Source organism: Lolium rigidum, chromosome 6, assembly GCF_022539505.1.
Source record: "Lolium rigidum isolate FL_2022 chromosome 6, APGP_CSIRO_Lrig_0.1, whole genome shotgun sequence".
Classification (NCBI taxonomy): domain Eukaryota; kingdom Viridiplantae; phylum Streptophyta; class Magnoliopsida; order Poales; family Poaceae; genus Lolium; species Lolium rigidum.
Genome location: NC_061513.1, coordinates 208,952,905 through 209,024,993, shown reverse-complemented (window position 1 = coordinate 209,024,993; position 72,089 = coordinate 208,952,905). Strand labels below are relative to the sequence as shown.

Genomic DNA, 72,089 nt, shown 5'->3' with positions numbered 1-72,089 from the left:
GTGCTGCAAATTTGTATTGTGATGATGAAATTACTCCTAATCAGCATGATGAACTCACTTTATTTTTGTGGTGTGAAGAGTTATCAAGGAAAATTTCTTTGTTAGATATTAATGATCTTGATATTGATGATGTCCCGCATGGGTGTTTTTCTTATTGCATTGATAATAGCCATACAAATACTTACATACAAAATATTTTAGAAGATGACACCTTGCCAAAATATGATAGGACCGCTGTGTGTTTTGAACTAATTAATGAAAAGGAGGAATCCTCCCAAGTTTCTTCTATTGTTTCTGAAAGTAAATCAGGTTATGCGGACAAGCCACCCTTCAAGCCTCTTCCTCCTAAAGAAGGGAACAAGGAGAAGGAGGAGAAGAAGAAGAAGAAGAAGAAGAAGAAGAAGGGAACGAAGAACAAGAAGAAGAAGAAGAAGAAGAAGAAGAAGGAGAATAAAGAGAAAGAGGTAACGGCATATCCCCGCGTAATGAGATAACGCTAGGTAACCGTAAGTATGTTGCTCCTAATGATTATTATGATAATGAATCTGAATACAATGATCTTCCTATGCCCTTTACATACATTAGTGATCATGATTTGAATGAGCACACTACTTTTGATATTGCAAATCTCTGGGAAACTAATTCTGAAAATGATGATGATAATAATTGCCATAGTATCAGTGCTATCCATGCTTCCTCCCATAATGATATAGAAAGCTCTAAGCTTGGGGAAGAGGTGTTTGAAAATCCTTTTGCTACTGATCATTATGTGTTTGATACATCTCCTTCTAATAACAATGATGGTATGGTCACAGATAAACCGACTCGTGAAAGATAACTATTCTATTTCTTATGATGACACTGTGCCTCCGACCTTTAATGATTATTATAAAGAATGCTATGATATAGGTTATAACTATCCTTATGAAACTTGTCATAGTTATGATTGGATTGCCAAAAACAATTACCTTAATATGCAACTTGTTTACCATGTTCAAATTCTCGATAATAATCCTGCTCTAATTACTATTAATGAGAAGAATTCTTCTTATGCCAAAATTAATGATACTTCTATGCATATGAACCATGATAAGAATGTTTTAAGCGATGGGTATATTGTGGATTTCATTAATGATGCTACTGAAAGTTATTATGAGAGAGGGAAACATGGTTATATGCATCTTAATAATATTAAGTTTCCCCTCTTTATGTTGAGAATCTTGAAGTTACTCGTGTTTTATCCTCTTATGCTTGTCACTTTGTTCTTCATGAATTCATTTGTGTACAAGATTCCTTTTCATAGGAAGCATGTTAGACCTAAATTTGTTTTGAATTTGCCTCTTGATGCTCTCTTTTTCTTCAACTACTATTTCTTGCGAGTGCATCATTAAAACTGCTGAGCCCATCTTAATGGCTATAAAGAAAGAACTTCTTGGGAGATAACCCATGTGTTTATTTTGCTACAGTACTTTTATTTTGTATTTTAGTCTTGGAAGTTGTTACTACTGTAGCAACCTCTCCTTATCTTATTTTATTGCATTTTTGTGCCAAGTAAAGTCTTTGATAGAAAGGTTGATACTAGATTTGGATTACTGCGCAGAAACAGAATTCTTGCTGTCACGAATCTGGGCCTAATTCTCTGTAGGTAACTCAGAAAATTATGCCAATTTACGTGAGTGATCCTCAGATATACGCAACTTTCATTAAATTTGGTCATTTTCATCTGAGCAAGTCTGGTGCCTCAATAAAATTCGTCTTTACGGACTGTTCTGTTTTGACAGATTCTGCCTTTTATTTCGCATTGCTTCTTTCGCTGTGTTGGGTGGATTTCTTTGTTCCATTACCTTCCAGTAGATTTGAGCAATGTCCAGAAGTGTTAAGAATGATTGTGTCACCTCTGAACATGTGAGTTTTTAATTATGCACTAACCCTCTAATGAGTTTGTTTTGAGTTTGGTGTGAAGGAAGTTTTCAAGGGTCAAGAGAGGAGGATGATATACTACGATCAAGAAGAGTGAAAAGTCTAAGCTTGGGGATGCCCCGGTGGTTCATCACTGCATATTTCAAGAAGACTCAAGCATCTAATCTTGGGGATGCCCAAGGCATCCCCTTATTCATCGATAAATTATCAGGTTCCTTCTCTTGAAACTATATTTTTATTCGGTCACATCTTATGTACTTTACTTGGAGCGTCTGTGTGCTTTTGTTTGTGTTTTTGTTTGAATAAATGCTTGTGTGGGAGAGAGACACGCTCCGCTGGTTCGTATGAACACATGTGTTCTTAGCTTTTAATGTTCATGGCGAAGGTTGAAACTGCTTCGTTAATTGTTATATGGTTGGAAACGGGAAATGCTACATGTAGTAATTGATAAAATGTCTTGGATAATTTGATACTTGGCAATTGTTGTGCTCATGTTTAAGCTCTCGCATCATATACTTTGCACCCATTAATGAAGAAATACATAGAGCTTGCTAAAATTTGGTTTGCATAATTGGTCTCTCTAAGGTCTAGATAATTTCTAGTAAAGAGTTTGAACAACAAGGAAGACGGTGTAGAGTCTTATAATGTTTACAATATGTCTTTTATGTGAGTTTTGCTACACCGGTTCATCCTTGTGTTTGTTTCAAATAACTTTGCTAGCCTAAGACTTGTATCGAGAGGGAATACTTCTCATGCATCCAAAATCCTTGAGCCAACCACTATGCCATTTGTGTCCACCATACCTACCTACTACATGGTATTTCTCCGCCATTCCAAAGTAAATTGCTTGAGTGCTACCTTTAAAATTTCCATTCTTTACCTTTGCAATATATAGCTCATGGGACAAATAGCTTAAAAACTATTGTGGTATTGAATATGTACTTATGCACTTTATCTCTTATTAAGTTGCTTGTTGTGCGATAACCATGTTCCTGGGGACGCCATCAACTACTCTTTGTTGAATATCATTTTAGTTGCTATGCATGTCCATCTTGTCTGAAGTAAGGGAGATTTACCACTCATTTAATGGTTAGAGCATGCATATTGTTAGAGAAGAACATTGGGCCGCTAACTAAAGCCATGAATCATGGTGGAAGTTTCAGTTTTGGACATATATCCTCAATCTCATATGAGAACATTAATTGTTGCTACATTCTTATGCATTAAAGAGGAGTCCATTATCTGTTGTCTATGTTGTCCCGGTATGGATGTCTAAGTTGAGAATAATCAAAAGCGAGAAATCCAATGCGAACTTTCTCCTTAGACCTTTGTACAGGCGGCATAGAGGTACCCCTTTGTGACACTTGGTTAAAACATGTGTATTGCGATGATAATCCTGGTGATCCAAGCTAATTAGGACAAGGTGCGGGCACTATTAGTATACTATGCATGAGGCTTGCAACTTGTAAGATATAATTTACATGATACATATGCTCTATTACTACCGTTGAAAAAATTGTTTCTTGCTTTCAAAACCAAAGCTCTAGCACAAATATAGCAATCAATGCTTCCCTCTGCGAAGGGCCTTTCTTTTACTTTTATGTTGAGTCAGTTCACCTATTTCTCGCCACCTCAAGAAGCAAACACTTGTGTGAACTGTGCATTGATTCCTACATACTTGCATATTGCATTTGTTATATTACTCTATGTTGACAATTATCCATGAGATATACATGTTACAAGTTGAAAGCAACCGCTGAAACTTAATCTTCCTTTATGTTGCTTCAATACCTTTACTATGAATTTATTGCTTTATGAGTTAACTCTTATGCAAGACTTATTGATGCTTGTCTTGAAAGTACTATTCATGAAAAGTCTTTGCTTTATGATTCAGTTGTTTACTCATGTCATTACCATTGTTTTGATCGCTGCATTCATTACATATGCTTACAATAGTATGATCAAGGTTATGATGGCATGTCACTCCAGAAATTATCTTTGTTATCGTTTACCTGCTCGGGATGCTGATACGTCTCCGACGTATCGATAATTTCTTATGTTCCATGCCACATTATTGAAGATATCTACATGTTTTATACATACTTTATGTCATATTTATGCGTTTTCCGGAACTAACCTATTGACGAGATGCCGAAGGGCCGCTTGTCTGTTTTCTGCTGTTTTTGGTTTCAGAAATCCTAGTAAGGAAATATTTTCGGAATCGGACGAAATCAACACCGAAGATCTTATAATTCCCGGAAGCTTCCAGAGCACCGGAGAAAGACCAGAGGGGAGCCAGGGGGCCCACCCCACAGGGCGGCGTGGCCCAGGGGGGGCGCCCCCCTAGTGTGTGGGCACCCCGTGGCCCTCCGACTCCGCCTCTTCGCCTATTTAGTCGTCCCTGACCTAAAACCTCGAGCCAGTTCGACGAAACCAGAGAAAACCCTCCAGAGCCGCCGCCATCGCGAAACTCCAATTCGGGGGACAGAAGTCTCTGTTCCGGCACCCTGCCGGGACGGGGAATTGCCCCCGGAGTCATCTCCACCGCCGTCTCCACCGCCATCTTCACCGCCATCGCTGTCTCCATGATGAGGAGGAAGTAATTCACCCCGGGCTGAGGGCTCCGCTGTAGCTATGTGGTTCATCTCTCTCTTTATGTGATCTAGTTGAATATCATCTATGTGCTACTCTAGTGATGTTATTAAAGTAGTTTATTCCTCCTGCACGGTGTAATGGTGACAGTGTGTGCATCGTGTAGTACTTGGCGTGGGCTATTATTGTGATCTCTCGTAGATTATGAAGTTAACTATTGCTATGATAGTTTTGATGTGATCTATGCCTCCTTCATAGTGTGATGGTGACAAGTGTGCATGCTATGTTAGTTCTCGGTGTAATTGTGTTGATCTATCTTGCACTCTAAGGTTATTTAAACATGAATATCGAATACTTGTGGAGCTTGTTAACTCCGGCATTGAGGGTTCGTGTAATCCTACACGGTTAGTGGTGTTCATCATCCAACAAGAGGGTGTAGAGTGGTTATATTATGTGATCATTGTTGAGAGTGTCCACTAGTGAAAGCAGGATCCCTGGGCCTTGCTTCCAAGCATCGAATCTCCGTTTGTTTACTCGTTTTGTTGCATGTTTACTCGCTGCCATATTTTATTCAGATTGCTATTACCACTCATACTCATCCATATTACTTGCATCTCACTATCTCTTCGCCGAACTAGTGCACCTATTAGGTGTGTTGGGGACACAAGAGACTTCTTGCATTGTGATCGCAGGGTTGCTTGAGAGGGATATCTTTGACCTCTTCGTCCCTGAGTTCGATAAACCTTGGGTGATCCACTTAAGGGAAACTTGCTGCTGTTCTACAAACCTCTGCTCTTGGAGGCCCAACACTGTCTACAAGAATAGAAGCGTGCGTAGACATCACCCAACAAACACAACACCGATTACATCAGATGGATCTCAATCATGTAAGGCAGCTCATGAGATCATTGTATTGAAGTACATGGGAGAGAGAGAGAGTACCAACTAGCTACTGCTAGAACCCGTAGTCCATGGGGGAACTACTCACGGAGCATGATGGAGGCGGTGGCGTCGACGGAAAAGGCTCCGGGGGTCGATCCCCGTCCCGACAGGGTGCCGAAACAGGAACTTCTAACCCCCGAAACTAGGTTTCGCGATGGCGGCGGCGCTCCGGGAGTCTTTCTGGAGTATGATGGATATCTCTCGGGTTTTCGCGTCGTGGGGGAATAAATAGGCAAAGGGGCGACGCGAGGGGGTGTCCGAGGGGCCCACCCCATAGGGCGGCGCCGCCCCCCTCCTGGCCACGCGGCTGCATGGGGAGGAGGCCGTGGGCCTCCCCCGGGCTTGCCCTTCTGGCTCCGTGTGTCCCTCGGAAAAATAGGAGGTTTGGCTTTTGTTTCGTCGAATTCCGAGAATACTGCCCGAACAGCTTTCCTGGAACCAAAAACAGCAGAAAACAGGAACTGGCACTGTGACATCTTGTTAATAGGTTAGTCCCAGAAAATGTATAATAATGATATATAATGCATATAAAACATGTAGGTATTGTCATAAAACTAGCATGGAACATCAGAAATTATAGATACGTTGGACACGTATCAAGCATCCCCAAGTTTAGTTCCTACTCGCCCTCGAATAGGTAAACGATAAAAAGAATAATTTCTGAAGTGACATGCTACCAACATAATCTTGATCAATACTATTGTAAAGCATATGAGATGAATGAAGTGACTCAAAGCAATGGTCTATAGTTTGCTAACAAAAAGATAATGACTAAACAACTGAATCATATAGCAAAAACTTTTCATGAATAGTACTTTCAAGACAAGCATCAAAAAGTCTTGCATAAGAGTTAACTCATAAAGCAATAGATTCTTAATAAAAGGTTTTGAAGCAACACAAAGGAAGATTTAAATTTCAGCAATTGCTTTCAACTTTTAACATGTATATCTCATGGATAATTGTCAACACAAAGTAATATGATGAGTCCAATAAGTAAGCATGTAAGAATCAATGCACACAGTTGACACAAGTGTTTGCTTCTAAGATAGAAAGAAGTAGGTAAACTGACTCAACCTAAAGTAAAAGAAAGGCCCTTCGCAGAGTGAAGCAGGGATTAAATCATGTGCTAGAGCTTTTCAAGTTTTGAAATCATAAAGAGAGCATAAAAATAAAGTTTTGAGAGGTGTTTGTTGTTGTCAACGAATGGTAGTGGGCACTCTAACCCCCTTGTCAAACAGGACTTTCAAAGAGCGGCTCCCATGAAGGACGTTATCTCTACCAGACAAGGTAGATCATCCCTCTTCTCTTTTGTTTACACATGTATTTTAGTTTTATTTATAGATGACACTCCTCCCAACCTTTTGCTTTCACAAGCCATGGCTAACCGAATCCTCGGGTGCCTTCCAACATTTCACATACCATGGAGGAGTGTCTATTGCAAAATTAAGTTGCTTACTGATAGATCAGGGCAAAACATGTGAAGAGAATTATTAATGAAAGTTAATTAATTGGGCTGGGCACCCCGTTGCCAGCTCTTTTTGCAAAATTATTGGATAAGCGGATGATCCCACTAGTCCATTGGTGAAAGTCTGCCCAACAAGATTGAAAGATAAAACACTACATACTTCCTCATGAGCTATAAAACATTGACACAAATAAGGAGTAATAATGTTTTGAATTGTTTAAAGGTAGCACATGAAGTATTTACTTGGAATGGCAGAAAAATACCACATAGTAGGTAGTTATGGTGGACACAAATGACATAGGTTTTGGCTCAAGGTTTTGGATGCACGAGAAGCATTCCCTCTCAGTACAAGGCTTTGGCTAGCAAGGTTGTATGAAGCAAACACAAGTATAAACCGGTACAACAAAACTTACATAAGAACATATTGCAAGCATTATAAGACTCTACACTGTCTTCCTTGTTGCTCAATCACTTTTACCAGAAAATATCTAGACTTTAGAGAGACCAATCATGCAAACCAAATTTCAACCAAGCTCTACGGTAGTTCTCCACTAATAGGTTTAAACTACACGATGCAAGAGCTTAAACATCATCCACTTGAGAGCTCAAAACAATTGCCAAGCATCAAATTATTCAAGACAATATACCAACTACTACATGAAGCATTTTCGGTTTCCAACCAAATAACAATAAGTTCAGCGGCTTTCAGATTTTGCCATGAACATTAAAAATAAAGCGAAGAACACCAGTGTTCAAATGAAAAAGCGGAGCGTGTCTCTCTCCCACACAAGCATGTTAGGATCCGATTTATTCAGAGAACAAAGGTAACAAAACGAAAATAAAAGCACACAGACACTCCAAGTAAAGCACATAAGATGTGACGGAATTAAAATATAGTTTCACTAGAGGTGACCTGATAAGTTGTTGATGAAGAAGGGGATGCCTTGGGCATCCCCAAGCTTAGACGCTTGAGTCTTCTTGAAATATGCAGGGGATGAACCACGGGGGCATCCCCAAGCTTAGACTTTTCACTCTTCTTGATCATATTATATCATCCTCCTCTCTTGATCCTTGAAAACTTCCTTCACACCAAACTCAAAGCAATCTCATTAGAGGGTTAGTGCATAATCAAAAATTCACATGTTCAGCAAGGACACAATCATTCCCAACACTTCTGGACATTACCCAAGGTTACTGAAATTTAATGGAGCAAAGAAACCCACTCAAACACAGTAAAAGAGGCAATGCGAAATAAAAGGCAGAATCTATCAAAACAGAACAGTCCGTAAAGACGAATTTTTTTCGAGGCACTTAACATGCTCAGATGGAAAAGCTCCAGTTGAATGAAAGTTGCGTACATATCTGAGGATTACTCATGAATTTTTTCAGGATTTTTAGATTTTTCTACAGAGATAAAAACTCAAAACCGTGACAGCTAAAAATCTGTTTCTGCGCAGAAATCCAAATCTAGTATCAACTTTCTATCAAAGACTTTACTTGGCACAACAATGCAAGAAAATAAAGATACAGAGGTATTGCTACAGTAGTAACAAGCACCTTGACTCAAATATAAAACAAAAATTGCAGAAATAAAATAATGGGTTGTCTCCCATAAGCGCTTTTCTTTAACGCCTTTCAGCTAGGCGCAGAAGATTTTAATGATGCTCACATGAAAATAGAAAATGAAGCAAAAGGAGCATCAAGAAGCAAATTCGAAACACATTTAAGTCTAACCCGTTTCCTATGCATAGGAATCTTGTACACAAATAAATTCATGAAGAACAAAGTGACAAGCATAGGAAGATAAAACACGAGTAACTTCAAAATTTTCAGCATGTAGAGAGGTGTTTTAGTACCATGAAAATTTCTACAACCATATTTTCCTCTCTCATAATAATTTCCAGTAGCATCACGAACAAACTCAACAATATAACTATCACATACAGCATGCTTTTCATGATCTACAAACACATAATTTTTATCAAGCTCAAAAATAGTGGGATCAAAACTTTCAAACCCACTTTTTAAAAATCTATAACAAGATGATTGATCATTCTCAAGAGATATGGGACTCCTAGATAAAGTCAAGACCTCTCCAATCCCATTTTCATTAGTAGTACAATTAATATTATCAAGTAACATAGGACCATCATCTAGAGCTTTATCATAAACATTTGCTAAGCAAAACTCTTTAGTACCATGCATTTCGATATCAGGCACAAACATAGCATTATCATAAGATTTATCAAAATAGCATGGATTATCATAGATAACAGTAGCATAATTATTCTCACAAGTTTTACTCATAGGGAATATTTCAAGAGAATCCACAGGAATATAACATTCATCCTCCTTTGGTAAGCATGGAGGACAATCAAATAGTGTAAGAGGTAAAGAGTTACTCTCATTAGAAGGTTGGCATGGGTAGCTAATCCATTCTTCCTCCTTTTGTTCATCACTCCCCTCCTCTTTTTCATCCAATGAGCTTTCAGGTTCATCAATTTCTTCTTTCGCAGATTCCTGCAAATTGTGAGTGCATTCTTGTGCATGAATGAGTCTCTCTTTATAATCAATGATATAAAGATTATTGTTGTAATGTTCTATGCAATAATCAAGGATAGAAGAGACATAATCTTTAAGGTCCTTACAAACAATACAAGTTTCATAATTTGTAGCCATGAAGGATTCTATCTCAGAGGCTCCCATAAATAAAACAAATTGTTCTACTTCTTCGAACCCAAGATGAAAATAGTTATTCCAATGATAGTTCACAATTAAAACTTCTTCACTAAATCCACATTGGAATTTAAGATGTTTAGTATCCTCTTTAGAGCAATAGTTTATATCATGGCGTTTAAGCAAGATTTTAGAAATTGTATTCAATTTTTCTAACACGGCACTCATGACTTCACCCTTTCTTGATTCTCTATAATTCATATATAATTCTATAATCTCCATACAGGTTGTGGGTTCTTCCATAACAACAGCTTTAAATTTTTCGGTTTTTCAAATTTTTATGGATTTTCGGGTATATAAGAAAAATAAAACAAGACAAAAACAAACTAGACAAAAGTAAACTAAGCAAAATAATACTAGATAGAAATAAACTAAGCACAAATAAACTAGACAAAAGTAAACTAAGCAAAACAAAATAAAATAAAAACAGAGAGAGAGAGGTAGAGTGTACTCCCCAGGTGAACTTATGAGTAGAGCTATGCTCCCCGGCAACGGCACCAGAAAATAGTCTTGATAACCCACAAGTATAGGGGATCGCAACAGTCTTCGAGGGAAGTAAAACCCAAATTTATTGATTCGACACAAGGGGAGACAAAGAATACTTATAAGCCTTAACAACTGAGTTGTCAATTCAGCTACACCTGGAAAAGCACTAGTAACAGGGGTGATGTGAAAGCAGCTGTAATATGAGAGCAATAGTAACAGTAACACAGCGACGATAGCAGTAACACGAAGCAATGGCACCGAGAAAATAGTTGATACTACTTCTAATGGCATATAGAACCGAGTGAGTATTTGATGATGAAACATGGACGGGGGTTCCCAGCTATCTACACTAGTGGTAACTCTCCAATAACAAGTGTTGGGTGAACAAATTACAGTTGGGCAATTGACATAATTATTATAGCATTAAGACAGAACATCCAGTTTATTAATCATGTAGGCATGTTTTCCATAAATAGTCATACGTGCTCGCAATGAGAAACTTGCATAACATCTTTTGTCCTACCAGCCGTGGCAGCCGGGCCTCAAGGGAATCTACTGGTAATTAAGGTACTCATTTTAATAGAGCACCGAAGCAAAGCATTAACACTTGGTGAAAACATGTGATCCTCATATCTAAGCCATCCTCTCCAGTTATCCCAGTTGCTGTCACTTTGGGGCCTCGGGTTCCGGACATAGACATGTGCAAACAACTTGTAGATACAATCTAAGCAATAATTATAGAGCTTAAATCTAAGATCATGCCACTCGTGCACTAGTGACAAGCATTAAACACAACAAGATTGCAACAACAATAACTTCACAAACTTTATAGATAGACCGATCATAATGTAACAATTCATCGGATCCCAACAAACACAACACCGATTACATCAGATGGATCTCAATCATGTAAGGCAGCTCATGAGATCATTGTATTGAAGTACATGGGAGAGAGAGTACCAACTAGCTACTGCTAGAACCCTTAGTCCATGGGGAACTACTCACAGAGCATGATGGAGGCGGTGGCGTCGATGGAGAAGGCTCCGGGGGTCGATCCCCGTCCCGGCAGGGTGCTAAAACAGGAACTTCTGACCCCCGAAACTAGGTTTCGCGATGGCGGCGGCGCTCCGGGAGTCTTTCTGGAGTATGATGGATAACTCTCGGGTTTTCGCGTCGTGGGAGAATAAATAGGCAAAGGGGCGACGCGAGGGGGTGCCCGAGGGGCCCACCCCATAGGGCGGCGCCACCCCCCTCCTTGCCGCGCGGTTGCATGGGGAGGAGGCCTGTCAACACCCGGATTTTTAAGTCCAGATGCCTGTTATGCCATACATCGCAATCCCAGGAATATTGTTGTTGCGAGACATAACAGTTGAATATCATAAGTCATCATTCATTACATATCATAGTCGTCTTACAAATAGATCACATGATCCAATATTACAATAATAGTTGAACTACTGTTTCAACACACATCACAAATACATAGCGGAAGCGTAGATCGAAGGGGACTCTATAGTCCACGAGGCCAACGCTTGACGTCAGGAGTAGTCCTAGTTGTCGTAGACGTCCTGCTGTCCATCTTCCTTGTACTGCTGTTCTCCTTCAAAGTCTGGCCATTTGAATAGCCAGGGACAAAGCCATGAGTACTTTTAAAGTACTCGGAAACTAATACTAAGGTAAGCACTTATCAATTTTTGTAAGGGGTGCTAAGCTCTAAGTTTATTTGCATAAAGCCAATTTTAGTTCACAAACATTTAGGAAAAGCCTCCTCATTTGCTAACTAACTCAAGTGGGAACATTAGTGTCATTCCCACAACTCGGTTGTAATTTAAATCAAATTCACCATGCACCTTTCCAAATTTAAAACACAAGTCATATGTCACCTTTTTGAAAATGGTCTGATGACGGAACAGTATGGCCTTTTCAACCGTCCTTAACCGTGGACGCGGCTATTCGAATAGGTTTACACTCTGCAGAGGTTGTACGCTTGTGCCACAACTTTTGATTACATCCGTCAGGGGTAACCCTGAATAATCGTAACTCAGTACGCGGATCATCAACCATAACCTTTTACTTACATATCCTAGTATAGGTACCTCTCCCCATGAGCTTGGCCTCCCGGTGAAGACCAACGGTCAACTCTGGGAACCGCACGGGGCTTGGGCCGGACATTCACCTCATCTTTAACGTCGTTTCTTTTGTTGTGGAGGCAGCTTTCGGCATAACCCCGATGACGCTTGTTTAGAGGGAACCCATACTAAGACACATAAACTTCCAGTTAAGCCCTACCCATAATCAGGTATTGTGGGGGTACTTGTAAATTGGAATGGTATCGCATCCGAACCCAACCATCAGTTTTAGTAAAATTCACCAAGTCCTTCTCAAGTCATATTCACCTTCAAAATCTTTCAATAGAATGAATCATCATTCCAAGGTTTTCAAAGTCATTTCATTGCACATATTCCCATCTAGAGTAGTCAATTTTATTTGTTTAGCACTAGCAACTAGTCATGAGGGGTGCTAACTAGCTTATAGCTTTCTATGCTAAGTTTGATGCTCTTGTAGTACTCTATCTCTAGACCAAAGTTAACTATAAAAGCAAGTTATAATAACCAAAGTAAAAGTTTGGAAGAATAAAACTTGGGATGGGATCATGAAGCATAAAGTAAAAAAAAAATGTGGTAGTGCCTTGCTCTTGTAGAGCTTTGCACTTAGCAAGAATATTAGCTTGCATTGGTAAAAGCTTGCAAGAATACTAGCTTGCCTTGGTTGGTGTATTGATCAAAATGTTCCTCCTTCTTCTTCGTAGATGTTCTCGTCGTCCCCTTCGTAGCCTTCGGCACTAGCGTCTATAAATACGAATACGGGTATACAATCACCACACAAGTTCAAGAGCTATAAAAAGCACACACATAAATCACACCAACTATTCTAGCATTATCACATTGTCATCATGTGGGTTGATATGGTTTTATTTTTAAGAAAAATAATTTCCTCTCATTATATATATGTAAATGATAGTTTCCTTTTAATTCTTGAGGAATAATTTCCTCTCATTGAATCTTCTTAAGATTTAATTTCTCAAACCATCACACATGAATTTATGTTGACCTAAGTCAACCATTCATCATCATCATTTGAGAAAATGATTTAAATGAGGTAGAGATACCTCATACCATTTAATAATGCCTATTATGATTTAAAATCTCCAAGTATTTCATGTGAGAGTATTTGACCAGGGGTTCAAACTTCATATGAAAATACTTGGGACAAGATTTAAATGAAGTGATACACCTCATATAATTTACACCAGTTAAACTAGCATCACACATTACTATTAAGTGGGTAAATGTGTTGTTTTCTTATTTAGGAAAAATAATTTCCTCTCATACTAATTAAGGTGTTACTTTTAATTACTTAGAGAAATAATTTCCTCTCATTATCTTATTAAGATTTAATTTCTCTTATGAATAATATATGACCTAGGTTGACCAAAGTCAACCTCTTCACACTTATCATTTAAGAAAATGATTTAAATGAGGTGAACACCTCATACCTTTTTGTCCTAACATGGTAAAGATTTAATATCATCAAATCATTCCATATGAGAATTGATAGCCTATGGTCTCTACCTTATGTAGAATTACTTGAGACAAAGATTTTAAATGAGAGGGATACTTCCCATATGATTTAATAATTAGTTGGAACAATTTAAATGCTACTATTGAGGTGGTTTAATATTCTCAAATAACCGGAATGATACCATGTTGACCAAGGTCAACACTTCACATTTATTATTTGAGGAAGGTGATTTAATTGAGATTCATCATCTCATGTGATTTAAATAACTAATGCAATTTAAATACTATGTTGATTTAAATGAGGTGCTACACCTCATAGATTTGCAAACCTAATTTTGAACATAATTTAAATGAGGTGGTGCACCTCATGCCTTAACAACACCTAGTAATGATTTAATATCATCAACTAATTCAATATGAGATTTAGCTAACCATGGTATCTACCTCATGTTGAATTAGTTGAGACAAGATGTAAATGAGAGGGAAGCTCTCATACATTTTAATTCTAGTATAGCAAGGATTTAATATCACCACAATTCCTATGAGACCTAAATGACCAGAGTCTCTACTACATTTTGAATTGGTGGTGACAAGATTTAAATGATAGAAACACTCCCATATGATTTCCTAATAGTTTTGAACAATATCTTTGACTATAAATAGCCATAGGGTCATTTAATTTACTAGGCCATGATCATTCAAAGTAAGCATGGCATATTTTTGTAGAAACAATTAGTATAAGTGAAATGTGAATTATAGGAGTTGGAATTAACTTAAAAGCATTTTTGGTTGATTTTTAATAATTATTTGAAGTGGAAAAAGGCCCTGCCTTGTTATTTTTGTCACATTTATTCTACAACAAAACTAGAGTTGAGGCCAGTGTAGTATTGTAGATAATTTATCAAGGTTTCCAAATATATAAAATTTATTCAATTTGGTTTGGTAGATTTTATTCTATTTAATTTTCAAAACAGCATCTGAGAAACAATAATTAAATTCGAAATTTCTTTGTTTGAATTGTGGGCTTGGCGGGAAAAGCAAATGGGCTGCACAGGGGAGAGAGAGGTGGGCTGGCCCAGTACTGCGTCCAGCGCAGCGGGCCGCCTGACAGCATGGGGGCCACGCGTCAGTGGGTTTTTACTCACCGAACCGGTACGTGGTGTGTGGAGCGTTAGATCAGGCGATGATCCGACGGTGGGGAGTTGTCGTCGTCGATGGCGAGAAGCAGAGGCGAGCTCGGCGGAGGGAGGGGGTCGGCGAGCTCGTCGGAGCTCCGGCGGTCGTCGGAGGTGTGCGCAGCGACGTTGCGGTGGATGAGGAAGCGCCTGGTAGCAGCGTCGCGTCCTGGGGTGGCCTCCTTCGCCGGCGGGCTCCGTGTACTGGCGGCGGCGATGATCTCGCGATTGGGGTGATGGAGGGGCTAATCGGTGAAATTGAGGGGACGAGGAGTGCTGTGGTGAGTAGGGGAGACGATTGGTTTGCTCGGAGTGAGTTGAGGCGTCCTCCTTTTATAGCAGCTGGAGGTGGCCGTGGCGGAGCTAGCTGGTCGTTGACGGCGTCGTCGTTCCAGGGGCGCCAAGGGGCAAGTGATGGGCTCGGAGTGTTGGCGACGTCCAGGCGGAGCTGACGCGCTTGATTGTGGGGAAAACGAGGCACTACAGCGGCGGTGAGCTTGACGGGAGCTCTCAGGCAGTGGCGGATGGTCGTCGACGCGTTCGTCACCTGCGGCGTTCCCGCGGGCCAGCGAGCGTGTCCAGGCGTGTCAGGGTGAGGTGAGGCGTCGACTGGCGGTGAGCGTGAGGGCTGAGGTGATGCGAGGACGCGGGGCTCGTCACGCTCTCGCGCGTCCAGAGGGAGTGCCATGCGCGCTCTGGCGCGGCATGGGCAAGTCCTGGGCGCGTCTGGGCGCTCGTGTGCTGACGCGGGCGAGCTCGGTCTTGGTCAAGAGATGGCACGGGCGTGTCCATGGAGGTGAGAGGAAGCCAGTGGACATGAGGGTTCGGGCCAGAGGTGGCCAGAGGTGAGAGGGGCATGGTGGTGGCATGTCATGCCACGGCATGGCATGGTTTTGACCATGGTGAGCAAGTGGAGGGGTGGCAAGGGATGTCACTGATGTTGTGAAGTGAGAGGAAGCTCCAGGAGTGCAGAGAGGTCAGGGTTGGACCAAGTCCAAGGTAGAAATGCAGTATGGGCTCAATTATATACCCTGCCTGCCAAGTGTTTGTGGTAATGCCCGCAAGAAAAATATTTTCGAATTTTACAAATCTTTTTGGTGAGTGGTAATTATATATTAATTGGAGTATATTGGTGGTGTTGGTGGTCAAAATGGAATTGGAATGCAAAATTTCAAATTGCACATGATCTTCACTTTGATCTCTGGTCCCAACTTTGCTTGATGCTATCTTTGAATTCAGAAGGAGTTTGTATGGGGTTGCTTGAGCAAAGTTGTTCACTTTTATGTTGGCTTGGATGAGGTGCAAAAGTTTGACAAAGTTTAGTTTAGAAATTTTGAAATAACAGGGCTCAAAGAGGGCATCAGGTTAACTTTTGTCAAAATGACCATTAGTGCATGTGAGCTCCTATTTCACTCAAATTTGATTTGATTTGAGTTTCTTTGATTCCAAGGGTGCTTATATGTGTTTAGTAACCAAACAAAACCAATGGTGCAAGCCATAATGGTCTAGGTTCAAGATTTGGAAAAATGGCCATATCCACATATGTGTATTTGGAAAAATCTTCTTATTTCCAATTTGATTTGGTTTTTCTTGATCTCATTGATGTAGTTGAGGTTTAATATGATATAAGAAAACAATCCAAGCAATGGAAACAAGTTTGGTGGTCTTTTACTCAAATTTGTATTTTTGGCCATATGCACCTATGTGCATTTCATACTTTTATTCCTTTTCTTTATTTATGATCAAAGGTCATGGTTTAGGGTTTATTTGGTGTTATATTGGGTGTGGTAAAGTTTTCAAACCCTTTGGGCAAGGTAGAGGTGTTTAGGTCAAGTTTTGGTAAAATGGCTATGTGCCACATATGCCTCTATGCATATGTTGCATTTGTGTTTTACTTTGACTTTGCTTGACCCAAAACTGGTGTTGTTGAGTGTTGAAATGGTATATGGAAGTGATCCAACCATTCACAACAAGTCCTAGGGTCAATCTCCTCAAATTCACAAATTGCTATTTTATTCTCATATGCCTCTATGGCATTTTTAGTTTCTTTTTATTTTCTTTGGAAACCACTTGGATTTGGTTTGATAAGTACTAGGTAAGGTGTATGAAGATTTTCCAAACCTCTAAGCAAAGTAGAAAGGCTTAGGGTAAAGTTTTATAAATATAGCCCTAGGCACATATGCCTCTTTCTTCTTTAATTTCCTTTTATTTTAATTTAACTAGGGTGGTGAAAAGAGGGGTGAGGTTTAGGGTTTAGTGGGGTTCACAATGGTTCACCACCATTTAGCATAATTAATAAAGGTAGGGTTCAAGATTTACCTATTAGGGCTATATGCCCCCATATGTCTTTTATTTTATTTTGGGTTTCTCAAAATAGATCCAAAATGATTTACGGAGAAGATTAGGGTTTAAGGTTTTTCTTATTTGATTTCTTTCTCTTTTATTTTATTGGGTTGGTGACCTTCACTTGATCACATTAGGGTTTTAGGGTTTAGCACATAAGCATAATAACACTCATCATGGCAAAACACAAGATTTAAACCAGATCTATATGTATCAATCTTATTTTAATAAAAGTTTTTGTTGGTTCCAAAATTTGGAACTAGGGAAATTCAATTTGTTTGTTTTGAAATTTTTGGGTTGTTACAAGGCCGTGGGCCTCCCCCGGGCTTGCCCTTCTGGCTCCGTGTGTCCCTCGGAAAAATAGGAGGCTTGGCTTTTGTTTCGTCGAATTTCGAGAATATTGCCCGAACAGCTTTCCTGGAACCAAAAACAGCAGAAAACATGAACTGACACTGTGGCATCTTGTTAATAGGTTAGTCCTAGAAAATGTATAATAATGATATATAATGCATATAAAACATGTAGGTATTATCATAAAACTAGCATGGAACATAATAAATTATAGATACGTTGGAGACGTATCAGCCTTACAACCAAGGTTGTCGTTCACCGACAAGTTGACTAGTTAAACACATCTTAATCCTATGGTCGGACAGGGTCGCGACTAGCGAGACATAGACTTCTTCCCAAATTCACCGTCAAGGCTAGAAGAGCGGTGCTTGGGACTTCTTGCCAAGTACACTCTCGATATTTGAGTAATGAGGCTTGGAAATCTTTTCCAAGTTTGCCACTTAGCTCCCTCTCCTCCAAGCCTTCGAGAGGTCCTTTCGAAGCCTCTCCCATTGCTTTGTATTTTTTGAGCTTGCTTGGGTTGAATTCAAGTGAGAGTGAATGGTTACATGTTTCATTGATGGGCCTTGACAAATTCTAAGGTACCCATGGGGGAGGTGAATGGATCGGGTAGCGAACAAGAGGGGGGGTGAATGGTCGCTACACAATTTTAATATCTTTTTCAATTTTATATGCGATGCGAAAGTAAAGGTGGCAACTTTAGTGATTATGGTGAACCTACTATGAGCCTATGCGATGCAACAAGTAAAGGAACCGACAAGATAGTAAGAGAGAGGGAGCGAGACAACAGGGGTAGCGGAGAGGAGGCGCGATTTGTTTCCCGTAGTTCCTCCCACAAGAGGGAGTACGTCTGCATTGAGGAGGTGTGAACCACGAAGGCTCAACGGCCACACAGGACTCACCTTGTTCCTCGAGAAAGCCCCACGAAGGAGCTTCCCCTTCTCCACTAAGTAGCCGGTCGAGGCGGCGGTTCTTCACAAGGTTGGGGCAAGCTCCACAACACCGGGTGCTCCCAACACCCTATGTGACAAGGGATTAACTTGTCAATGCCTACGAGTTGTAGACTAGGGTTTTAGTCGAAAGTAGAGGGCAAGTAGATCTCGAAGGTTTCAGCCGAAAAGTACTCGACGATATGAAAACTAGGGTTTGTGAGACAATGATTCGATGCTTTCTTTGTCCCTCCACTCCCTCTTATATAGGAGGCGGAGCCGAGGGATTCATAATACACAAGTTACAGAGTCCGGGAGGGTTTCCAACTCATCCCGCAAGATTACAAGTATTGCTTCCTGATACAACTCTAGCTTTTCTTAATAATAATTTGGGCTTCCGATTCTTCTTATCCTTCGAGTCGTGGGCCTTCAGTAAACCCCGGGTACCATCTTCGGCAGGCCCATTGGGAATGCCTATGTCACTATGGGACTAGCAGAACTCCAAGCTAGCCTCCATAGAAGCTCATCTCCAAAGATCTCACAGTAGGAACCCTAACTCCAAGATCCACTAAGGACTAGATGATATTGGTGAAATCTCTCTTGGTAGAACTATAGATCGGGGTCTCCTCCACCAATCCTCAAAGTTTGGGCAAGATTGGTTGGATGGGGAAGGAGATCCTCAAGGTTTTGAGCTCAGCAACAGTGGAGGAGAGAGAAAGAGAAGACTTGAAACGAGCTGGAGAACAAAGGCCCCTTTTATAGGGCCTCCCAAATCCAACCGTTAAGTTCAGTTCCCGCACGAGCGGTACTACCGCTTTGGGTTCGAGAACAACCTTCAGTAATGCCACGTGAGACTGAAAGCGGTACTACCGCTGCCGGTACCGTCAAGGTACCAGCAGGGTCTCTGCGAGTCCCGGACTCCCTCCCGGTACCATGGCGGTACCAAGGAGGTAGTGTCGTAGCTTGTGGTTACGGTACCAAAGCGGTACCTGGGCGGAAGTACCGCTTGGGAGCGGTACTACCGGTCGAGGTACCGTCAAGGTACAGTAACACATACTGTAAGCCCTTCCCTCGTGCGAAGGCAGCTGCGGTACTGGTGGCCGGTACCAATAGCGATAGCGGTACTACCGCTCTTGGTACCGGTACTACCGATCAAGCTGGAACTGGTTTCTCCTCTTTTCCTCTCCAACCATGTTACCTCGCGACACACACACAAAACCAGAAAACCTATAAGCTACGCTTGAGTCTTCCGATCCTGATGTGTTCAGCGAAGGAACCGTGCACCTGCAAATCTATTCAAAGCAAACTATGTACACGGTGAAATTCATTCTAGTGTTGTTATCAAACACACAAAACACGAGGATATATTTTTCTCTTTCACGAGGGAGAAGTTGGAGGTAGAAGGGTAAAACTTACTCCACTAGGTAGCCTCTATGCTAGACCATCTACCCTCATCCCTCCACTATATGTGGGATTCTTTCATTTTGAGTCTTCTCGCTGACTTTTTTTTAATCTTATCACATTCTTTGACTTGTTGAGCATGGTTATGAGATTGTACTTCGTTTGACTTGACATGGCCTTGACTATTACGATGTGGATGCTAGGTAGGACTTGAGAGGACCTCTAGGTTTACTCTCACAATGAAATTATGTGATTTTTTATGTAATACATAAATATTTACTTTACATCACATGATATTTATTTTGAGACACATGAGTAATCATCTTTAACTGCATGGAACCTTGTGTGCTCTCGCTTGGTTATTTTGGGCTAGAGCCAAAGAGATAGAGGGCAAATGTCAAAATACCCTTGCCATAAGGCCGAAATTGCTAAGCAAGCTGTACCGCCGCTCGGTCTACCTAGATTATGGTTACATAAGTTCGTTTAATAGTCGATATTGTATCTGAAATCTAAGTCGGCTCTCGGGTGCAGATGAAAACATTGTTTGAAAACTCATTTTAAAATGTCAAAAAAAGGAGAAAAAAAAACGTGTGTATGTCAGTGCATTCTATGTTTGCACACAACTTTTCAGGGAAAAAAGATATTTTTGTCTACATTAAAAGAAAAATTTCGATGCTCCAACATGACTATTCATTGGATTATCTTTTCTTTTTATTCAAGCCACATAAAAGTTTCCCTTTTCCCAAAAAATGTGTGCTAACAAAGAATGTCCTGTTGTACACAAGAAATATTTCCCCAGTTTTTTTGACATTTTGGATTTTAAATTTTATTCATTTTCATATATTCGTATGCACTTGGAAGCCAAAACACCACCTCCTTGTATTCCGCTGAATATTCTTGATCAATAAAAGAAGGAAAGAAGCGGTCGAGGTTCACTAAAAAAAGGAAACCAAGCAAGACAGGCTTGGGCTGTTCTCTCAGCAGAAGGCCTGTAGAAACCCCGGGCCAAGATCCAGGCATTCAAGGATGGGTGCGTGTGGTACACTCGAGCTCTGCGCTGCTGCTGGGTCCGGAGCGACACCAAGCGACGCGACGAAGACGACGACGCCACTGGCCCCGCCATCCGAGTCCTGCATCCGCTGCTGGCCAACGGAAGCCCACCCGGTGGGTGCCCGCCGCCCGCTCCCCCTCGGTACCTTCTCTGCGCGTTCCTCTCCTCTTAGTCACATTATTCTCCCCTATCTGAAATACCGTCGCCATGCCCATCATTAACATCCCTTGTGCGTGTGTTTGCGATTTCCTATTGTCAGTAGATGGATTTCATTCACAATGCCGTTCAAGACCACTGCTAGCTGTCCCATGACCAGACTTATGTAGTTGTCGTTGCCGCTGCTCGTATCCTGCATGCTCATAAGCGGAAATTTTCTATGCTACTATGTTGTGATTTGCTATTGCCGGCTGATATGTTGAGATGTCAACAATCCTGTGGAATTCTACTCTCTGTCACCGCAGCACATAATAAAACTTCACTTTTTTTGGGGGTACTGATTCATTTTTATGGTGCTTAATTGTGTGCATGAAGTTTTCCTGCGACTCAATCTTATTTTGAGTCATACAATTTTGAACTCTAATTGTACTATAGATTTCTAATCAGGTAATTTTTTATTTAGTTCGTGCCACTCAAATAACATTAGGAGAAAAGAGAAAAAAAATCAAATTTACGATGGAAAGAGCAGGACCAATCTTGAATGTTAAACAAAGGCTCGAGCAGAGCCCGGCTTTAAATTAATAAAGCCCCAACGGCAGAATTCATACATCATCCACAACACGAACAAGACGTGACAAGATGGAGGGACGCTCCACACAACCACAAGCACAGGGTACACGACCTGGACAACACAAGATACAAGGTGGTCGACCTAGCTCAACAGTCGACGAGGCGACGCCCCAACGCCAAAGCCTGCCGCCTAGAAACACCGAGCGCCACCTGACACCACTCTGCCCCAGTGGGGAGCACTAGACACTATCTCTGATAGAAGCATGAAGAGCTCGGATCCTGCCAATCACCAGCTCCACCGCTTGCCGGTCTCCTCTCCTAGCCAGAAGCTTCCAAGCCTGCAAGTAAACAATCATTTTGTACAAGCCGTCAGCCAGGTTAGCTGGGAAACTACCCTCAATGGTGAATTTGTTTCTAACGTTCCAGAGTGACCAAAGAAGGGCAGCGCACGCCAACCAAAGAACTCTCCGAGTCTGGCCGACGTGGACGCGCATATACCGAAAGATGTCGGCAAAGCACGAGGGGTTCCAAGAGCAACCAAGAAGGTCTCTGACCGCACTCCACATGAAGCGTGCCAGCGGCCATCTAAAGAAGATATGGTTGTTATCCTCCACCTCCAAGCAAAGGGCACAAGTACCATTGGATGGACCCTTACGCTTCCGGATGTTGTCATTGGAGGGGAGTCGACGTTTCGATAGTTGCCACAAAAAGATACGGACTTTGAGTGGCACCTTGATCTCCCACACTATCCCATAGTGTTTGTGGGGAATGCCCTGGCATAAGCTCTTGTACAAAGACCGCACAGAGAACTTCCCATTTGGCTCCAAGGACCACGATATCCGATCTTGTGTCTCCGACAGGCGGACGGCCTCCACCAGCCGGGCGATGTTTGCCAACTCCACGCGCTCCCCTAAGCACAGTTCACGGCGGAACGTGAGCCTGCACTGGTTCCCCCGGAAGAGCGTAGCCACAGGGGCCAGGGGTTCCGACGCAATGGCAAAGAGGCCCGGGAACTGATTCTTGAGGGGACCCTTCTCATGCCACCAGGCCACCCAGAATCTAGTGGCGCGGCCGTTGTGAATAGCATGTCTGGCCCCCATGTCGAAGACATGCTTGATCTTTTGGATAGTGTTCCAAAATTGGGATCCGGGCCTATGCTTATCTGCGAGGAGGTCCCTCTCCCCCAGATACTTAGCCCTAAGGATCTCCGCCCAGAGGCCTTGCTCCCCAGCGTACAGCCTCCAAATCCATTTGGCCAGAAGGCAAATGTTCATAAGTCTCGTGTCCACAATACCTAGACCCCCCAGGCATTTAGGCTTACACATCGCCGACCATCTGACCCAATGGTATTTACGTTTAGCCCGGTTTGCTTCCCAGTAGAAACGGGACCTGGCCTTGTCAAACAGGCCATGCACACCCTCTCCCAAGAGGCTCACCGCCATCGCATGCAACGGCAAACTCGATAAGCAAGCATTGATGAGCGTCAGCCTCGCGGCCGAGGACATCAACTTTCCCATCCAGGGATCTGCGTGTTTGGCCACTTTGTTAGTCAGCGGACCCCAGTCCGAGGCTAGTAGCGTGCGGTCACTCACCGGTAAACCCAGATAAGTAAAAGGGAAGGTGCCTCTTCTGCAATTAAGCATATTGGCAATCCTGGTCCCCTCAGCCTCATCCCTGCCTAGCAACATCACCTCACTCTTATGGAAATTAATCCTGAGGCCCGACATATTCTCGAAGCAGAGAAGTATGTATTTGAGGTTGGCGATGGCCAGGTCATCTGGCTGGAGCATGATGATGGTGTCATCCGCATACTGCAAGTGAGACACCCCCCAGGTATCAAGTGTGGGATCAACCCAGATATGTGGCCCGCCTCTCTGGCCTTGTCAAGGATGGAGGCAAGAGCTTCCACCACAAAGTCAAAGAGGAGGGGGGACAGTGGGTCCCCCTGACGCACCCCGCGGCCGTTACGGAAGAAGTTCCCTACTTCACCGTTGACAGTGATCGCCGTCTGGCCCCCCGAGACCAGACCTAACGCTCTGTGAACCCACCCGGGTTCAAAGCCTTTGCGGATAAGAACCTCCCGCAGGAAGGCCCAGTTCACCCGGTCATAAGCCTTCTCAAAGTCCAGTTTTAAGAAAACTCCGCAAAGTTTCTTGGACTTGGTCTCATGAATGATCTCCTGCAGAGCCAGGATCCCTTCATGGATATGACGACCCCGGATAAAAGCTGATTGGGTCAGGCTAATCGTCCTATGCGCAATTGGAGATAACCTAATCGCATACGCTTTGGCCACAAACTTGAAAATCACGTTGATAAGCGCAATCGGCCTGAACTGTCTAATATCGTTCGCCCCGGGAACCTTGGGAATGAGGGATAGGACCCCCATATTGAGTCTGGCAATGTCTACTCTCCCCAGAGCAAAGCCGTTGGCGATCGCCAAAATAAGCGGTTTAGCCAATTTCCAGAACTCCTTGAAGAAGAACACAGGGAATCCGTCCGGCCCCGGAGCGGTATCCGTCTTCATGCTAGCCAAGACAATGTCCATCTCCTCCCCAGAGAAGGTGAGCATCAGGCTGTCATTGTCGCCGTCCGACACGCGCCGAATGGTGTGCCAGATGGAGGGGGAAAGTGTCAGGAAGCTCGGCGCAGCCTGCGCCCCCATCAAACCTCGGTAGAAGTCATAGATGTGTGCCTACAACTCCCTCTCATCAGTAATGATCCCTGAGTCATTGACGAGGCTCGGAATAGTACACTTCCTCCGCCGGCCATTGGCGAAAGCGTGGAAGAAGGCCGTGTTCGCATCCCCCTGGATGAGCCAATTGGCCCGATCATGAATGTAGTCATTGTAAATCTTTTCAAGTTTTCCTAGGGCATTTGATCATGTCCATTGAACTCGTCTCGTACCTGAGAACCCCAGACCAAGTTCGTCCCAGTAATTGTGAATTTTCCCAATGTTTGCTCTGATGACACTCACATATATCATCTCAAAATTGCTTTCAAATGCTAGACCGGAGATATTTATTTGTCAACTGATAGAGCTGCATAAGTTCGTACTGAGAAAAAAAAACATGTAGACGACCTGCCCAACCAGATTTACAAGAAAAGCACTTTCAGACTTTAGGCACCTTATATATGTTACGGAGAGTGTCTATAGTGGCAGTTTGTCATGCATTAAAGGCATAACATCACTGCACTCCAGTTTGTGGCAGTTAGTCATGGTTGTTTTCTGAATTCTAGCATACATATAACATGAATCTGCTTCTTCCTGGTTTTGTAATAGCATCATCATGCTCATGTCAAAAGGAAAGGTGAAAGAAATGTTCAAACATAATCAAGTATGCAGGCCTGTAATGCTGTCTAGCCCTATAGTCTTATCATTGTGATGTACCGATTGGCTTAACTGTCTGTCATAAAGATAATTATTTCTCTGGGGTGACGATCGTAAAGGAAATTGATCTCCCCAATTATAGTAGTAATATTTTTGTATGGCCTATTTGTTTGTGACATTCGTCATGCCACAAAATTGTTGATACCTGGATTTCAACCTCCCGGTAGCAGATGAACTATGCGATTCACTTGAAATACATGCATCTTTTGTAACTGTCATCCACTGAGCATCCTGTGATAGGGGTTGTCCCCTTCTTTCATCTTCTGTCCTCTAATGATGATGTTAGGTGATCATAGTTGCAGCACTCAGTTATATCAGTAGTGTACTCAATACATAATATGAGAGTTATTTTTTTTATCTGGGTTAGTACTGGTGTCTTATGTTTGTGTGTTTTCCACTTATTTACGCTCTCCAAATGATATACTATTTTTTCTATTTGCATGCAGACAAATCCAATATATGTCCAAGTAGCCACATCATATGGCGACCTCTACCACCACTTGCTCTGTATCTATCGATTTATAAATATGGAGGTACATCCCACAATTGATATTGAAGTTCACATTGCTGAATAAGTCCTAATGCCCGTGCTAAATAACCAAGCTCCTGGATAGTGCAAATTTTCTTTGCCAGCAACTGCAAATAAGTGGGTATGCTTTTGGTTGGACTATTCTGGAATCATTTGGTTTCATTAATTTCGCAAGGTTGCTGGTCCTAGTTAGTATGATTTGGTCCCGTTGCGTTGATATATCACTCTAGTTGCAGGTTACTTATGTCAACATATTTGTAAACATGAATCATTCCCATTCGTTTGTACCATATGAAAGAAAACCTCTAGCATCTAAAGCTATTTTGTCGGAACTTAAGGATGGAAAGTTGTTAATGACAGCCGCACCATGTTGAATTTTTTTTTATATTATGCTGGATGTATACAAAAAGGAGGAGCCTACTAGGCCAGACTAAATTTGGTTGGAGAATGATTTATGTTCTATAAGATATGGTAGCCACACCTTTGTATCGGTAAAACCATCATTACTAGCCATGTCGTTTTAGTTTGTCACGGCTTGTAGTTGTATCTGACTTATTTTCTTGATTAGATCGTGTTAGAAAGGCCCATACTATTAAGAATGTCCTACTACTAAATTTCTTTTAAAGAAGGTCCTACCAAGCAGACTAAGCCAAAATAGATAATCTATGCTATCACGGCCACAGAAAACCCCCTATGGTATCGTTCAAATCAAAATCTCTATCCATTTAGTTTAATTTTGGAAAGGCTGTTAACTTATTTTTTTGTATATATGGATGCGCTGCAGTGTCTAGCTGGGACTTGTGCAGTGAATTCAGGTTTCAGGTGCCCACAGGTCCTGTACGAATAGGGCTCATCAGAATCATCACCCACCTACTTTGTAAGTAATACACGTAATTAGTGTGTTCATTTTTAAATCAATATGCCTTTACTTTTCCTTGAGGATGTTGACTCTTTGGACCATATCAAATCAAGCAGTCCTTTTCCATGCCTATACTCCCCAGATTCTTCTTAGCAAAAGGTGAACTTAGAAAACACGAAGGTGCGGGAAAATAAAAGTACAACTCAGGTCAATATGACAGAGGTCTGCTGTCATCGATATATAAGAAATTATGTGGGGAACGCCTCAAAAGTAACAAAATACTAAATGATAAAGATACACCATGCAATAATTAAATTTGTTCGACGTGCATGGCAACAGTTGAAAAGTCTGATGCTACTTGTATGGTCTCCAGAACCTACCGACACATGCATATTCTGTCTATATTTATTTATAACAAATAAAGATCACACCAAAACTCATGTATACAAAAAGTCGAGCTGCATGCATGTACAGATGAAGACATCAAATTTCAAGACAAAGAAAGGTAGACTCTGAAATGTACTTTTCTACACATTGTGCTGCAATGCACACAACTTTTTTTCCCATTGCTCTGCAGTATCTTCTAAAGTTGCACAGCAATTGATGTTGATTTCTGTGTCATCAAAAGTATCTATGCAAATACCTCCTCTTAACCTGTAAACGTATCTATGAAGAAACTCCCAACTTTCTGCTACTGCTCTGTTCCTTGCATTCTGGAACATGGTTCCTAAATATTCTCAAAAGGCGAGGATATTCTTTGCAAATCCTTGTCATAGATATCTTCTATTACCTGGACATGTTGTTGTGGCTGCAAATTTTGAGACCAGGCTGCACACAGCCCCTCCATGTTGAATTGGCTCTCTGCCTTCACCACATCTTCATACAGTGAATTGCTAAAGCTCTGCATTGCTGTCGATGTCTCTGGGAAGGTACCATGGAGCAAGTCAGGCCACTTGAGTTCTTCCTCTAGCTGCACCTGGCCATCTTTGTCTGGTGCTAAATCTGTCCACGGGAAGATGCTGTTCTCTACAAGCGAGCCTGTACTTTGCAGCTCGAATCCCAAGTTGTTGTTTCCACTGCTTCGAGTACTGCAACTGCTGCTAGGATTAGCTGCATCCCAGTAGAATTGGGCACTGTGGATGCCAGAATGTGGATTTTCTGGTGATGAATTGAGCACCGTGGATGTTGAGTGAGTTGATGGTGAAACTGGTGGCATCACGGTGGAAATCACACTGCCACTGGACTCGTTCTGGTTAAACCAGAGCGAGTTCATGCTTCCAGCATCTCTGCTGTTGAACTCGTTGTTGTAGGAAAGCAGCTGCCGGAAAGGGGAATTGGGAACTGGGACTGATGAATGACAACTGGGTAGTTTCTCATGACCAGAAGCAAGCTGGTCGAGGAAGAATTCCTTCGGTGGCACCTTCACCCCTGCTAAGCTTGCAGCTTTCATGCGATGCTTACCAGGCAATGGAAAGAGCTCTGGTGAATGCGCTGTCTCGCTGAGAAGGTGGCCCAAGTTGCCAAGAGCACCACCGCTTGACTGGTCGACATCACTGGACTCAGAGGTTCTTTCAGTACTGATGATGGGAGCTGCTTTGCTGCGATCAGCCTCGGTGAGGGGCTTGTGAGTGTTGGGGTCGAGGCCTTGCTGCCGCAGCTTCTTCTTGATGCATGAGTTCCATAGATTCTTGATCTCATTATCAGTTCTTCCTGGCAGCCTTGTTGCAATCTGAGACCACCTGCTCATCGATATGGAAAAGGCGCGCCAAATTAAAGTAAACTTACTTTCAATTAACCAGGTTCGATACTCTCTAGCACTTCAACTTGGGCTTAAATTTTTACCTGTTCCCAAGAACAGAGTGGAGTTCAATGATGAGGTCTTCTTCGTCCTGAGAAAATGCACCTCGTTTCAGGTCAGGCCTCAGGTAGTTCATCCACCGCAGCCTACAGCTCTTGCCACACCTCTGAAGCCCTGAAACCATCCATTGGGCAAGTTTAGGGGATTTGGATTCAGCGAGGAGAAACAATTGTTTTCGGAGAAGAACAGAAATCAAAGGAAGGGAATAATTGACAAGAATAGAGAACAGAATATTATGTACCAGCAAGTCTTGGGACAGTGCTCCAGCAGCCGTGGCCGTGCTTGGTTATATGGTTGAGGAGTTTCTCATCCTCCTCAGGAGACCAGAGCCCCTTCCTCAGCTTCTGCTTGTAGCAGCAGGAATGCCTCCCCATTGAAGTCACTGCAGAAGATGAAGCTCAGCGCTGTAACCTGCTGCACAACTCACACTCTTGAGGAATTCTCGAAGCACAAAATCTTGTCCGGAACACCCTCTAGATGGTTTATGGTTCTAGAGTGAGACCGCTGCAAGTAGCCCACGGTAACTTATATACTGGTGCCTGGCAAACAAAGTGGAGCTTGTGGCAGCAACTAGTGGCTGCAGATATCAGGATTTGGAGGAAGGCAGCACTCCTTTCCTTTGCAGGCTTCCCTCCCCATTTGCCCCTTCTTTTAAAGCTGGTGGTTGTGAAGTTTTAGCCATTCTCTTTGTTGCCTCTCTGTAAGCGTGTGTGGGCTTCTGTCCTATCACCCTCCATGTCCCGTTGCAACTGTCGGTGGGGCTGTACCCGCCCCCTTGTCCCTGAGAGTCTAATTACCGCAACCTATTAAAAGAAACTCCACAGTTTTCATCCTTTCTATGTCAGGTATGTTACTTTGTAAGCAAGCCAGTTAAAGCAAAATATGGAAAATGACTTGATGTTCTATCTCCTGTGGTGAATGAATGCGACCTGGAGATGCTGGTTTGTCACTGTTATTTTGAAATGTCTCCACAGCAAACTCCCAATGGAAAGTACACTCCTATGGTCCTATGGAACTTTCTCTTTTCCGGGATGCTCAGATTTCCAGTGTATCCACATGGTTATTATGCAGTCCTGGCTGATCTTATCTACAATGGTATGCCACACCAAAGTATTATTCTTCTCCTTTTGTTTTTACAGGTAACACACTGCATCACATCTTACCTGGAGAAAGCTTCCATCGACCTTTGCGGGACCGCAGCAAATGTTTGTATCCCGGGACAGAGAGAATCTTCCTTTTGCTTATCTCAAGCAGCCAGCGATGTGAATTTTCTTTGGGACCTCCAAGTTCCAATCAGAAACCTCATTGCTCCAGTCCCAAGAGAAAGCATGTTGGAACCTCCTGGAGATGTTAGCATCAGCTGGGAGAATCAGACTTCATGTACAGATGATTGCTTCTCATTAAGTGCAAATAATATGAAAATTCGATTTCTTCACTGGCCGTGTTCTCGAGCTAAGCCAAACTCAACTGCACCAGGCACATGTTCAGTAATCTTGGTCTGGAACGTTGTTGGTTGTTAATTTGTTTATGGTTCCAATGCGAAAAACTCCAGATGATGGCCTGTTTGGAGACAAAACTTTTGAGGTACAATAATAGCAATTAGTTGTCTAACCCAAGCATTTTTATTCGTTATCCTTGATTGTCTGCTAGAACTAAAGGCTTGTTCCTTAACTTGATTGGATGATAGAAAGGCATCCTCTTAGTGCCCATGTGCCTATGGGTACTGTCCTGATTAAATAAGCATGGATGCTATTATTATTGATTGAACATTTTATATCTTTTTGATCTGTACAACTCAATTTTTTCCTGATACTTAGAAGCTTCCTTTGTTCCTTGTGAAGATTTTCTGGGGTTTTAGAGGGAGGAAAAGGGGAAAAGGTATTTTACTCCTTATATGAATGTTTCCAGAAGATTGCTTGCTTTCCTGACAATGTATCACCCTTAATTGGAGGTTTTTATTCATTTGAAAACTTGGTCATCACTCATGATGAGAATTTGATTAGCAACTTCTCTTGCTCCACATGCATGTGAACAGTTGAATCACAAGAATATCTCCATGGAGAGGATCTTTCATTTATTTATTTTTGATTGTTGAATCATTCGGAACAACTTTTTGTTCGATTCTTTGGTCCCATTTATAAGAGGATGCCAATAATTAAAGGCATTGTTGGACAAAATTAATAGGCAAAAGATGAAAAGCAAGGACATTTGCAACCCTCCCATTGGCAGGAGTGTCACGGGCAAAAAAGCAGGTTTGACAAACATGGCATCTTGTGTGGGCTCGCTCGCGTGGGCCCATCGCTCCTTATTGCAACCTGTCAATGATTAAGCCAGCGCTTACTGTGCTCAGCTAGCATTTGGTCGCTTGTGCTTCAAGTTGTGCACTTTGGGAAAGCGAAGCTGTGATCATGTAAATTTTACAGGTTTGGACATCGAGCACCGTTAATCACTGCCTCTCTGTCGACCTCGCCACCCTTAAGCAGTTCAGATCTTGGCTGTTCACGTATCCTCGTTGACTCACATCGTACCAGGGACCGACCTAAGTAAGCTGAGTGTGGGGCCTAGCCCCTGCTCAAAATTTTAGATTTGTAAAATATTTGTTCATGTGAGATAAAAGTTGAATTATATAATAAGAAATGCCACCGGTCACTTGATTTGCGCACACTCGTTAATTTTATTTATGGGTATGCCCGTTGTCACGCCATGTCCAAGTGAATATCTCACTTAATTTGTCTATGTGCCTTCGGCTCCTCCTTTCACCTTTCCCCAAGGGAGGACCCTTAAGTTGCCAGGTTACTACCGGGTACCAACGACAAGTATGCACACACTTAAGTGAAAATACATTATTTTAGATTAGCCAATATCGATGTACACGTGATATGTCCGTGCTGAAGGTGGCAACTCGAAGCTCGACGTTGGGGAGGAGAATTCTAAGACCGACTTATGGTTGAACTCGTCATCATTGACGCACATGTGACAAGTCCTTCTTGAAGGTTTTCACTAGTTTTCGATTCATGCAGCTTTCCTAGGGTTTATGGTAGGTTAGCGGAGATACTGTAGTGAGGGGGTGGCCTTAGTTTGTTTGCATGTTTGTTATGCATGATGTCTCGCTTTGCTGAACATTGTTGAAAAACTAATTATGCATGGTCATGCGCATCAACCTGTACAAATGTCGGTGTCATCCTCATTTCATAGCAAGATAAATGAATAACACAAATTAGTGTTACTTCGTCTATCGAATATAGTTTTCTAATATTAACGGTGTCTAGCTTCATCCCTACTTGTCTCACCCCCGTCCCTCCCGATCTTCTCCTCTCTACTATATAGGCATGTGTGTCATGTTTGCCTCGTCTCTGATGGTCGATGATGAGGATAACTTTATCGATTATGATGATTATGCATGTTTGAGGTAGAAAGAAATATCGTGTCTCGTTGAAAAATATCACAAGGTGAATTCATTCCTAGTTGAACATGATACTTTGATTTTTAAGAACTTTAGAGTTCCTAAGTCATTGCATTTGTGTATCATTAGGATTGAGGTGATAGAAAGCATATTGCATGAAAAAGAGATGCGCAAGGAATGGAGTTCATTTACAACAAAAAAGATGGCAAGCACGAGGGAGGTGCGGGGGGGAGGGGTTGTATCATCAAACAAGGGAGACGTTCTGCAAATAAGAAAAATGATCACATCCAAATCGGATTTCTGATTCTACACGAGTTCTTCATTAAATCCGGTTTGGATCCAGTTCAAACAGACATAAGCTCCGAATTTGAAAGGACCGGTTGAAAGGACCGTGGTTTTCTCATACGAGCTCCAAATAAGGAAAATAAGAACTCATTGGAAATTTAATTATGTGTACTTTACAATGGGTAGGCGCCCATCCACCGGTTCGACACGTACATGTTACCGTGATAAAAACAAGTCAGCGGCTGTTTTCTGCCAGTTTTCAAATATAGTCTTTTCAAGTTAGGAAAGTTAGATATATGATTGATTTCGACTCGACCCTATGTTGGACGTCTAGCAGCCTTTATATACCATTGCATGTCGTGGCTTTTATGTTTTAGACAAAAGTATTTTCTGTTAAACTGATGTAAGCATTCATCTGAAATCATATATTCCTTTGTGTGTGGGTCGGAATATTTATCCCGCTCCAAGTTTGTTTCATCTGGAGTTTTGCTATACTAAAAGTCAAGTTTTATCTATTGTTCCCTTGGAAATTAATAGATTGGAGAAATGTTTCGTGGCCAGAGAGTTCAAGAGTATCTCGCGAGTTATCATCCACCATTTACCATCTAAGATTCTCACAAGAGCTCAATGAGAAGATCAGGACACCCCATATTCTAGCATCTAAGATTTTCCTAGGGTTTCTGGTAGGTTAGTGGAGATTCTGTAATGAGAGGGTGCACTCAGGTTCTTTTATTTGCCAGTTTGTTATGCATGATGACTCACTTTGCTGGACATTGCTGAATAATTATTTATGTGTGGTTATGCACATCAACCTGTGCAAAGGTCGGTGTCATCCTCGTTTCGTAGTAAGAGAAATGAACAACACAAATTAGTGTTACTTAGTTTATTGAATCTAGTTTACCAACATCAGCAGCGTCTCCGACGATCGCACTTTTATGGCATCCAATGAAGAGCGCTCAAACCATCTCTATATACACGTCTTAGCTCATGGGCGATGTAGGGATGCATTGCGCCATTACACTCAACACACCGGGGAGCTCCGAATGCTTGGTGCCCTAATGGGATATGTCTTTGATTGGTTTGATTTTTCGATAAGCACGTGGTACCTTTAAGCATGATCTGTGCCCTCATTTGTCAAAACTTGGTCTGGCCGTGTCGACCAGATCCTTGAATGGCACTGTACTCTGTACACACACCTCATTCAGCTCTGCTATGTTTATGTGTTGTCCTAGGTGTCGGTGATCCGGTGTTCATACCGTGATAAGGGGTGGCCCGATTTTCTCAGTAAGCACGGTGGTGATGATGATCACGCGATGAACACAGCGGAGATAACACGATGATGAAGTGGATGATAACTTGTATGACGCAACGAAGTCTCTCGATTGGTCACTGTCGCCAATGCAACAGCTCTCAACCCTACAAGATATTCGCAACTCCACACACTTGCGCACGTCGCGCCGACCACACAGCGGTAAGTTGCAACCGTATAATTCTCAATGGAACAGCAGATCACACAAAACTTTTAGGGGTAAATACCAAATCAATGCAATATGGTGTAGAGATTCAAAAGAGTTGCAAAGCAATCAACTATGAACTAGGGTTTATCTTAAACATGGTCTAAACCTAATTTGGGGGCGTTCTAGGCACTTATATAAGGGTTCATGACGACCAGGGTTCGAGAAAACACATAGAAAACCGACCCAGATCGGGATCTGGTCGAGACAGACTCGGACACGACCGGCTCACGGGCCGGTCAACCGGGCTTGGGACCGGCCGGGGCGCCGAGGTGACAAACAGAACACCCCCCCTCCCCGGTTGGCACCAGTGCAGGAGCCGGTCGGAACCGGGCTCACCCGGCGTGGGGGGCGGTTGGGCCAAGCCTGGCACCGGCCTGGACAACTTCTTCTTCCTCCCTCACGCATGCCTCCCGCTCCTCTCTCGCGCGTCCATGGTATGTCTTCATGTCCAGCACCATGTCTAGCTTCACGTCCAACTGCTCCTCTTCTCCTCGTGCGATGCTTGCTCCCTCTTCATATACCTGATCATACATAAGTAATAGGACTTAGGCAGTATAAAGTTCTCATCGTTCAAAGTATCACTTAGGAACAAGTTCACCTGTTGTTTGAGTAGCTTCGCACGAACCCTTGTAATAGGTCCAACCCTGACTTCATTGGACTTGAGCTTCACAGCAACATCGTCTTCATCTTGCAATGACGGTGGTAGTAGTGTAGTAGGGATGTCCTCATCATACCGTGGCAAATATATAAAGCCCCTTAGTTGGATTTGGATCCAGCAAAACTCCATTGTTCTTGCATTCCCTTCTTGTGTAAGTTTTTTCCCTTTCTCTTGGAACAATCTTGTGTAAGGGTGTGTGTTGGAAGATAGCGGTATTGGTTGGAGAGTGGATAAATGGACGCCGAGCTACATGTAGCTCTTAATTTTTTAAAATTCGAATTTTTAAGTTTTAAAAATTCTGAAAAAAAATCCTGGATGTAGCCAATGATGAAATCTACAAACATGCAAAATATCAATGTGATATTTTTAGTACTTTAGGCTACACAAAAATGACAAATCACTAGTGGAAAACTGCTCTTTTGCACCGGTTCAAAAGGCCCATATGCACCGGATGGCCAACCGGTGCAAACCATCCGGTGCAAAAGGCCCCCCCCTTTTGCACCGGTTCTCTTACGAACCGGTGCTAAAGGGGTCTCCACGTGGCCGGCTGTGGGGCGCTCGGCGGGGGAGCTTTTGCACCGGTTCGTAATACGAACCGGTGCAAAAGGGTTGGGCCGCGGCAGGGTTTTGGTGCCATTCCCTGCCGCGGCAGACTCTGCCGCGGCAGGAATTGTCGCTAAAACGCTGCCGCGGCAGACTCTGCCTCCATTCGAAACACGGTATAATATTAATGCAAACAATTCAAATATATATATAGGAAACCATTGTATTACATATATCGATCAAAGTGACACACGTTCATGCATATATATATATATGTCTACATCAACTTTGATATTGGCGGTTGTCCACATAGTGTTCTCCATCCGGAGCTATGACTTGCTCAAGTAAGAACCCCGCCAGCTTCTTCTTGAATTGCTCGTACACGCTCTGTTGCTAGAAGACCGTTCCGCAACCGTTGGATCTAATAATTTGAAGAAGCTACGGTGGTCAATATATATATGTGTGTGTATGTGAATGAAACACAAGGTGATAAAATAAAGCCACGAATGTTGTTTAACTAGATGGTACCCCGCGCGTTGCTGCGGAATTTATATCTCCTATTCTTTATAGGGGAAAATTTTGAAAGTACAATGTACATTATTTGAATAGAGAGATATAGATGATATCAAAAAAATCTGAAGAAATATTGATATTTCCATATGAAATGTTGACTGAATACATGAATAGATGGTGCAGACATAGACTTTGCATTAACATAAATTCAATGTTTCCCGGCAGTAAAGCTAACTTGTAAGAACACTGCAACAATTGTATAGTGCATAAAAATATTGACTGAATACATGAAGAGATGGTGCAAACATAGACTTTGCATTAACATAAATTCAATGTTTCCCGGTAGTTAAGCTAACTTGTAAGAACACTGAAATAATTGTATAGTTTAAAAATTATTCTGTTAGCTTAGACCGACTTCAAAAAAGAAAACCGAAATCATTTGGACTCAAATGTTGAATTGCTGACTTAACTATGTTGAGTTAATGAATTCCAATGGAAATGGAAATATCTTTTAACTCATGTGATCTCGATGCAAGGGAATTCAAATAACAAACAAAAGATCTGAAGAGTTCACACATGGAAATATGTACTATGTTCAACTTTGCATTGTAACGATAGCACATCTTTTGGGGTTTGACAGACACATTGGAGTAGTTATATTTATATTTAGTTAACTCTCCTTTTGCTTGTGAAGCTCACAAATGATACTTTTGTCTTTGTTCTTCTACACAAAACAATTATTAGTAATTAGAATCAGGAAAATATTAATTGATATGCATTTTAAATGCAGTTAGATAATTAAAGACTATGAGACCACCATAGAGCTAGCAATTCAGGTTTACAGTATCTGATATAGAATAACATGCAACTTGGGTTGTGCTTAATACTTTTGGAAAATGTATATTTAGATTGGATCTATAAATAAGAGTAAACTCGGAAAGTGAGAAAAAGAGGAACTTGTGTGATATATGCAACATCCGGTTTTCCCGGAAGTGGTACCTGAAATAAGAAATACTCAAAATTTTTGATTTCCTCTAAAAATAAGTACTCCGTACGTGTCTTCAGAACTGAAGCTTTCAGAATTCACGTGATTTGACACATATCAGGTCATAACATAAGGTATGCTTACATGGACACATGCAGTTCAACTAATAATCTGTCTTGCTAAACAAAGTACTTGAATGGGATTCTGCAGTGACAAAACCTTGAAATTTGAGTATGAATAAACTTACCAGACAACAAAATTCCATCGTAGAAATTAGATCTGGAAAAAAAGAAAGTTACTCCATTACGAACTTTTTTTTGAGGGGATTCCATCAAGAATCATACCAGTCCCATATACTTGAGAGTAAGAGATCGGTTTTGCACGATCCAAAAATCCATAACGTTCAGTGCTCTGTTAGTTGAAAATAACAGCGAATAACTGCACCGGAAGAAAGATTTCCCTGCCTAAACCAAACTGCACGCAATGATATACACAAAGCTGCAATGACCATGTAAAAACACTCACCATTTTGACAACTCAAATATTCTTACCATCCAATCCAAGTGCCTCTCGCATCGGGATGAACAGAGCAACAGACGCGGTGCTCCACACAGACGACATCAGCTACATGGCACCCGCGGCACATCCAATGTAAATTAGAAATTAAGAGTAAGAGAATAAGAGATGAGAGCTTCTGTAACAATGCAAGCATCTACTACTATCCAGCGTATTTTTTTCATACACATGATGATAGCCGCTTCCTGCTAGCTTCAGCGATCAACACGCATAATTCAATAGAAACCCAATCAAATCGGAGGAGATTGAGCGAGTAGCACGTACTCTGTAATATCCAATCAAATCGGGTGGGGGAAACGTCATGCAACTTTCGAGCAGGGCAGAAGCGCAACCTGAAAAACTGAGAAACATGGGTAACCGGATTAGAGAAGAAAGAGAGATCTCAAATCGTGAGTGGCGCCAGACATGGCGACGGGAGTAGGCGGGCGCGGACGATGTCGATGGCAGCAGAGGGATAGTTATGTAAGATGGATGGCGGACGGCTCAGTTGAAACGAACAGTTTCTACTCAATCCAGGGATGTATCCAACAGTTTCACGAGCATTATGGTGAGGAGGCCACAGGTCGCGGCGGCGGATGAGCTGGTGCGTTGATTGCTTTTTATTTCTCTTCCTAACAAACCGTCATCCAGTCTTCCAGAGTCTCGAGCCCACGTACAAAATGCGGAGAGACGTTTTGGAGTTGTACGTAGCTGAGGTGAGAGACGCGATGCGCAAGCCTAAGAAAAGGAGATGACGTGGACGCATGAGTAGTGGGGGTCTACTATTTATTAGAGATAAAAGATAGAAGATAAATGCAACCAATGAAGGATAACATGGTGGCATGATTTTAAGAGAAGAGAAAACTGAACGCATGTAACCGAAGCAGTTTTTCTTTTCTTTTGATTAGGTGGCAAATTATCTTAGGTGGCAAGCTATGATTGCTTGGAGGTGGATGATGAGGTGGATACCTTGCATGTGCAGGAAAATGGGATCACCTATTAAGAATAGAAAGATTACTTACATCAAGTTGTTCCAAAATATCCCTCACATGATGGGTATTCTGGCGGATGAACTCGCAAACGTAGAACCCGCATAAATTATTCCCGTTCTCTTGCCTCAAGCACTTTACGAGAACAAAGTTCAATCAAAATAATATATATATAATCAAGGATGATAATAATTGTATTGAAACTAGAATCAAAGAGATGCGCGGCCTAGCCATTAGTACTTACCGGTACATGTTTTATTCGAAGTTCTTTATTCTTTAAACCCGGAGCTTTGTTGGTGAACCGTTTCCAAGCCTTGTGGAGGATATCAGCCATGTCCCCCCACGCCTCAAGGGGTTTACTCTTCGAGTCCATGACTTCTACTATCCCGGTGTCGGGTTCAATGACTAGCAGGATATAGTGAAACCTGCGGACACACACATATATATATATATGCATAACTCATCAATTACACTTAACACATGGAGTAAGCGAAAAAGATTTAATGTGTGAAGAGAGTAACACTCACGCGAAGTTGTAAGGAAAAAGTATTGCCCTTTTGTATGAGTTTATCCTTAATACATGTACCAAGTTATTCTCTGTGTCCTTGGGAGAGTTGTCGACAGTATACCCATTCATGGTGTATGGGTCAACGAACCCAAGATCATAGATTTGCCCCTTGCGGCATTCGCGAATCTTCATTCTGCATAATACAGTGAGAGTATGGTTATATGCATGCAATAATGGACGAGCCGCAGTAGAGACTTAATTACATAAATAATACTTACAGACAGTATGCACTCAGCAGAGATTTGTCGAGGGCGTCTTGGTTGAATAACTGAAATAATTCACAAAATTCGATGTTCATCACGTCGCTTCGCCCGTAGTGCTCATCTTTTATTGCCACCATGATCCAGCTTCCGGCCGTCCTTACATGCATCCAAGTACCAATTATGTAGTCTTCGCAGCTGTGTTGATAGATTAGGCAACTCCGCAGTCTCGACAAGAGGTTCCCCGTATGTGTAATGGTATGCTAATTGGACATCGTCCGTGGCCATGAATTCGATGCGGCTTAAGTACTCAGGAATACTCATACCGGCCGCATCTCGCCTCATCTTTGTATAGTTTTACCATCGTTGGATCAAGGCACGCTAGGACATCGGGATACACTTGGAGCGGGGGCACGAGTTTTTCCGGGCTCCAAGCTGGGGAACTGGTTTCCCATCTACCTTACTTTTTTCCCACCGCTCTTTTGCTAACACATTTGACTTGCGAATAGACCGGTCATAGTTCGATGAAAGACTTGGCTCAGGTTGATGAAGGTTCTTCAGCAGTTTCAACTTCTTTTCCAGAGATATAGCTGGCTCCGGCTCAAGCCGGGGCTTTTAAGTTTCAACATTTGTTGCTTGTGCTGTTCAGCTACGATCTTGGCATTTTCCTCAACTGTATAGTCATAAGGTCTCTTGGGAGCAACCTTAGGCACTCTTGGGAGGGGCTCTTGTTTGCGTTTCGGTGATTTGTTACGACTCAGCTGTGTCGTAGCGGTCCGCCTAATTTTCCTCTTATAGTTGGGCGGCGGAGAAGGCTCACGCGGCGGCGGAGATGGCTCACGCGCCGGCGGGGAAGGCTCACGCGGCGGCGGAGATGGCTCACGCGCCGGCGGGGAAGGCTCACGCACTGGAGACGGCTGCATCGGTGGAGAATGCCGGCTCGGTGGAGACCTTGTTGGCGCCTTCCAACCCGGAATCACAATGAATTCCTTTCGCCATAGAACCGTAGTGTTCTTGGCCTCTCCCAGCTCTAGCAAATCCCCTTCACCGGCAGGGTGGTCAAGCCTCGGCGGCCCATACCCATCCATAACTTGATCCACCCCGGCAACAGCCGTATCAGGTGGAACCGGCTTGAAGTGATATCTTTGATCAGGTACCGGCGGTAAGACATAGCCGATCGCCGCCTTGAGCGTTAAGTAGCCCATCGTTTGGAAATGTAGCTCACAAGGTGTCGACTCTGTGATAAAGTCCACAGGGTAGAGATCGAAGGCATCTCGCGGATTCACAGGGGAGGGAGGAGCCATCTCGCGGATCGACATCTCGCATCATCACCGTGCAGCTCCGTGGAAGCCACGCTGCTCTTCCGCTGAGATCCCTGGCCGGTAGCATCGAATGCAACTTCTTCTATCCGCGGATTAGGTTGAGGTTGGGTGACTGTGATCGAGCCTGACATTATCATCCTCACTTGCTCCTCTAGCTTAGCAACGCGTTCTTGAACCACATCCTTTTGCCTCCGACGGCTTCTATCGGGATATTTCTTCGTTTCGCAGAAACCCAATACACCACGGCTTGTCACCCGGTATGGTTCGTGTTCGTCCCGGGTGTTCAGGATTCCCAAGGGCGCGTGTGAGCTGGTCCTTCTCTCTTTCGGGACGGAACTTCCCCTCTTCAACTTCCTTTGCAAGCATTTCTAAAGGCTTCGATGGGAAGTGGGTTTTCCCGATGTCTTTGTGTATATATGCAGAACCCTTGTGCGTCCAACGTGCCCCCATGCGCGTAAAACCAATCCCTTGACCGCTGGTTCCATTTCCGTACCTCCTGGCTGGATCCCGTTCTTAATTAGGTCATTCTCCCATTTCTCCCACTTAGGTCTGCCAGCCTTGTAGCCTCCTCGCCCCATGGTATGGAAGTACATCTTATTAGCAGCATTTTTCTTGTTCGTGTCTGACCTTGTCTTTGCCCTCTCCGATGTCTTGTACTTCACAAATGCCTCCCGAGTGGTCTTTTATCTTCTCATAGGGGCCGTTGAAATCTGAGTCTTCTTTTTCTTGACAAAGGAGTTGTCCAATTTCTTCTTGTAGTCGTTGAACTGCGTTGCCATCTTCTTAAGAGCCCACTTCTTGACTCTTCGTTGTATGCTATTCAGCTCGGGATCCTCGTGGTCCGGTCTTTTATTATCACTATCGTAGTCAGCTGGCTCCGGAAATGTGAAATTTACCATGAGTTTCCTAAACATCGATTTTTGGATCTCGTATCGACGTAAGTAACTCCTTCGTCCTCCTTTGCAGGTTTCTTCCATTCTTGAGTGGTGATCGGGATGGTGTCCCTAACAATAACTCCGCATTGACTTACAAACTTTTTTGCGTGATCCTTGGGAGAAATCGGTTCGCCGTCTATAGCGATTTCCGTGATGACGCACCTTTCATGCTCTTCCATCTTTCTGGCCGCGCCTCGTTTAGTTCTGCCAGTAGAGTGTGTTGATTGGGAGGTCTAAAAGAAGAAACAACGTTAATATATGTATATGCACATATCTCGTAGGCTTGGTTAATTAATATATATACCTCGGCGTGGTGAGCTTCTCCTCGCAGTCGTCACCTTCTCCCTCACCGGAGTCGTCTCCACGGTGGTCTTGCTTATCTTCCTCATCGGAGCCGTCTCCTCGGGTTCGCTCGTCTCCCTCGCCGGATTGGTTTAGGTAAAGAGAGGTGATATCGTCATCATCACGGATAATATCCTCGACGAGGTATTCTTGTTCTAGGTCTCTTTCCATAGTTTCGCAAAGACTTAAAAGTTATTCTAATGCTATAAACACAACGAAGCAAGATTCTGCAAAGACTTACAAGTTTCTACATAAACAAATAGTCTAACTAAAAATTACACCGAAAACTTCGAAAAAATTACATAAACAAATCTATTAGTAAACATAAATAAATCTATTAGTAAACGTAAAAAAATCTAAATTTTTCTAAAGTTAACTACTAAATTTTCTAAATTTAACTACTAAGTTTTTCTAAATTTAACTAATAAATTTTCTAAAATTTTCTAAAGTTAACTACTAAGTTAACTATTAAGTTTTTCTAAAATTTCTAAAATTTCTAATTTTTCTAAAGTTAACTACTAAGTTAACTACTAAATTTTCTAAATTTGCTAAATTTAACTACTAAATTTTCTAAATTTTTCTAAAGTTAACTACTAAGTTTTTCTAAATTTAACTACTAAAATTTCTAACTAATTAAAACAAAATAATTAAAACAAAAAACAAAAAAGGGGAAGAAGGGGCGGTCGGCAGGGGGCTCACCTCCGCGGTGGCGCGGGCGGCGGCCGTCGGCGGCGGCACGGGCGGGCGAGGCGCGGGCGGAGGCGGTCGGCGGCGGACGGCGGGCGAGGCGCGGGCGGAGGCGGTCGGCGGCGGCACGGGCGGGTGAGGCGCGGGCGGAGGCGGAGGCGGTGGCACGGGCGGAGGCGGTCGGCGGCGGCACGGGCGGAGGCGGCCGGAGGCGGTCGCGTGGAGGAGGCCGGCGCGCGCGGCCGGCGAGGCGCGCGGCGGCGGCGGCGGTCAGCGGAGCGAGCACGCGGGGACGGGCGCGCGCGGAGAGGAGGCGACGGCGCGGGCTGCGGCGGCGGCGCAGAGGAGGCGGTGGCGTGGGCTGCGGCGGCGCGGGTGGCGGCGGCGCGGGCGCGGTAGGCGGCCGGACGGCGGCGCAGCTCGAAAATCGGGCAGCCTGCCGGCGTATTTTTGCTCCTCGCGCGAATGAAATTGGGGAAGAAGGTGGGCGCGCGCGGCAGTTTAGTAGTCGAGGCCTTTGCACCGGTTCGTGGCTGGAACCGGTGCAAAAGACCCTTTTGCACCGGTTCCAGCCACGAACCGGTGCAAAAGGTCCATTTTTTCGCTGCATTTTGAATCTTTCCCGCCACGACGCCCCGTGTGATAGGTTCCCGCCACGACACCGCGCGTGATAGGTTCCCGCCACGCGATGACGCCGCGCGGGATATGTTCCCGCCACGACGCCGCGCGGGATTTTTTCCCGCCAAGACGCCGCGCGGGAAATTTTCCCGCCACGACGCGCAGCGCGGAGATTTCCCGCCTAAACACCCTTTATAAATAGTACGCCCCCGTCTCTCCCATTTCACTCATCACCAAACCCTAGCCCATTGCACAATGCCCCCAAAGCCTCACCCGCCGCCGGTGGAAGTGGACCCGCAGCTCGCGGAGATAGAGGAGTGGGAGGAGCTGCTGCGGCAAGAGGCGGCAACCAGGAGGGCAGCAGCGGATGAGGTGGACCCGCAGCTCGCAGAGATAGAGGAGTGGGAGGAGGCGGCGCTAGCGGCTACCATAGAAGCATTTGAGAGGCAGAGTCTCCAGGAGCTGCATAAGCGGCCGCGTGTGACGGATCTGGATAGTGAGGAGATGCATAAGCGTCGTCGTGAGGAGGAGCTGCGGCAGGAGGCGGCAGCCGGGAGGGCAAGCAGCGGATGCGCGGAAGAACTAGTAGAAGTTGTTATTTTAGTTTAAATTTAGTTAATGTTCAATTTCAATAAAGCAGTGTTGTCGTTGTTTTAGTTTAAGTTTAGTTAACGTATCTTGTTAAATTTCAATAAAGTCGTTGTCGTTTTATCCCGGTTAATGGCTGGAACCGGTGCTAAAGACACGGTTGATTAGTTTATATACCCCTTTATCCCGGTTACTGGCTGGAACCGGTGCTAAAGACACGGTTGATTAGTTTATATACCCCTTTTATCCCGGTTAATGGCTGGAACCGGTGCTAAAGACACGGTTGATTAGTTTATATACCCTTTTATCCCGTTAGCATCGGCTGGAACCGGTGATAAAGATGGTGGATTAGTTTATATATCCTTTTATCTCGGTTCCTGGCCGGAACCGGTGCTAAAGATGGGGGGCTAAATGCGGGGAGGCTTATCCGTTATTTGCCTTATCCGGGGTGGTTTCATCTGGGGGAGGGGATTATCTGGAGGCACACACCGCTATATATAGCCCCCTCCGGAGAGAGTAGAGAGAACAAAGAGAGAAGATGCAACGACCAAGAAGGAAAGAGCCTCTCCGGCGAAGTTTCTCGAAGATGTCTTAGATGGCTGGCCGTCTTAGACATCTTCGGAAACTTCGCCCGAGAACTCTTCCCGCAAGCTGCTAGTATACACCCAACAAACGAGATCTCGGGGTAAGGAGGGAGAGCATTGAGAGCTTCCAGGGAGCTGGTATATAACCCGACGACGGCGACCTCGAAGGAAAGAGCCTCTCCGGCGGAGTTTCTCGAAGATGTCTTAGATGGACGGCCGTCTTAGACATCTTCGGAAGCTCCGCCCGAGTAACTCTTCCCGCAAGTCCCGCTCGGAAGCTGCTAGTATACACCCAACAACCAGTAGGGTGAGGATAAATTTCCAAACATGTGTATCTAGGAAAATAATAAACTTGGATAATCGCATTTAGTTCAAACGACCAATGTTACTGATACATATCACAACAAACGCTTCACAATATGAGCTCAAGGTACAGGATAATAATTAATACATTATGATCGCTTCGACCGTAACCATGGAGTATCTTCAGCATTTAACGCGATGGTTGGATCAATGTTCACTTTGAAGGGCGGAATTTCAGCAAACTTATTATAATCTTCTCGACATGTCTGTCTTGTCCTCGACTCCCACGATGGTTCTTTTCCCTGAAAGAACTATGTGACGCTTTGGCTCATCGGATGAGCTCGTTTCCTTATGTTTTCTTTTCTTCGGTCTAGAGGACATGTCCTTCACATAGAAAACCCGAGCCACATCATTGGCTAGGACGAATGGTTCGTCTCTCGTAACCAAGATTGTTGAGATCCACTGTTGTCATTCCGTACAACTGGTCTACCTTTACCCCTTTTCCATCCAGCTTGAACCATTTACACCGAAATAAAGGGACCTTAAAAGAAGGTCCATAGTCAAGTTCCCATATCTCCTCTATGTAACCATAATATGTGTCCTTTTTACCACTCGCTAGTGTTTGTTGCATCAATGCGGACACCACTGTTTTGGTTGGTGCTCTTTTTATCTTGGGCGAACGTGTAGAAGGTATTTCCATTTATCTCGTACCCCTGGAAAGTCACTATAGTCGAAGATGGTGACCCAGCCAACATGTACAACTGATCTACAATATTGTTGTTATTAATGAGATGTTCACGGAGCCAACCGCCGAATGTCTGCATATGTTTATGCGTAATCCGGTCTTCGGACCGCCTCGGATGTTCCGAGCGCACAATATTCTTGTGATCAGTGATATACGGGGCCACCAAGGTGGAACTTTGTAGAACTGTGTAGTGTGCTTGAGTGAAAGAAATGCCGTCCCTACATATCATTGATTTCCTTCCTAGCGTGCCTTTTCCACTTAGTCGCCCCTCATGTCGCGATTCAGGAACACCAATCGACTTAAGGTCGGGAATGAAGTCAACACGGAACTCGATGACCTCCTCTCGTTCCATAGCCCTTGGAGATGCTTCCTTCCGGCCTAGCACGGTTATGAACATATTTCTTTAAGACCCCCATGAACCTCTCGAAGAGGAACATATTGTGTAGAAAGACAGGACCGAGGATGGCAATCTCTTCGACAAGGTGAACCAGGAGATGTGTCATAATATTGAAGAAAGATGGTGGAAACACCAACTCAAAGCTAACAAGACATTGCACCACATCCTTCAGTAACCTTGGAAGACTAGCTGGATCGATTACCTTCCGAGATATCGCATTAAGGAATGCACATAGCTTCACAATGGGTATTCGAACATTTTCCGACGAAGCCCCCTCGGTGCAACCGGAAGCAAGCTGCGTCATAATAATGTGGCGGTCATGCGACTTCGGGTTCCGGAATGTTTTCTTCTCCATATTTATAATTCCCTTTATATTGGAGGAGAAGCCGGACGGGACCTTGATACCGTAAAGGACTTCAAAAAAGATATCCTTCTCTCGCTTTGGTAAGAGCGTAGTCGGCGGGACTTAAGCGACTCCCGTATCCTTGTAATCCTGTTCTTGCTTGTCTTTTGGGACTTTCATACGATACTAGTCCTCCCGTGCTTCTGGTGTATCTTTTGTCTTCCCATACACGCCTAAGAAACCTAGCAGGTTCACGCAAAGATTCTTCGTCACGTGCATCACGTCGATTGAAGAGCGGACCTCTAGGACTTTCCAATAGGGTAGATCCCAAAATATAGATTTTTTCTTCCACATGGGTGCGTGTCCGGTAACGTCGTCATTCGGAACAGATTGGCCGCCAGGACCCTTTCCAAAGATTACTTTTAGGTCCTTGACCATATCAAGTAAAGCATCACCGGTACGGAGTTCAGGCTTCACCCGGCGATCTGCCTCACCTCCGAAATGATTGCCTTTCTTTCTGACGGGGTGCCTCTTTGGAAGAAATCGACGATGCCCCGTGTACACAACCTTCTTACATTTATGCAAATAGGCACCTTCGGTCTCATCTAAACAAGTGCGTGCATGCATTGTATCCCTTGTTTGTCCGTCCCGAAAGGTTACTAAGAGCAGGCCAATCATTGATGGTCACGAAAAGCAACGCTCGTAGGTTAAATGACTCCTGTTTGTACTCATCCCATGCATGTACACCTGGTTTGCTCCACAACTGTAAGAGTTCTTCAAATAATGGCTGTAGGTACACATCAATGTCGTTGCCGGGTTGCTTTGGGCCTTGGATGAGCACCGGCATCATAATGAACTTCCGCTTCATGCACAACCAAGGCGGAAGGTTATAGATACATAGAGTTACAGTGCCAAGTGCTATGACCGCAGCTCTGCTCCCCAAAAGGATTCATTCCATCCGTACTTAGGCCAAACCTTAAGTTCCTCGCGTCATCTCGCAAAATCCGGGAACTCTCTATCGATTGTCCTCCACCGCGACCCATCAGCGGGGTGTCTCAAAGCATCTCGTCTTTCTTACGGTCTTCTTTGTGCCATCGCAACAACCTCGGCATGCTCTTTATTTCCGAACGGACGTTTCAACCGTGGTATTATAGGAGCATACCACATAACCTTGGCAGGAACCCTCTTCCTAGGGGCTCGCCCTCAACATCACCAGGGTCATCTCGCCTCGATCTTATACCGAAGTGCAAGTGCATACCGGACATTTTTCCAAATTTTCATACTCGACGCGGTAGAGTATGCGAGTCATTAATGCATGCATGTATCTTCAGCACCTCTAATCCTAGAGGGCAGAGAACCTTCTTTGCTTCGTACGTACCGTCGAGCAATTCGTTATTCTTTGGAAACCTCCTCTTCATTATTTTCAAGTAACTTCTCAAATGGCTAGTCACATATACCAGCCTCTCGCCTTCCATTGCGAGCAACTCCGGGGTGGCACCGAGCTTTGTGTTGCCATCTTCGCAATTTGGGTATAACTTCTTTTTGTGATCATCTAACATGCCCTTTAACTTTCGCTTCTCGTTTTCTCGTTTCTGCATCTTCGTGTGCGTCGGCGATGGCCCGACGAAGATCATCATCAACGGGCTCATCTCGATGCCTCTTCATCTTGATCACCTCCTCCCGCATCTTCATCTTCATCATGCCCCGTTGCGGTATCACCGTAGTTAGGGTACATATCATCATCCTCTTCTTCTTCTTCGTCGTCTTCCATCATAACCCCTCTTTCTCCATGCTTTGTCCAACAATTATAGCTGGGCATGAAACCTTTCCAAAGCAGGTGTGAGTGAATGACTTGCCATTCAGGGTATTGCTTCAAGTTATGGCAATCAACACATGGACAACACATAAAACCATCCGCCCGTGGGTTTTCCCGAGCCACACGGATAAATTCTTCTAGGCCCGATCTCGAACTCGGGTAGACGTCGGTCAACGTACATCCATTGCCGCCGGTTCATCTACATCAAATAATTAATTAAGTTTATCAATAAACAATTACAAAACATCATAATATTTATAAATAGTGGAAATTAGCACCGTACAAATGAAAGGGTTAAGTTGTTGCTTAAACCTTGATCGAGGAGGAAAGAAAGAGGAGAAAGCTTAAGTGTCGCTCCGGCACCTCATCTCATTTTTGTTGGGTGTAAAATCAAGCGGCATCACTCTCTCACACATTTCATCGAGCACCTTATGTGCATGCCAAAGAGAAGCAACTTAGCACTCAACACACACACCTTCTCCTAGCAAAAATGAAGTGAGTGGGCTGTTTGGCAGTGTAGCTGAGCTGAAATAGGGCTGGGGACCTTTAGCACCGGTTCGTGTTACGAACCGGTGCAAAAGATAGATCATTTGCACCGGTTCGTAACACGAACCGTGCTAAAGGTTCCTCGGCCGACACGTGCTCGGCCACGAACCTTTTGCACCGGTTTGTGTTACGAACCGGTGCAAAGATAGATCATTTGCACCGGTTCGTAACACAAACCGGTGCAAAAGGTCCCTCGGCCGGCTGCTCCCCTCGAACCGGTGCTAATGACCCCTTTTAGCACCGGTTCGTGCCAAATCCGGTGCAAATGACATCTGGGGCAAAAAACCAAAGCCCTTGTTTCTACTAGTGAATGTGTGGATCTGAGAATAGTGAATAGTGCACATTTCAAAACTATAAAATCTGTCAAATTTTGTCATTTTTGTGTAGTCCATAATACAAAGAATTTCACATTAAGATTTTGCATGTTTGTAGATTTTATCATTGTCTACATGAAGGATTTTTTCAGATTTTTTTGAAACTTAAAACTATAATTTCTGAATTTTGGAAATATTGAAGTTTTCGTATTTGTTGGGCTTACTCTGAACCAAGCTAGTAATAGGTGTGTTGATGTGGCGGGTTGATGGACTCAGAGGGAGAACTAGTCACGATTGACGAGGGCAGAAGACAGAACCACGGAGCCAGAAGTCATGGTCCGTGGCACGAATGTGGGGGAGCATAGCATAGGGCCATAGGCGGAGAGCGACGGCAGGAACGGAACACTGGCCCAAGGCCAACCATAAACGGAACGGTTCCGCCTCGGCTTTATTACGCCTCGGCGCTAGAGCAGCCGGGGCAACGCCGTCGGTAGGGTACGGGCGCATGCGCATGACACTCTCGTTCCGTAGTTAGGGCATCTCCAACCCTACGACCCAAACGGACGGTGTATTTCATCCGTTTGGGTCGTCCCGCGGACACGCGGATGTCGCGCGGACGCACACAGACGTCCGTCCTCATTTTTGTTCCCCAACCCCACACACGACCCAAACGGACACCATCCTCACCTGCGTCCATCGCACGGAGTAGCGAGCGCGGCTAGGACGGCGTGGCGGGCGAGGCCAGCGCGGGCAGAGAGACGCGACGCGGCCATGGCGAGCGCTGACGTCGAGCGCCTCGCCGGCCTCGAGCCTCCGACGTTGCCCTCCACCTCCGCCATCCCCATTTGCCGCGGGCTCGGCCCCATCGGCTGCGGGCGCCGCCCGTTCGCCGCAGCGGGCGCGGCCCCGTTGGCGCGGCGCGCCGCCCCATTCCTCGCCGCGGGCGCGGCCCCGTTCGCGGCGCCGCCGCGGCGCGGGCCACGGAAGGAGGGCGACGTGCGAGCGATGCGCGGCGAAGCCGGACGAGACCGATGCGCGAGCGCCGCTCGACCCCGCTCCGCGATGCGCGGTTGGCGGCCGCCCGGGCGCAATGCCTGCGTGCGTGCGGTGTCCGGGCGCGAGGCCTCCGTGCGTGCGAGGTCCGGCCGCTGCCGCTTGCGTGCGTGCGCTTGCTCCTTTGCTTGCGCGCGAGATGCGGCCGGCTGCGAGGCACGACTAGGGTGGCGCGGCGTGGCTCGGCCGTCGGCGGAGTCTAGCCGTGGCCCGAGCGGCGGCGTGGCCCGGCTCGGCGCGAGGGCGGCTCGACCCGGCATCGAGTTCGGCGGCGGGCGGCGTCGAATCCGGTGCTCGCACGACTCGGCATAGATGGCGGAGCTCCTCATAGCGGTGAGCGCGAGGCGGCGCGGACGCTATGCTCGTCGCCTCGAGGCCGTGGAGGCGCTCCCGGGTGCGCCGGCATGGTCTTCGCCGCCGACATCCTTGGCGGCGCTCATCACCGTTTCGGCCGCGGCGACCTCCGGCGAGGAAGAAAAAAGGGGTCTTGCTTAGCGACGGGAGTCTCCATGCGAGCTCGGCGGCGGAGGTTGGCCGGCGACCCTGTTCCGGTGAGGAGCAACGCCAATATTCATGGCAGAAAAGAAGGAGAAAGACAGAGGAGAGAGAAAGCTCCGGGGGCCTGGATGGTGGACTAGTGTGGCTGCCATGTGGGGTTTGGGAGGACACGCGCGGATGACCAGAGACGCCCGCACGCGTCCGGCTCGCCCCAAATTGCTCCCAAATTTGGTCCGGCTTTGGGTCGTGCCGGACACCACATCAGTCTGTTTTTAATATGCGTCCGCGCGTTGGGAGCAGGTTTTACCCAAACGGACCAATCTAATGTCCGTTTGTCCGTTTGGGTAGCCCGGTTGGAGATGCCCTTAGTGACGGACTGGCTCGGTCCGGGACCACGCTAGTACTACTATACGTGCATGCCAACTAACTCGATATGACGCGTGCGCTTGTCACGAATTTAAGCATCTCGCCGTCTTGTTGTTATTAGTATGACATAACTTTTCTTCTTCTTCTTGCTAGGCGCATTATTCGTGCGGTGGAGACGAGAGTGTGAAAGATGCATGGCGGGAGAGGAGGACGAGAGGGATGGAGACGGGAACGGGATGTCTTAATTTGTGACGCGTAAGTCGCCGTGGGTCGCTTTCGCTTGTGTTTTGTCACTCTTCGCTGCTATAGCTAGCTGGCCATGTGTGTATGTATGTACGCGCGTAGTATGTGTGGGCATGCATGCATACGTGCATGCGTTTTCCACGAGCGACACTTTTGTTGCTACGCATGGAATACTACTACTGTACGATTTCCACGATTCGCTCCTTCTGATTTTGATCCTTGCACTACACGGATGTCAGAGAGTATCATATTTCTATACAAGAAATAAATTCTGAGTTATACTGTTTCATGAGTTTTTCTTGGAGTAGCTTTCTGTGCTTAGTTTTTGGCCCATTATTTGCTTACTCCAATCCTGGCTCCAGCACTGGCCACCACCAACTTTATAACAATCAAAAATAAATCCTAAATAAGCAACAAAGCGGCGTCTCAGCTTCACGAAGGTGATGAAGTGAAATGTTGTTCGCTCTATCCGCTCCCGCGAGCGATAGAACAAACTCTAGATCGGGTCGCCGCCAGTCCCTGCCTACCTCTTTCCCTCCTTCTCGATGCCGCTAGAGGGCCGGGGGAAGCCATTGGTTGTTTCTTCAAACACGACGGCGGCGACATCCTGAAGGTGCCATCGCGGTCTCTCATCTCCCCCCTCATTTCCTGGGTGAAACACCTATGATTTCGCTAGGCAGCTGCGACACATCAATGTTGTTCTCCTCCTTGGAGACTTTGCCTTGGGAAGGGTAGGGCCTGGGTGGGTTGTGATGTGCCTGTGGCAGGGACTGCGCCATGAAGGGATGCTTTGTTTGGTGTTGGTGTTGCTCGCCCAGGTCTGCTTCCTTTGGTACTATGTTTCCGTTTGTCTGGGTGCTGATGGCGGGACGAAGGCCGCCCCCCCTTTCGCGTCAGCAACATGCTTGGGTGGCAAGTGAGTCGGCTTTAATCGCATATGCGATTCTATTACCTCGTTGGACGGGAGGCTCCTTCCTTGGTGCGCTTCTTTTCAACGACGAACTTCAGTTTTTTCAAGGTGTTTTCCCGTTGGCATTGCATCGCGCGGAGTCTCCGTGGGCTCAAAATTGAGCTCTTTCAAGCCTTTTATATTATTATCTAAAAAAAGACTTCAGTAGTAGTTTTCAGTTTCATTCATCCCCAAAAGCCTAAAGCCGTCTGGCGTAGAAAACATCACAATCCGTTTTGCTTCTCTCTCCCAGGGGGCATGCGGGCAGATGCCATCTCCACCAGCCTGAGCGTTGGGGCCTCTCTCCCTCTGCTTGCCGCTCTAGCGGCAAGAGGGGGAGGGGAAACCATTCCTCCATTTTGTAGGTAGGGTTTGTCTAGTGTGGTGCGTCGTTGAGGTGGTGGGAGTGGCGTCCGGGCAAATAAATCTGCCTCAACTTCAATCCCACACCGGCGGCGACCTTCGCCCAAGGGATAGTTTGGTATAGTTCCATTCTTTAGGATTTTTCATGTAAAGTTTTCAGGATAACTATTTTCTCCTAGTTTGTCTGGTTTTTCCACATTTGTTTACTCATGTAACTTGATTTTGTATTAACCAAATAGGTGGTTGTTGCTCTAAAGAAAAAAAACCTAAAGCTTATGAATAAGAAAACTGGGAAGAAGGGTTATTGTGCGGTCAAATTGGATATGAATAAAGCTTATGATCGGGTGGAGTGGGTTTTTCTTGAGAAAATGATGATCCGGCTGGGTTTTCACTCTGAATTTGTTGAACTCATCATGGCTTGTGTAAGATCTGTCAATTATAAGGTTGGATATAATGATCAAGAAACAGATGGTTTTTCTCCGAGCAGGGGTCTCCTTATTTGTTCCTTCTTTGTGCAGAAGGTCTGTCTAGTTTATTGGCTCATAAAGAGGAGGTTCGTGGCATCGAAGGAGTTAGGGTGTGCAGGAATGCACCGTCAGTATCTCATTTACTTTTTGCTGATGATTCTCTAATTCTTATGCGGGCAGATATGACTAATGCAACCTCATTGAGACAAGTACTGGAAGAATATTGCGGAAATTCAGGGCCGATGATAAGTGAGTCAAAATGCAGTATATATTTTAGCCCCAATGTTGATGTGAATTCAAGGGCAGATATTTGCACAGAACTGAATATTATGACAGAGGCAATAGCTGAAAAATATTTGGGGTTACCATCAATGATTGGTCTTGATAAACGTGAAAGTTTCTTGTATCTTCTTGAAAGATTATAGAGAGACTTAAAAGTTGGAAAGAAAAACTCTTATCTCTAGACGGGAAGGAAATCCTCTTGAAAGCTATTATTCAATCTATTCCGGTTTATGCTATGGGAGTATTTAAAATCCCAAAAAGTCTATGCAAAGAGATGAATGATGCCATGTCTGCTTTTTGGTGGGGTGATACGGAAGAACAGGAAAAACTCCATTGGTTTGCTTGGTGGAGAATGTGTATCCCAAAGAAGAGTGGAGGAATGGGATTCAGAGACTTATATTCATTCAATTTGGCTATGCTCGCCAAGGAGGTCTGGCGTCTGGTTACAAACCCAGACTCTCTATGTGCTCAAGTATTGAAGTCAAAATATTATCCTCATGGTGACATATTGAAAGCAGGACCTAAAAAGGGGTCATCTTATTCTTGGCAGAGTATTATTGCAGGTTTACAAACTTTCAAACGTGGACATATATGGAGAGTGGGCAATGGAAGACAAATAAATATATGGGAGGATCATTGGATATCTGATAATTGAGGAAAGTTTTCTCAAGAAAGGGCTAAAGTATTATCCAAACTGTTGATGAGCTCATAAACCCTATTACTGGCGAGTGGGATGAAGATATAATTAGAGGAAATCTGCTTGCTGTTGATGCTGGAAAAATCCTTCGGATCCCGCTCACTGAATCTCTGAATGATGATTTTGTTGCATGGAATAATACAAAAACATATACCTTTACTGTTAGATCGGCATACTATACAGAATGGGAGCATCAGTTTGGAAATAGAACCTGCAGAGAACATGGAAAGGGAGGTGCTAGAAATAATCCAGTGTCGGAGAAAGTTTGGGAATAGGAAGTTCCAAGTAAGATTCAGATTTTTATTTGGCGATCACTTCATGGAGTTGTCCCTGGTAGATCTATTCTGGCTGACAGACACATGAAAGTAAATCCAGCCGGGGTGGAGCTGGGGATATTAGACATCTGCTTTTTTACTTGCTCGCGTGCGGGGGAGGTAGGAAATCTCTGGGTTTATCTGATTATATTAAACAGGAAATTATTGGTGAACGGTCTGGTTCTACAATTCTGGAGGATTTACTTTGTCGACAAAATTTGAAATCTCCAATTCTCGGTAATCTAAAGCTAAAGGAAACTATAGCTGTCACGTGTTGGTACTTATGGTGGCAGCGAAGGGAGCATGTGAAGGGAGAGTGTGTTGCAGGACCAAGGCGCACCGCTTTTGCGATCCAGTCTCTAACTTCAAACTTCATTCCTGTAGCTTCTGAATCTAGTGTGGTGCGTGATATCTCATGGGAGAAGCCTTCCCGAGGAACTTATAAACTAAATGTCGATGCTACTTTTAACTCAAATGGTAGAGGTGCAGCTGGAGCGGTTTTGAGAGATGACCGAGGTGACGCAATTGCCGGCTTAGCATGTCCATTATCGCATGTGCATGATGCAACAGCGACAGAGACGTTAGCCCTACACAAAGGCCTGGTGTTTCTTCTTGAGATTGGAGTGACAAGAGTGACAGTTGAGTCTGATTCCCTGGAGGTTATTCAAGCTTGTAATGCAGAAGTGGAGGTCTGGAGTCCATATTCGGCCATTCTTTATGATTGCTTCTCAAGGGCACAAGATTTCGATTCTGTTGAATTTACTCATTGTAATAGAGAGGCTAATCAAGTGGCACATGAACTAGCGAGATATGCGTTCACTTCGAATTCTGTAGTTAGATGGGATGAGTCCCCTCCTAGTTTTATTTTGCCTTTTGTTCTGAAAGATGTAACTCTGTACTGATTTGGAGCAGCAGGTACCAGACGCACTCTTTTCCTTCCAGGGTACCTAAGGGGGCTGGAAGGTTTTTAATAGGCGACCTGCTGGCTCGGTTTATTAATATACTCCCTCCGGTCCGAAAAAAGTGTCTGGATGGCAGTTTTGCGAAAAAACCCTCGAGCTATTTTGTTTGTTAACCCGCACTCCGGACGGCAGCATCCGCACTCCGGACGGCAGCACATGCTCACATCGCTCAGACCGCTCTCTGCTCCTTTCTCCTCTCGTCTCACGTCGCCTCAAGCTCGCGTCGCCGCCGCGCTCACCTCGCTGTCGCGCCCCCCTCGCCTCGCCTCGCCGCGCCACCTTCCCTAGCCTCACATCGCCGCCTTCCATAGCATCAGAGCGCTCCCCTCTATTTTCCATCTGCTCGGCGCGAGTCCCTTTGACCAAAAAGAGTCAGCTTTTTGGTCCAAGCCGGCGACGAATCGCCAAATCCGGCGTCGGCGTGGCCTGATCCGGTGGCTGCGAGGCCGGATGCGCCAGATCCGGTGGTCGCGAGGCTTATTCAACGAGGTGCGGATCGTCGGGCGTCGCCAGCTTCTTCGTCGAGGTACGCTCCGATATGGCGAAGATCCCGGCGGATGCGCTGCTGCCTAGCGAGATCGTCGCCGCGGACGTCAAGGGCGAGCACGACGAGTCCACGGAGCTCCAGCGGCACCACAAGGTGTCGACCCTGACATCCGAGGGCTGCCTCACCAACTGCATCGACATGTGCGTCCCGCGCCGTGGCTCGATCCCTGGAGGGTCGTCTTCCTCTTCGCTACTGTAAGAATCTTTGTTTTCTTGTTGGTTAATGGTTTTGTCTTGTTAGATCCGATCACCGAATCTCTGTTCCTGCACACACTTGGTCAGAGCTAATCTCTGGACATGGTAGTATCAGTACGCTCTCATTTGCCATTCCTGCTAGCGACATTTCCCCAAAAACTGGAGTACTCCAAACCATTCATGGCTACACGATTCCAGGCGTATTGACACTTACCAGCCAGTACCACATAAAACGGACCTACCAAATGCAACTAATCAATATGATGTGATAGTGCTTCTCCAGCTTGAACGGAGAGGGTCATAGGATCATTACTGGCAATAATTTGCAGCCTCTAGGCGGTGGTTTTGTTGGTGCATTTTCATTGCAGTGATTCATTGTAATTGAGCTGTATCCTGTCATCTCCTATTGAATTATGTGAGTGTTTCTTGTTTCCAAAATGGGCATCTACTGCATAACCTGTCATCAAGCACTGCAGTTTATCTGTCTGTTTGTCAAGTGCTAGTTTGACTGCAGTACAAACTGAAAAACACAGTTTTCAAGTGCTAACTTGAATGAAATTAAGGCATAACTTTCCTGTAGGAATAAACTAGAGTTCAATTGAGAACCTCTACAATACATATGGTGAAGAACTTGTACAGTATAATACATATATTGGAGTAATTTAAACAATTGCTATTTCTAAACATGGAGTGTAATTACTCAAGACATTGTGTTTGTTGCTCCAGCTAGAATTTTCAAGGTGTCTTGATATACTTTAGCTTCAACACTTAGAGCTCTAGGCAACGTGCCTTCCTCCCTCAGTATTTTATCTTTGCCCATGTGAGGGGTTTCATACCACATTCCTCCTTCATATCTCATAATTTCAACCAAGACGGTCTGTAGGGTTACAAACACTTTGTCTAGATTACGAGGATCATAGTTGTCATATGCCTCTTCAACAGATAGAATTAGGTCTTGGATTGTGTCTGGCGCACTTTGAAGCGTTAAGGACTGAATAGAGCTGAACCAGCCAAGGTCCAACACATTCGTATCCGGTGAATTTGCCGGTTGCTGCATGAGCTTGATATCCATCCCTGTTTCTGCTACAGCTGCTATAAAAGCTGGATCACTAGGCAAAACATGTGTTCGAGCATTGTCCTGTTGTATGTAGATGGTCCTTTCATCACCTTCAGGCCATAGGATTTCAATAGCTGGAATTACCTTCTCGCAAAGATAGGCTCGCATCACATCCCTGTTCACTGTCACTGATTTTATTTCAATGGTGCCTTTGTCTCTGTTTTTGGAATTTTTTAGTGCTGGAGTTTCCTTGACAAAGGCCCAGACTCCGATCTTTCCATCAAAAATTACTTCGCCATTAGCATTGAACCTTGGTCTGGCCACTGCGCAAAGAAACATAACTTTGCCTATGCTATTTTTGTTTTGAACACTGCGCTCAGGACCAACTTCTTCAGGCAGTAGGTAATATGTTCTTCTTCTCTTGGTCATGTCAAACCATTTCTCATCTATGTGTACAATGTTCTCCATATCAGTAAAGGTGGGCTCAACATTAGATAGTGATCCTGGATCCAGCATTTTGATGCAAAAGTTGAGCCTATCAATTTTGTTTGCTGGTTTCAAATAAGGCTTTAAACTGTTAGTGACTCGCTTAATTTCACCCCATTTGAATCTTCTCTGCAATGTTGTATACGGGACATTCAAAGACAGTGCTAGTGCTCTCATGGTAGAGCGTTTGTTGAAAGGAATTGTCGTTATCCTCGATAGACCAAGGTCTTTCCTCTTGCGACCAGATCTCCCTTTCTTTTTATTAGACACATCAACTTCTTCTCCTCTTGCAATCTGCTCATTTGCCTTCCTCCATATTCGCTCGACTGTTTTTACACTTGTTTTCAGTAGATTAGCTACAAGTTCTTTGTCCTTTGGTTGTACAGCTGTGCCTTTGTCTTTACTGAGAGCTTCTAATGCAAGATAAGCTCCAAACTTATGATCATCTGGCATGTTTCTCTTCCGCTTAGCTGTAAAATGATGAAACTATGTTAGATGCAGCTATAACAATATGCATTTCTGTGATATGCAGGTACAAACTGAAGCAAAATGATGAAAAAATTCAGTAGGTGCAAAATGATGAGTAGCTGCAAAATGACTAGGTGCTAGAGTTCAGCTATCTCCAAGCATGTGTACTGCAAAATGACTAGGTGCTGCAAAATGGAGCAGCAAGTAGAGTTGAAAGATGGTGAGTTTGCTTGGTTGCTTTCAAGCATTTATGTTCATCTCTTGAGTTGTCAAAGATATAGAAAGTGCATGGCAGTATAGGTCAGCATATGTATGTTGCTACTTCAGTTAGGCACATTAAAACATGGTCGGTGTATGTTTAGTTTAATTTTTAGATTAACTTTAGTTTAACCAACTGTGATAATCATGAGTGTAGACTGATGTGGTGCAGGAGTACCTGATGCTGATCTGGAGGAGGATGAAGATCCGGAGGCAGAGGAGGAAGATGATGATCCGGAGGTGGAAGAAGATCCGGAGGCGGAGGAGGAAGATGATGATCCGGAGATGGAAGAAGATGATCCAGAGGTGGATGAGGAAGAACTTGATGCCTCCATCATTGGTGGAGGACGAGCTGGCCGGAGTAGGCGCTGGCGTGGAGGAGGCGCTGCCATGGAGGAGCTGGCGGGAGCCGCGGAGAAAATCTTGGCCGGAGGAGGGGCCATGAAGTACTCTGGAGAAACTTGCCCGAAGAACTGGCCGGAGGAGGAGGAACTGGCTGGAGGAGGGAGAAGGAACTGCGGAGGAGCTCGCGATCTGGCCGATCTGGCCGGAGGAGACGTTGGCTGGGATTCGGAGCTGGTACCTCCTCCAGCCATGGCTGGAACAGATTGTTCCGGCCAGGACAGGGAGCTAATCAGCTACGAGGGGAGGAAGAAGACATCACGGGAGCTGGCCGGATGGAGCGCGGAGCTGGCCGGATGTAGCGCGGAGGTGATCAGGAGAGCGCGGGGCGAGCGGGATGCGCGCTCGCGAGCGCGGAGGCGAGCGAGCTGGGCAAGCCGCGAGCGATCTGCGACCTGCGCGATCGATCAGATCGCGAGCTAGGTGGTCGACTTCTTTTTGAAATTTGAATTCCCGATCGGGAGGGCGTTGTGCTTCTTTTCATTAGTTTGGAAGGGGTTAATTGTAAAACTTAATTAGACTGTGCCACCAGACACTTTTTTCGGACCGGAGGGAGTATTTGATTTCAAAAAAAGAAGCCTAAAGCCATCTTTCGGCTGGGGTGCGCAAACCTGGGTTTTGTAGCCTGCTCCACGATGCTAGGCCCGCTAGAGTACGGAGAGGCCTTTAATGGGTCGTATTCGCTCGAGTAGATCACGAATAGGTCGTCGCGGCCTCACCCACCAAGTCGCTCCTCCGCCGTTTCGTGTAGTCCTTGCTATCCTCCAACCTCTTTTGCACTTCGTTCTGTTTCCCGGCGAGACCACCGCCGCAGCGTTGGTGCGTGTACCGCCGAGCACCGGCGATGGACTCCGGCGAGGGAGGCGGGGTAGAAGGGTGGGAGGCGGTGGTGCGTGCGGAGGTAGGTGCCGTCTGGTGGGACGATCCCGACGGCGCCGACCTCCGCGCCAGGTTCAAGGCCTTCACGGGGCAGCGCGGCGACTGGCCCGAGCCCAAGCTCCTCTTCTGGAAGGACCTCATCCTCCGCGTAGCCCGCCGCCTCCGCCTCTGCTCTGCCCCAGCCCACCTCGTAAGTGACCTCCACCTCACCTGCGAGGGTTCCTTCGCTTTCGCTTCTGACACCATCACGGCGACAACGGCAGGTGACGAGCGTTTGGTTCGCCCTCCCGGGAGGCATCACGCCGCTCTGCTTGCCGCAAGTCCTGGTCAGTTTCCGCACGAAGCACGCTACATTGGTGTTATCGCAGTGAGGTACTGACCAAAATAAACATTTCAGGAAGAGATGCGGGCCGATGGGGAGATCCTGCTGAAATCCGAGCTAATCGACCCGGCCGCAGGGAGCTTGTATCAGATTCTCTCGAGGCTGAGCCAGATGGCTATCTCGAAGCGCCCGATTGCGCAGGAGGACATCCTGGTGTTTAGATCTTTGGTCGAGGTATGCAATTTTTTATTTTCTTTTCGAGCTCTGATGTTAGTATAGTGCTAGCATTCTTATTGAAGCCCTGCCAGTCAATTTGCAGGAAAGGTTTGAGGACATTGTTAGGCAGCTGAGTGGTTCCCATTGGACATCAGCGTGTGTTGTTACTATTAGCAAATTCAATAGCTTCTTTGTCGACCGGGAGGAGGCTCATGCAGCATTATGTTACTTGTCGCAGCGTGGGAAAGCACGGTATCTTGTGGTCAGGAAGGAAGACCCTCTTGAGGTTCACCATTTTTACCGTCCATTTTCTGCGGTTTTGTTGCAGCAAGTTCCCTACTGTGTTCTTACCTAAATTGGGTGGCTACATTCAGGGTGTGAAGTTTCCACTTGTGTCTGCTCAAGCTCCTGCTGTCTCAAAGCTTGACTCTGATACCTTGCACTTAGTTTGGGCAGAAGAGAGATTGCAGCAGCAGCTTGATGTGCTTGATCGCCGATGGGAAATGTAAGTGTACTTGTACACTTATTTATTTATTTAAAAGGAAGTCTACTTATCGATTTTCCATCTACAGTTTGTATGTAACTCTTATGTGCTATAGCGAACGACCTAAGCCTATGCATTTTAACAGTTGCTATTGCAGGGCAGTTTTACTTTTGCACCTGATGTATTTTGGATATATTAGTACCAATGCCATCACCCATACCAATCAACACTTTCATGATTCTAAGGGTTTCTTAACATAGTTATTGATTGAAATTTGTTCCAATGTTTACATGATTGCTGATTGAGCCTTTTTTAGTGTATAATTGTAAACATTGATTCCACATGGTATAATCCTGGCACGCTGCTGAATGCAATACTACACATGATTCATTTTTGCTAATTGGCAAACATTTTAACCCTATTTTCAGATATCGGATTCTCTGCCACTTGCTGCATCATTGCTTATCTTCTGCATGTTTTGTTTGTGATTCAAGAGATTGGCTCCTAGACACCTTGCATTTCACTTTATGGTGTATATTCTTGTGCTTGGTGCTAGATGAATTGCATGTTCACATTACTGAAAGTAATATCGTAACTACAGGTATTGCTGATAATTTTGCTTTAGTGAGGTCTAAAAGTAATAGAGAATTTGAGAAGATAACATTAAACATCAAAGCCATAAACTTTTTTTTAATTCTGAAAATTTTCCTTCTTTATTTTGGCTGAGTTACGTGACAGTAATGCTGGAATTTGTAATAATTATCCATGTTTTTTCAGTTCAAGGAGAAGAGCGTTGATGTACTTCAAAGGCGGAAACAAAAAGGCCGCTTCTCGATACGTGAGGCAGTCTAAATTGGTATCAGAAAGCAGGAACAAATGCACAACTCTATTAGAGAGGGTTGAAGAAGTTATAAGCCTGGTTTCTGCTGCCGAATCAACCAAACAGGTACAACAACATTACATAAAGGGACATAAAATTCAGCCATAGATATAAACAATTAATTTTCACATATCGGTATCTTCAATTAGGTCCATGAGGCAATCCAAATTGGTATTAAGGCGATGAAGGAGCATGATGTCAGCATAGAGGATATTAACACCCACCTTAAGGAGGTCGATGACCTTGTCGCAGCACAAAGAGAAATTGATGCTGCCTTAGGTAAGTTTCAACTTGGATATTCCAGTAGAGGTAGTTTATCTTGGAGACAAATAGTGTTTTTTTTAATTTATTGTCTTTCTACATGAGTAATACTCCTCTGTTCCTAAGACTAAGACTACTCATAGTGGGGAGTAATATAGGTAGTAACATCAACCACATGCAATGCCAACTAAGCATTTTGATGACATGGCATGCTATTAATTGAGAAAAGAGAGGGTAGTGGTAACTAGCTATGTTAGACTGGTCATAGTGCATAGTATCATGCATATGATACTTGTCTATGATACTATCTCTATAGTGGGTGGTATTATTATATAGTAGTATCATAAACTTCCAAATTTATTGTTTTGTAGAATCTCAATGTAAATCTACGTACAAGATTTATTTTCCATTTACTTTTCTCGTAACATGCTCCATGATACAGTATCCACCTATGTTACTCTAATCCTATCTCTCCTCCTTAATTAGATGCCACATCATCATTTTTGTGGGCCTAAAATGCATGATACTACCACTATGACCAGCCTTACCATCACATCACACATTCCAAAGAAAAAGGAGTCAACAAAATAATAAATAGGGCATTCTATGTTACTACACCTATGATACTACCCACTATGGAGGTAGTAACATAAATTAGTAACATGTGCATGTTACTACCATATGTTACTCCCCACTATGAGTAGCCTAATGAAGCAGCACAAAGTTGTGGAGGAACAGCTCCACCGTGTTGTTACAATGTGGACAACACAAATGTTGAAGGAACTGCTTCAACGTGCTGCGCTAGATATCGCTCTAGGGACGTAAGGTAGATATCGCTCTAGGGGCGGGGTTGTCAAGAGTTCAGTCCAAAACTCTCAACACACAAGATCTAATCCAAGATCTAAAACAAGAACGAAGTTCTCTTTATTGATAGGTAGTGGGTACATAGTCCGGTTACATAGGTAGAGGTTGGACCTCTATTGATAGGCTGCATGAGCCTTCACTACTTAGCCCTACTTACAACTAGAGTGTTATAGAGAACTCTACATAAGCTAGGGAAAGAACTACAAATATCCTAGTTACAACTTATACTAGAATACTCTGGAAACCACTACAACACACATAACTAGAGGACCATATTACCTAGAATATAGTAGAAGTGTGTAGAAGCTAGTACTGGATCTTACATATATTTTATTTTATATACTGCCCCTCATCATTCTCTCCTGGTTGTTTAGAACTCGACCTCGAGTTATCTTCATAGAGTGCTTGTTCTGGATGATAAAGAGCCAAGTCTGCCACATTGAATATGTTGGATATTCCCATCTCAGCTGCAAGATCTATCATGTAGGCATTATCATTTATCTTCCTTAGAACAGAGAAGGGCCCGTATTTCCACCATCTAAGTTTCTCTTTGATGTCTAATGGCGGTCCTTCTTTCCGGAGGTATACCATCACCTTATCACCAACCTGGAATGATTTTAGCCTCCGTTTGCGGTCACTTTTCTCCTTCTCCTTGGAGCTATTATGATTTGATTGATTTGGTAGAATGATGATCTTCCGCTTGTTCCAAGTGAAAGAGTAAGAATTTTCCTTCCCTTTGTGTGCTGTATTCACATCATATTGCCAAGGTCTCCCAAGAAGAACATGGCTGAAATCCATATCAACAACATCACATAACACATTTGCGTGATAGTGCTTGCCCAAAGAGAGTGGCAGGTTGCATTGTTTGGTGACCCTCATATTCACTCCTTTCTTGATCCACCCAATAGTGTAGGGGTTTAGATGACCATGTTTGTCTCAAGCTTTAAATGGTTCACCAAATTCTGAGAGATAAGGTTTTCATAGCTGCAACCATCAATCACTAATTTGCATACCTTGCCATTCATCGTGCATTTGCTCTCAAATATTTTATTTTTTTGTGTGTTGTCGGGCTGCGGTGTTGAGCACAAGGGGCGCTGAATCACGCATACCACCTCTTCTCCCTCTTCTTCACAAATATCTTGTCCTTCTCCATCTTCAGATTCATTTTCTTCACCATCTTTGCCATCATGGATTGTTGTGTCGACAAATTTCCTCAATGGGCAATTGCTAGATACATGTCCCTCTTCACTACATTTATAGCATTTTATCATAGGCTTCGCCCTACTCTTACCTCCGGCTTGCTTTGGGACAATTTCTTTTGCATTGGGTTGAGTGGTCTCTTCTTCCATTCCGTGGGAGTGACTCCTAGATGAGTCTTCCATATGAGAATATGGAGCCTTACTTGCCTTTCTTGCCTTTACCAATCTCTCTGCCTTAAATGCTAGAGCTTGTGCTTGATCAAGGGACCAAATTTGCTGCATCATCAAACGATCCTAGATAGCATCATTGAGACCATTGATGTACCTTGCAACTTGTTGATCTTCAGTTTCACCAAGGTGCCTCACTTGTAGTCTTAGGAACTCTGAAACGGTCCTATTTCCTTGAGCACAATTCTGAAACTGAATAAATAGGATCTGACCGTAATCTGCAGGGCAAAAATCTCCCTTTCAAAAGATTCTTCATCTGCCGCCAAGATCTCACACAAGGTTCTCCTCTTAGCCTGTGATCTTCTTGAAGGCGATGCCACCATGCACCAGCTCCTCCTTTTAGCTTGTATGCAACCAAAGAAACTCTACGATCTTCTGGAATATTCATGACCTCAAAGAAAGTCTCCACCTCATACAACCAATCAAGGCACCCCTCAATATCAACATTTCCATTAAAAGTGGGGATCTCAGCTCTCACCTTGTATGTATCCCTCGCATATGTAGAGCTGTGTACTCTCGGATATGTATAGAGATCAGGTTCTTCAAGGCCCTCGTCATATTCGTCACCTTCAGAAGCTTCAACATACATTGGCCTTCTTGAGGTACGCTGAACAACATGTGGTTGAGGTGTTTTTGCTCCAAGACGACATCCCTTTCTTCTCCGTTGAGCATCTTCTCCATCCTTTGATGATTCTTCATCATTGGCAGTAGGAGGAACACCCTTTCTGATCATCTCAACTAGCTAATCAAATCTCCGGTTAAGATCTTCACGCAACGCTTGGATTTGCTGTTCTGCAGCATCCATTCTCTTTCCCAACTCCTCCATTGCTTGTTGCAGCTCACTCTCAACGATGGAACCAGCAACTTGAACGGATCAGCAGGGCTCTGATACCACCTGAAGCAGCACAAAGTTGTGGAGGAACAACTCCACCGTGTTGCTACAATGTGGACAACACAAATGTTGAAGGAACTGCTTCAACGTGCTGCGCTAGATATCGCTCTAAGGGCGTAAGCTAGATATCACTCTAGGGGCGGGGTTGTCAAGAGTTCAGTCCAAAACTCTCAACACACAAGATCTAATCCAAGATCTAAAACAAGAACACGAAGTTCTCTTTATTGATAGGTAGTGGGTACATAGTCCGGTTACATAGGTAGAGGTTGGACCTCTATTTATAGGCTGCATGAGCCTTCACTACTTAGCCCTACTTACAACTAGAGTGCTCTAGAGAACTCTACATAAGCTAGGGAAAGAACTACAAATATCCTAGTTACAACTTATACTAGAATACTCTGGAAACCACTACAATACACATAACTAGAGGACCATATTACCTAGAATATAGTAGAAGTGTGTAGAAGCTAGTACTGGATCTTACTTATATTTTATTTTTATTTTATTTTATATACTGTCCCTCATCACCTAAGGCATATACTTTTAGTCAAAAGTCAATGTCTTGTAAGTTGGACCAATTTTATAGACAGAAATATGAACATCTACAATACCAAAAAAATATCCATAGATCGCATTGGACATTTAGTGGAGGATCTCCGTTTATTAATCTCTTTAGATTGCATTGTATCTTTTACTAAGATTCTAGGTTGCAGAACTCCGTTAGTCATGAGTTAGCTAGATTTGGTATGAGGGAAGATAGAACGGTTGTTTGCTTAGGGTCGGCTCCATAGTCTCTGTTGGGTCGTATCCTCTGGGATTGTAACAACACTGTTAGCCTTGCTAGTTCACAGGAAGTGTGTGGGAAGTAGTCTGTGTGTGATGCTGCCAAAAGCTTGCTGCAGCTTGTATTGCATAGTGCTATTTATAGGATACAAGCTAGGTACGACATATAGATTTCTAAAGCCTTCTAGAGCTTTCTACTGGTATCCTAGCCTTCTACAGGTTTCTACTGCCAACTAGAGTTAGCTACTGCCTAGTGCTTATACATATAAAATGTACCACTAGAACATACTAGCACCTACACTGCTACTAGAACCTACCAGTCCTACTAGAAGGTACTAGATTAATTCCAAAGCAAGGATTACTCTAACAAACACTAGTATTATTTGATTAATACAATCCCGTTTGCCCCACACAAAAAAAATCCAATGATCCACCATAGAATATATTTTCAGTCTATTGAAGATGTTTACATTCTTGTCTGTGAATTTGGTCAATCTTACAAGACGTTGACTTTTGACTATAAAAATATGCCTTGTTTTTTTTTTTTTTTTTTTTTTTTTTTTTTGAACGGATGCAGTATATAGTTTGTTCCCAGGTCGGACCAATTAAGCTCAACCTAGTCCAAACTTGATCCAATCCAAGTTCCCAAATCTTACGTAGCCAGGCCAACCCAATCCCAACTGGACTGTAAGTTTGCAGCAAGCCAAACCCATCTGAATGACTGCGAAAGCTAGTTTGGATCTGTGTGTTTTCATCTGATCATCTGATTATATAGCACATATTGGGTTCCATGGGCACTCAGCTTTAGCCTTCAGAGATGTTGATGATTAATTTACTGCTGTGTGAGAAGCTGTGAAGACACTAGAGACAGGGGGTACGAGCTTGAGTAGATCTCGTAGGAGACAACAACAACACGATGCTTTACCTAGGTTTAGCCCCCCCGAGGTGGGCAATAGTCATACTGCTCATGTGTGCATATCAATCCAGGATTACTGACTACAAGCTAGATTGGAGCTACAAAGCTAGATCTTGAGTGGGTCCTGGCTAGGGTTCCGAGATGGATTGAATCTTCAATGAGGGTCTCCGGCTCCTTTATATAGAGGCACCTTCTCCGATTTCAAATCTCCGATCTTTAGTGCAATACGATATGATCCGTTTTCAACCAAACGAGGGAAATACCTCCTTGTTACGATCAGATCCTGGATTTAGCGTGTCCATCCTTGTCCCCTCCGAGTGCTTGCCTTTGCACGACTGGGTGTAGGTCTTGGGAGACTCACACGCTCCTTAGTTGACTTGGTCTGTCCACATCCGCAGGGTATTTACCTCCGATAGCTCCATGACTACTCACCACCAGAGATGGAAGCACTGTCATAACTTGTTTCTTCTGTAAGATCATGCATATTAGAATTATTTTAATGATGTAGTTTGTTACCTAGGTTTAACATCTGCATGCTCTATATGTGGTCTTTTTGGGCAACAAAAGCAACATAGTTTTCAACTTTAATTTGTAACATATTAATGGATGTTTATATGTAGGGTCGTGTTTGTATGTAAGATTCTGATCCAGTTTTTATGCAGAGTTGGTACCACTGCAGTCATTGGCTGGTGAAGAAGATATAGAAGAACAATTCAGAAACCTCGAAGCAGAATTGCTGGATAAGATTCCAGATGTGCATGTTGAGGAACCAGAACCAGTTTTACATGCAACTGAGGATTCACCTGATGAAACTGCTGAATCACTTAGCGATAACCTGTCAAAGATTAAACTTGGGGCCATCTAGATGCTCCTTTTTTTCACTTGGTTAATGTGGCAATTAGTGATTTAGTGAAATCTTTTTGCCTACCATTACGTGTTGTATACCTTCTGGTGATATCCTAATGATAAGTGGTGATTTCATTGAAGACATTTTCCTAATAACTAACATGAGTGTCATTAACTTTATGAATCATCTAGATGGTGTTTGAGTTTTGGTAGATCTTTTATTATTTGTCTTTATGATGTGACAGGTTCTAACTCCATATTTTAATAGAGTTACATATTATAAGACATAACAATTTTCTTTAATTGTCAGCTCTTCCATCGCTGTTGCTACTTGAAGGGTGGCAGAGGAGCATGTATGGATCTGAAGTCCAGCAAGGGATTGATTGGTCAGAAAACAGTTCTGTCCATGATGCAGATATTTTGGTTATCAGTCTTGCTCCTCACGGGAAGACCATCAACACTTAACTGCAGAGATACTGAAGAATCTATTTCGACTGGTGAGTATGTTGGATTTAAGTTTTCTATTAAGATTTTATAAAACTATATTTTCTGTGTAAGTATTGTTCATATGATGCCAATGCTAATAGTCTGTTTGTCACAGAACACGAACATATGCCCTGAAACTGATTCTTGGTTTCCTCTTTTTATAATGATTGATGAGTGGATGATTAATAAAAAAATAAGTAGTCATGGAAGCAATGATGCTGGTCCATTTTTCTCTTGCTAATCAAGTTATATGGCCACAGAACTCCATGTAGTTCTATTAACCACATACCACGTCAACTCCATGCTCTGAAAGTCTTCCTTAGACACCTTCTAGCCAATTTCCTGACCGTTAGATTATGCTCGATTGTCAGGGGCAAACTTCTGCTAATGATATATGTAGTTTGATGCACATCTCAACACCTAGATGGATTTAGTGTTTGACATGTCGAACACAAATAAAGAGAACATAGCTTGATACATACTCCCTACGTCCCATAATATAAGATGTTATTACAACCAATATGGGACGGAGGGATTAGTTTTTAAATATGACAATGAAGACGAAACGTGAAAAGAAGATTGCACTGAAGTGATTCTAATGATATATTTCTGTTGAACTACAACTATATCATTTATTTTAAACAATTCTGTTACTGCAATCAAAACAAGAGTCCTTGAAAGATGTCATATGGGAGTTTGTGATGTGCATCTGACATGACACATTGACATGTTAGAGAGCATTTAGATATCCAGTTCTCCAAATAACAGTAATTGAAGACGATTTCGAATTAACTTAGGATGTACTGTACCAGGCAAGTTTTATGACTGCTTTTTCTCACTTCTATGTTTTTAGAATATATTTTTGCAATGATGTACTTGGGTGGATTTGTAGAATGCTAAATCATTCAAATTTGGCGTAAATTTATGTAGTTTAGACTGAACAGGTTTGCTAAAAAACAACAGTCATTTCCATTTTGGTTCAGTTTGAACTTCAAGAATCTTGAACTGGCAGTATATCAGTTCGATGCCCATCGGCCATCACAGTATACTTCTTGGCTGTCTCGAATAATATCTTGAATGAAGACAACAGACTTCGCGTATGATGTGCATCAGGGTCAACTACCACATGAAATGTTTTCACGGGCCATTTTGATGGCAGGACCCACTTTATCCCATCGAATATATGATTCCATGTGTAGCTTTCTCAGATATCAATATCTGTGACTTCCCATACTGTAGTAATGTAGTTGTTGACCGAGACCTAAAGTTTACTTGATATAGAGAGGTTTCCGGGTAACTGTACCATTCACAACAAGTAAAATACGGGTCATTGAAAAGGAGAGGAGACAAAGAAAATATAAGCGTAAGATAAGGGCATCACCTGCGGCCCGACGCAAACGGATCAAAAGCGTCTGTTTGCGTCCGCGTGGTCAAACAATGGGTCTGCCTCAAGGCCAGCGGCCCGACAGAAAGTGACCGGCTTGTCCACGGAGACGCATCCGTGGCTCCAATTTGGACCGCGAATGCGTCGGCGTGGACATAGCACACAGCACCGAGCGTCCGTGTTCTACAAAGTCGGGCCTGCCCGGCGGTGGGCGCAAGGCCTGAGCCGCCTTCTCCTTCTCTTCTGCGATGGCCTTCGATGGCGTGCTTTGACTTCAATGCCAGTTGGGGTTCTACGCCGCCATCAAGGTCACGCGACTGGATACCCCGCGTTGGAAATTGGACGGCCGCCTCTCGGCCTTCCTTTTAAAGCTCGGATCATCGGCAACGCTCCCTGCCATCACCTCATTGCCACCTTCCCAGTCCAGTCGGCAACTTCCACAAGGCACCATGGGAAAAAGGGTGTTCCCATGGAGGAAGTGGAAGAACGACAACGAGGCCGGGGCCTCCTCGGGGAAGCCGAAGAAGCCACACAATCGCGTGTCGACCTGCCATCCTGTGGCTGCGGAGGAACCGCAAAAGCTGGAGACAGGGTTCTTCGGCGAGGAAATCCCGGGTGAGGAAATCCAGGATGACACGGACGAGGTGGCCGATGAGGGAACTTTGAACTGGCTCCTGGTCCAGCCGGACGACATCAACAATGAGGAGGCGGCGGGGCTCGCAATTCTGGTGTCCCGCTAGCCCGGCTGCTTCGGCCATAACCAAGTTATACCAGCGTGGTCATGCCGGCAGGCGGCTCCGAGGACGAGGTAGTTAGGATGGCCTTGGAGGCCTCAGCCCCGCTGCTCACGCCCACGCTGTTGCCTACACCTGCCGTAGACGCTCCTCCTCTGTCGGTGATCACCATGGACACGTCGGCGCCGAATTGGCCTTGGGAGATGATGTGCTCGTCGACCTACCTAGCTTTCCAACGACGATGAGTAGTGGGCTAGGGTTTGAAGTACTTCCTCCGTCCCATGAAGGTTGTCTGAGATTTGTCAAAAATTTGGATGTATCTAGATGCTATTCTAACGGAGGGAGTACTTGAATATCGTGTGTTTTCATTTTTATTTTTATTATCTATGTATTATCAATCCTCAATATATTGACCTCCTTGCCTCTACTTGGAATATATGAAAATTATTAGTACATTTGCGTCGGGTCGCTTGGGTCACTGGGGCAGCCTTCCAAACCAAACGGACATTCCAGACAACAATATTAAATTGATATCCGCGGCCAGACCCAAATGGATCTAAACGGACGTTTTTTTGTGTCCGTTTTTCATTGGGCCGCTGAAGATGCCCAAAGTTTGCAAAAGTGAATAGTCTCGCAACTCGTAAAGCATTTCTCGTTTTGAGGGTAGCAACGCCCATGAGTGGAAGATCTGGAGATAGGCCTGAAAACTGACGACATAACACATAGGCCTGAAAATTCATGATAAGGGTTGAATTATTGGAGGGCGCTTTGCTTGTGCTTGCTCCACATGCATAGATGCATGAATCCATCAGAAGCCTGTCCACACCAGTCTTCAGCGTTACGTCATATCAGGAATAAAATAGGATGAAAAAGCAATCCTGTTCCTCCATTAAGTGTGATATACAATAATGCTAGATACCACAGCTGGCTTATCTTCTTACAGAGGTTACTGTACAATGATGTTATTGGTTACTGTACAATGATGTTACTGTACAATGAACCAGTAGCCTCTCAATCTGGTTGTACAACGAGATTGCGGGCTGCTCGTTGGCGTGCAAAGTTTGTATACTTTAAGACTCCCGATTCATGAGCAGCATTTCAGATAAAATTAGTCCCATTTTTCCGCTCCTGCAGTATACCTGGCTACACGTTGGCTTCTTAACCTATTATAGTATATTGCTTCGGTGTACTATAATAATAACATTGTCACTAATAATTTATTGAGTGTTTCCTGATTGACTAACAAACTAAGCTGAGAGTTGAAGTCAGCATGTTGATGCACACGTATAACCAACCGCAGGTAAAATATTCTCACGAATCATGATTGCTCTTTTGCCTGCCCTCGAGTAGCATGATTCCTTATAACGGAACAACATACTTTTTAAAGAGAGAGTATCCCATCGAACAGCGTAACTGCTTATATCTTGTTGGCAAGCTAGTATACAGCGTAATTCTCAGGCGAACATTGTACTGACTGTAACATCCCTTGTGATAAATATGCTTATCTATTTGTACATCGAGTACACTTTTTAAAGAGAGTATCCCATCGAACAGCGTACTGGTTATATCTTGTTGGCAAGCTAGTATACAGCGTAATTCTCAGGCGAACATTGTACTGACTGTAAGAGCATCTCCAGCCGTCTCCCCGACGAGGTCCCCAGGACGCCTTTTTTATATCCGGATGGACGAAAACGGTCCAGTCGTGCCCCTGGCTCCTCGTTTTCGTTTAGATTAGGCCTTTCATCCGTCCGGAGAGCTCAGGCCATCCCCGGTCCCCCCGGGAGCGCTCGGGGACTCCGGACGAGAGAAAAGCGCGGGAACCGCCGAGAAAGTTTCCCGCGCGGCTGGTGGCCCCAACTTGTCGGTGAGAGAGACCGATCGTCGTCCTCATCGCATCGTCTTCCGCGCGCTGGAAAAGCTTCGCCGGACACGTCGTTTCCACGCGGCGAGTTAATGCCGTTGCCTTGGTTTCACGCGCGTCGACCTCTATTTATCGCCGAACTACCGCGTCTGGCCGCATTCACCATGCTCACTGTGCTCAATCTTCCCCAACCTCGAGCGGGAGCTAGCGGCGAACAAACAATGGCGAACGACGGCGCGGCAAACAATGGCTCCGGCCGCCTCTCTCTTCACCAATGGGAGGGCCGGCTTCTCCACATAGCGGGCTACCCGGCGCCGCCGGACTTTCTCGCGCCGGGAGGATGGCGACTCAGCGCGGGCGGCGTCCCGATCCCGCCGCCGCCGATGGGCCTAGCCGCCACACGGCGACTCGCCGCCTCGGCAAGAAACGCCGTGCCCAAGAACGCGCCGCTGATAAAACTGGAGGAGAGCAGCGATGATGACCTGTACCGGCCGACGCCGCCACGCGCCGGTGACCCTGGCCAGGGTTCCAGCCGATGGCACGAGGCGCCGCCGCCCGAGGAGGTCTCGAACTCCAGCGAGGACGACGGTGGCGACTACACGGCCTTCTACCGCCATTTCGGCATGTAGAAGACCACTTTTAGTTTAAGTTTTAGTTTGCGTAACACCGAATTCAAATATATGTACGAATTCAGCCTATTTATGTATGAACTCGCCTATATATGTTAAATACCATTAAATTTCGCTTATGTTTGAATGAGCTTCGCCTATTTTTGTCTGAATTCATCGTATTTTATCAAAAATTTACATCCATCTTGGGCTTGCCGCTGGGAAAAATGGGCTCCCCGAACCAAAAATTACATCCATCCGGCGCTAAATAGCGCCGGATTTGGGTGTGGGGAGCTCCAACGGCTGGGATGCTCTAACATCCCTTGTGATAAATTTGCTTACCTATTTGTACATCGAGTACATTGCTTCAAATCAGTCCTCTTTTGTTCCAGTGATACTCAACTAACAATTTGCTATGGCTACAGCTTGTAGTGATTAGTTGAGTCCAAGTCCACATTATCAGAATAAAGTGCTCCTTACGCTGCTAATAGTCGGACTGAACCTGATTGGCTTGGCAGCCTAAACAACTCGGAATCATGTTAGTTCATTATA

General features: G+C 44.4%; 2 protein-coding genes and 1 long non-coding RNA gene across 4 annotated transcripts; 2 read left to right on the top strand and 1 right to left on the bottom strand.

Annotated features, from left to right (window-relative positions):
* The first annotated feature begins 20,995 nt into the window (after nucleotides 1-20,995).
* LOC124660572 lies at nucleotides 20,996-30,656 on the top strand. Of its 2 annotated transcripts, none has more exons than XR_006989912.1 (4): nucleotides 20,996-21,113; nucleotides 25,533-25,619; nucleotides 26,400-26,492; nucleotides 29,472-30,656. It is a non-coding gene; the product is annotated as an uncharacterized LOC124660572 (long non-coding RNA). The 2 variants fall into 2 exon arrangements; XR_006989911.1 differs by having other exon boundaries at nucleotides 25,533-25,736.
* Nucleotides 26,820-28,965, bottom strand: LOC124660571 (transcription factor MYB61-like). Its single transcript, XM_047198392.1, has 3 exons — nucleotides 28,574-28,965; nucleotides 28,317-28,446; nucleotides 26,820-28,213 (listed from the first exon to the last, which is right to left on the bottom strand). Exons 1-3 carry the CDS (start codon nucleotides 28,704-28,706, stop codon nucleotides 27,202-27,204), a joined length of 1,275 nt encoding a protein of 424 aa, XP_047054348.1. The 5' UTR covers nucleotides 28,707-28,965; the 3' UTR covers nucleotides 26,820-27,201.
* Nucleotides 30,657-58,523: 27,867 nt separating the features above from the next.
* Nucleotides 58,524-66,620, top strand: LOC124664806. The gene is made up of 8 exons (XM_047202244.1): nucleotides 58,524-58,763; nucleotides 58,837-58,899; nucleotides 58,971-59,129; nucleotides 59,215-59,397; nucleotides 59,486-59,616; nucleotides 60,373-60,541; nucleotides 60,625-60,754; nucleotides 66,281-66,620. The coding sequence occupies exons 1-8, from the start codon at nucleotides 58,539-58,541 to the stop codon at nucleotides 66,481-66,483; spliced, it is 1,263 nt and encodes a 420-aa protein (XP_047058200.1). The 5' UTR covers nucleotides 58,524-58,538; the 3' UTR covers nucleotides 66,484-66,620.
* The last annotated feature ends 5,469 nt before the right edge of the window (nucleotides 66,621-72,089 follow it).

Bases quoted from the DNA above. Each gene is read 5' to 3' on its own strand.
- LOC124660571 (XM_047198392.1), bottom strand. From the start codon at position 28,706: ATGGGGAGGCATTCCTGCTGCTACAAGCAGAAGCTGAGGAAGGGGCTC. The intron at 28,447-28,573 runs GTACATAATATT...GGATGGTTTCAG, and splicing joins CACTGTCCCAAGACTTGCTG to GGCTTCAGAGGTGTGGCAAG. The intron at 28,214-28,316 runs GTAAAAATTTAA...ATCGATGAGCAG, and splicing joins CACTCTGTTCTTGGGAACAG to GTGGTCTCAGATTGCAACAA.
- LOC124664806 (XM_047202244.1), top strand. From the start codon at position 58,539: ATGGACTCCGGCGAGGGAGGCGGGGTAGAAGGGTGGGAGGCGGTGGTG. The intron at 60,542-60,624 runs GTACAACAACAT...ATCTTCAATTAG, and splicing joins CTGCCGAATCAACCAAACAG to GTCCATGAGGCAATCCAAAT. The intron at 60,755-66,280 runs GTAAGTTTCAAC...GTTTTTATGCAG, and splicing joins AGAAATTGATGCTGCCTTAG to AGTTGGTACCACTGCAGTCA.